General features: G+C 34.0%; 1 non-coding gene across 1 annotated transcript; it reads left to right on the forward strand.

Annotated features, from left to right (window-relative positions):
• Positions 1-23,837: 23,837 nt before the first annotated feature.
• Positions 23,838-23,944, forward strand: LOC112533829. Its single transcript, XR_003078184.1, has one exon. It is a non-coding gene; the product is annotated as a small nucleolar RNA R71 (small nucleolar RNA).
• The last annotated feature ends 48,145 nt before the right edge of the window (positions 23,945-72,089 follow it).

A 72,089-nucleotide genomic window follows, 5' to 3' on the forward strand; every position in this document is an offset into this window, starting at 1 on the left:
GGGTATGTTTGTCAATATTAGAAAACGTGGTGAAACCCTACTTGGTGAGATCCACATTTCGTACGGCTGGACTTGACCTTGAACACGGTAGTCTTGAGTTAAATATATAAGAAAAATGAATTTTTCTTAGAAAAAAAAGAGGGGGAAAGGAGTGATATAGAGCCCTGGCGGCTGGTTCGGTTTCTGCACAGTATTGAGTGCGAGAGAGAGTTGCGGGGAGTAAGAATCCCGGAATCGCAAGGTTCCGAGTGTAAAACAGTAATGGAGCAATTCAAGAGGCAGTTTGGGAGATTAATCAAAGTAGAGATCCAGATTTAGAGTTGTTCATCCAATTCGAGAGAAAAGGGTGTACATGTTTTATTTTCATTATTCTATCATTGTAATTGATTTCCTAGATTTTTTTAAACATGAACATATTTAGCTAGACTGATTTAATTCATTGGGATTTCTTTACTATGTTGGCTTGATATTATATTGTTGGATTGTTTGAGTTGGTTTTATATTCTTCTTGTTTTCAGTATTAATAAGATAATGCATTATTAATTGTGATGTTTAGATTGCTTTATGAGATTGAGAAATCCGTTTGGCAATTGGAATTTTGAATAGCAAGAACTGGTTAATAATCACTTAGAGATAAGGATAATTAACTAGCCGGATTAAGAATTAATAAAGCTTAATAGAGGCAGATTAAAGCTTAATGCTAATTTAAGAATCAATCGTTAGGAAGAGATTCCAACTTTAGGTTATTAGGTTTAGAAATTCGGTTATCTCGAGAGAGAAACCGAATTCAGTTAAGAATTCATCCACGGGTAGCATAATTAGACTCACCGATCCTTTATCTTTTGTTTAGTTGCCAACTAGTTTAGATTCCCTTTGGGTTTGTCTTCTTGTCTTGATTATTTCATTTATCAATTACTCCTGCATCTCCCTCAGAACTTGGCTTGTAGTTAATAGTTAGTTTAGAAATTATTCATCATTCATTTTAGGTTAATATAACAAAGAACAAAGGAGTAACTCTAGGCTTTCACTTTCCCGAGGAATACGACCTTGATACTCGCCATTAGTGCTAGACTGCATCGATAGGTACACTGCCTTAGATTGTAGCTAACATAAATTAGCCTATCAAGTTTTTGGCGCCGTTGCCGGGGAATGTTTGAAAACTAGAGTGAAATTTGCTATTTGTTAATTTAGCCATTTTTTTTACTTCTTATTATTTTATGATTTTTATTTTTATTTGTTTATTTATTTTATTTTATTTGTATATATTTATTTAGTTTAAGTTTATGATTCAGATAGTGAATGATAAGGAGGTTCAATGCTAAACTCAAACTCTTTGTATGACGCATTGGAAAATGGGATTAGGAACCAAGAGAGTGCTAAAAATTGGGATACTCGTGCATCTTTAGAAGCTCGAGTGGAATCGTTTTGCAGGGTTACCGATCAACTCTCTACTCCTATCCTTTCATCTCAAGTCTTTTGTGAATTTTGTTGTGGTTTACATTTGAGTAATAATTGTCCATTGTATAGTGATGTTGCTCATTATTCTTATAACTATGAACAGGTGAATTATACGGGAAGTTGGCCAAATGAGTTGTATAGAAGCACCTACAATCAAGAATGGAGCACTCATTCACCCTTTGGATGGAGCTTAGATGGCCAAGAACCACCAGAATTTCAGCAGCCTAATCTTGCATCATCAACTCAAGGTGAAGAGTTAGTGTTGGAGGAGCTGATGATGAGGTTCATTACAAGTCTTGATGATAGATTCCAACAAACAGAGAGGATACTTGAAGATCAATAAGCCTCGATTAAGAACATAGAGCATCAAGTAGGCTTAATCTTCAAGTTACTAGCTGAAGAGCAATTGGGAACTCCATCAAACGCTACTGAATCCGAGGAACACTTGAGTGCCGTCACTTTACGTTCAGGTGAGAATTTTTCTGGTTTATCTATTATGTTTGACAATGATGCTTCTATGCAGGACGACTCTTTGAACATGGAGATAGAACCAGAAAAGGAAGAGGCAAACATGATCCCTCTAAAAGACTACCAACAGGAACGTACAGTTGGTGATGTTGAGTTGCAGTTAGAGGAATTTTTGGTGGATTTTCCATAAGTCCCTTCAATGATGGAAGATGAGCACGGGTTATCCGATGAAGAAGTCTTGGAGAAGCTCGAGTTTCTTTTAGCAAGTGAACCAAGCTAAGGACTAGAGAAAACCATCGACGTTCCTGAAGAAATTGCCCAACCATCGATCCTTCCAATTGGTGAAACTTCAGCTTTCAAATTGGAAGAGCCCCTAGAGCATCATGACTACGTGTAATTATACGAGGAGCGAGTTTTGCCCATCATACTTGCAGCTTGATAGTCGAGAAGAGGAAATTGACGATTATCCCTCTAAACGGATACTTAAAGACATTTGTTTGGAAGAAGGATGGATGGTCATCGATCACGCCCGTTTGCTATTCACCATTAGTCCAGCTAAAAAGACTCATCACATAAAAAAGAAGCGCTTTTGGGAGGTACCCCAATTTTTTATCTTTAATTTCTAATTTTGAACCTTTTGTTTTGAAACATTTTATTAGTTTTAGTTTTCATATTTTCAGTTTCGATTTTATTTCTTTATTTTATTATTTTGATTCTCTGGGGAGGCACTTGAATTTCCACAACATCAGCCTCGATGGATGATCAGGGCAGTCCCCTAGATCTTTTTATTTTTCTGCATTTATTTACTTTATTTTTCATACATGTCATGCACTTGGATTGTATTGCCTTTGTTCTCTTAGTTGAGCATTCCATGCGGGGTATCCATAACATTTTACACTGAGGACAGTGTGTTCTTCAAGTGTGGGGTGCTTATGGGTAAACCTTAATCTCTTATATGATTTTTAATATATCTGAAATTGCTATGGCTAGGTGTTGTGTATTTTTAAGGGATGTTAGGACACTCTGTTTTTATGCACTTGAGTATGCTATTTTTGAGCTGATTGATGACTTGATTTATATAATTATAGTTACTTTTCTTTGTTGTTCATTGTGCTTGGAAAACAATTTATGGTGTTTTACACATCAACCCTGTCGGGTTAAACCAACGTTATTTAATTATTTTTCGAATTGTCGAATTTTAACTTAGAACATTGATAATATCATATGCATGTGTTTCTTAAGTAATGATTCAATTAATGATGTTGCGAACCAACTGCACCTAATACCACACTTGAAAGTGAGATTTTGAGCCAGTTGAGCATTCATTATACTTATGCTCTTTATATTTCTTGTTTGAGTGTGCATTGTACTTAACTTTGCTTCTAGAACTTGCTTTGTAATGCGTGTTGAAGTTACATGAATATTGTGAATACCATGAGATGATTTGGGCAATTTAGGATTCACCACATTTGACCAAAAGCCTATCATCTTATGTTTCCATTAGTTAGCCAGTTTTTGAGCCTTAACCTTTTCTTCATAATCTACACCTATACACTTCAATTATACCATTCTTTACATTTATCTTTCCTTTACCCTTATGCTGGAATTTCTTTCTGTGATTTGTTCAACTTTATGTGGGATTAAAATGCTAGTTGCTATGTTGGTAAATTCACTAAATCTTTTTGATATTTTAAATGCTCCCTTTGATCCAATTTGTATTTGTTATTCTTTATGTTTATTCGAGTTGTATGCAGCAGTCGCTAATAAGCTGCTAGTTCATTTCTTTTAAAAAAGAAAAAAAAACAAAAAAAAACAAAAGAAAAAATAAAAAATAAAAAAAAAGAAGAAGAAGAAAAAATATATATATAATAAATAAATCTCTTTAATTATTTATCTTTTTATTGGATTTAGAGCATTTGCGAGCGTTATTTTATGAAGTAAGGATTTTAGTGAATGATTCTTTTTGTGATCTTAGGCATTTAATCCTTTGAGCATATAATATTGTTTATCGCACGAATTCCAGCATTTTCATACTTCTGTCCAAATCTCCGTACCTTTACCCTAGCCCTATTACAACCTTGGTAAAGACCCTTTGATTTTGGTATTTACTTATTCACAGTAGCGAAGATATGATTTATGAGCAAGCTTATGGTGAGCGGGTCTTGTGCATTTGCTTTGAGGGATTTATTATTCACCTAGTATACACTTTGAGCGACTTGAGTGATCCTTATGAGGCATTGGTTCATGATGTTTGTGTTGAGTTGTCATTTAAGTTACTCATGCATTAATATTATTTCCATTCTTTGTTAATGATTTGCAATTTGATTTATGATTGAGTATCCTTTGAGATGTGTTGAATACTATCTGTTGTGGACTAGGGGCATAAACTGTAAGGAATTGCTAACTGTAGTTTTATGGGGTGAGTTGTTAATTGCTTGAGGACAAGCAATAGCTTAAGTGTGGGGTAATTTGATGAACATAGTTTTACACATATTTGCTTGCATATTATTGCGTATGTTCTTAGCAATTATTGTGCTTTTATTCTCAGATCACCCGCGTTTTGTGTTCTTTTGCATTTCAAGAACATTTATAGGACCGTCATCGGTGTTTAAGCAATTATAGATCAATACGTGCGGAAATGAACGAGAATTCATCAAGATCGGGCAAGAGCCCGCAATGCATACATTGAGCACGGCCTCGACTCTGGCCGTGCTCAACCATTGGCTTTGATTCTTGAAATCGGCACTTTGAGCACGATTTCCGTAGCCACCAGGGCCTTCAGCACGGCCCGTGGTGGCCAAGACGGGGAGCAACACGGCCCGTGGTGGCCAACACTGGGAGAAACACGGCCGTGGTGAAACCCTACTTGGTGAGATCCACATTTCGTACGGCTGGACTTGGCCGTCTTGACGTGACGAACACGGCCGTCTTTGAGTTAAATATATAAGAAAAATAAATTTTTCTTAGAAAAGAAAGAGGGGGGAAAGAGTGACATAGAGCCCTGGCAGCTGGTTCGGTTTCTGCACAGTATTGAGTGCGAGAGAGAGTTGCAGGGAGTAAGAATCCCGGAATCGCAAGGTTCCGAGTGCAAAACAGTAGTGGAGCAATTCAAGAGGCAGTTTAGGAGATTAATCAAAGTAGAGATCCATATTTGGAGCTGTTCATCCAATTCGAGGGAAAAGGGTGTACATGTTTTATTTTCATTATTCTATCATTGTAATTGATTTCCTAGATTGTTTTAAACATGAATATGTTTAGCTAGACTGATTTAATTCATTGGGATTTCTTTACTCTGTTGGCTTGATATTATATTGTCGGATTGTTTGAGTTGGTTTTGTATTCTTCTTGTTTTCAGTATTAATAAGATAATGCATTATTCATGAGACGTTGTGAATTGTGATGTTTAGATTGCTTTATGAGATTGAGAAATCCGTTTGGCAATTGGAATTTTGAATAGCAAGAACTGGTTAATAATCGCTTAGAGATAAGGATAATTAACTGGCCGGATTAAGAATTAATAAAGATTAATAGAGGCGGATTAAAGCTTAATGCTAATTTAAGAATCAATCGTTAGGAAGAGATTCCAACTTTAGGTTATTAGATTTAGGAATTCGGTTATCTCGAGAGAGAAACCGAATTCGGTTAAGAATTTGTCCACGGGTAGCATAATTAGACTCACCGATCCTTTATCTTTTGTTTAGTTGCCAACTAATTTAGATTCCCTTTGGATTTGTCTTCTTGTCTTGATTATTTCATTTATCAGTTACTCCTGCATCTCCCTCAGAACTTGGCTTGTAGTTAATAGTTAGTTTAGAAATTATTCATCATTCATTTTAGGTTAATATAACAAAGAACAAAGGAGTAACTCTAGGCTTTCACTTTCCCGAGGAATTCGACCTTGATACTCGCCATTAGTGCTAGACTGCATCGATAGGTACACTGCCTTAGATTGTAGCTAACATAAATTAGCCTATCAATGGCACCTAGGATTTGGAGCTGCTGTGTTTGGGTGAGATGGTAATCCCACCATCCTTTAAGCTAGCCAGAAAATCCAGCTATAAGGAGTTCTACTATACTCTATTGGAGGTACTGCTTTGGGTTTTGTAGGCATTAGCAGCCATAGTCATCTGTTGTAAGAGACCAAGAATGTTGTACTCCGACATTCCATCTATATTCCATTCATAGACGGAAGAAGCATTGAACCTAGATTGGGTGAGGATATTATTTCTATTTTCTATTCCTAAATCCGGGGCAGTATTCCTAGAAGTATGCCAAGTCAATCTAGGGGCTTGCCATCCTAATCTGTTGATGTTGGAAGGTTTTTCAGTGATACTTTCAAGCTCTGAATCATTGGATTCATTGCTTTGGGCTTGATCTATAGCACTGATATTTCTACTACTTTGAGGAGTATCAAGTACTAGGTTCTTGGATGACTCAGAAGTGGCTAATTTGCTAAGCTGTTCCCTGACTACTCTAGCAAACTCAGTTTGCTTTTGAAATTGGTCTTGACTAGGCTTTGAGATCTGGTAGGGTTTGAAGACTGGGTTTTTGAGCTTTTCTGTTTGGCTTATCTCTCTTGGATGACCAGTGTTGGAAATTGGAGAGGTGAAGACCGTAGAAGGTTTTTGAATTCGGCTTTCTATCCTAACAAGTTGTTTCCCTATTGTGTTAAGATAGGTGTTTGAAAAATTATTCTGCTAAATAATATTCTTGACATTTTTCTCAAGCTCTTCTCCTACTAATTTGTAAGGTGCGACTTCTATTTCATTCTCTACATAAGAAATGGTTATTTTCCTAAGGGGAGGATGTTCATACTGGATGGTTTGGTTTTCTCTGACCTTCCACTCTGGAGTCTTGTTCCTTACTGTAACAGGACTAATGAGTTTTTCTTTGAAAGAATAAAAAATACTATTTTCTTTACAATAAATCTGAAACCAATCAAAGAATTTGATTTGGATTCTGTTTTGTATGCAAAATTGGTAGTATCTTTCTTGGATACCGTCCTTTTCTTGTAGAAAATGTTTAAAAAACCAAAGTTTTTTGGAATGATTTTTCTTTGAATAGAAATCTTCATGTAAAAGCTTTTTATTGATTTCAAAATCTTTTGAAATCATGTTGATTTCTGCTTCTAGATTTTGGGTTATTGTAAATGGTGATGGTGAAGAGGGGGTAGAGACGGTCTATATATCATTATCTTTCTTTGGTTCATTGTAAACAGGTCTAGGGATATTGCTTTGGTGATCAACATTTTGTAATATGGTGTTTGAGCTTGGTATATCAGATGTTGAAAATCTTGGTTCTTTGTAAGGGGCATAAATAACAGAAGGTATTTTTGATACTCTTCCAATATCTATGGTAGAGACGGTCTATATATCATTATCTTTCTTTGGTTCATTGTAAACAGGTCTAGGGATATTGCTTTGGTGATCAACATTTTGTAATATGGTGTTTGAGCTTGGTATATCAGATGTTGAAAATCTTGGTTCTTTGTAAGGGGCATAAATAACAGAAGGTATTTTTGATACTCTTCCAATATCTATGGTCGAGGTTGAAGAATCATCATCAGAAAATCTAGAAGAAGTTGATTTCCTGTTGAATGTAAGCTTGACTTTCCCATCTGGAAACTAGGTTATGTTTCTGAGATTTGTATTTGGCTCTGTCTGCTTTGGTGATTCAGGTTGGGTTGCACCTTCAAGGATCCATTCTTTTGGAAGAGTGATATCCTTCTATTGAATAGTTTTTGGAATGATTGTATTGGATTTGGAAAGATCTGTTTGGAGGAATAAGGTTTCTCCTTTTGGTGAGTGGAGTTTGTGTTTTGAACCAAAAGCAGAAATCATACCACCATAGAAGGGACCCCTATATATATATATATATATATATATATATATATATATAATCATTTCCGTATGTAGTTAGTATATATCTTTATATCACGGTATATAGTTAGTAGTATCTAATTGATATTTATTTAATATATCTTTAGTATACATTTATTTGTGTGTGTTATTCTATTTTCATAAACTTAATTTATTTTATATTATTCTCATATTTATTTTAATATAGTTTAAATAGTAAATATCATTGGCTCGTGCTTAAAAAGCAAATGAAGTTATATTTTTATACTAGTATCTGAAACATTTAATATATTTTAAATTTTTTTCTAGTTCTTTAATTTAAATATATAGTTGCCATTACTAGCATAATTATTTTAACATAGTGATTGATACATGCTATCCGTATACAACAAAATAGACCGATCGTATCAAGTAATATAGTGATAAGTAGAGTATTGTTCCATTGGAAACTTAATTGTGAATACTATTTTCAATCATATACTAAAATTTAGAAATTAAATATAGGTTAGCTATAGTGATAATTAAAACTGAACTAATGTTAAAAATAAGGATTAAATAGTTAGTGTATTTATCAAAGATAAAGCTTATCAGGTAATGAATTCCCTTAATAAGTTGTATACTTCATGAAACAAACAACAATTAAATTAAAACTAAAGTTGAGTTGGCATTCCACAAAATTAGATAAAAATCTTTCTCGAGTGATTAAACCCCCTAATTCTTAAGAGGAGGGAACGAATCTTTTCTCAAACCCACTCACTTAAGTCATGCATTAAGATTAAGCAACTATTAAATCGAAGGATTTTGTAGATCTATCTCTAGTATCCCAATCAATCCTCAATTCCTAAAATGTGATCAATTCATAAATAGTTATCTCTATTCAATTTATGAAAATAAATCCCAATCAATATGTCGACCTATCAATTAAAATAGATGATTAAGCAATTAAAGGAACAAAAAAACTCATAGAAAAGATTTAATTGCATTAACTTTGAATCAATTCATACCATACAAATTAGGATTCATCAAAATCCAAATAGCAAGAACATTAGTTCCTACACATTGCAATAAAGAAATAAAGATTAGGAAAAGAAGATCTCAAATTATTCATGGATGAGTAAAGATGAAAATCTTCAATCTTAGAAAACAAAGGTGGAAATGATGTTCTTCCTTGGAAATAATCAATAAAACTCTAAGAAATGAAAAGAAATTTAGTTTTTTAAATATTTCTCTCTCTATAAATGAAAGAATTACGGAACTCCCCATAACAATCCTAAAAGTTCCTTTAAATAATGCATTTTTATGATTGACACGGGGACCACACGGGCAACTGCAGGGCCATGTGATGTTCATAGTTCTTCGTAGCTTGAAATCTCCTTCTCGAGCACACGGGCATGTCCCTCCTCGTGTGAACTTCAAGTACAATCTACCTATTTTTGTATTGCACACGGGAAGACCACACAGGTGGGTGCTTCCTGTCTCATGCCTCCCTTCACTCTGCCGGTATTCTTGTCTTACATGGGAAGACCACACGGGTAAGAGCTTCTGGTGTCATGCCCGTGTGAGACTCCATACCTTCATGAATATGCCTTTTTTTTAGCCTAGTTTCCATGCTTTTTGATTCCATTTAACTTATTGACATGTATTATCCTTAAAGTGCCTAAAAGAAATGAAAATAAAGCTTGAATAATCAAATCAAACTCAATTGAAGGTACAATTAATATAGTATCAACCTCAAAAGTAAGTGCCTTTAGCATTTATCAAATTCTCCCACATTTTAGCAATTGCTTATCCTCAAAAAAATTGAATAGAATAAAAAAAAATGACAAACTCTCTCTTTAACAAATAGATATCAAATACTGTCAAGGTTAATCATTCATATCATCACAACCTAGAATTATTAGCCAAGAATTGATCCTAAAATAAAATACCCACATCTAGGGCAATCTCATAATAGGAAGCATAAAATTTAAATACTTGACATCTAAAGCTAAGAGAATGAGCCCTTGTTTCAAATAACTCAAAACATTAAAATAGAGATAAAGATTCTCCCCCCAAGTGCAAAATAAATTCTCATGAAGTGCAATTACTTATGTCTTTTTTTAGAGATTTAAGTATATTCAAAATTGTCATTCTAGCGTTTTGACGCAAGTGTAGACATTGGTGATGCCAACCCCCCAATTACTCAACTAGAGTCACAAATCCAAAAAACTACTCATATTCTTGGGTTTTCTTTAATTTATTTCTCTTCATTTCAAACCTTTTGAGAATATTAGAATAGAGTGAAAAACTCTAAGCATTATATTATCTTTTTAACATCTCAAAAGAATAAGAAAGCACAAAGGGGTATTGGATGTGTCTACTCGACAAAATTAAGAGAAATTTGAAAAATTAAAGCTCATAAACATAATTAATGTTTTAAGATATAAAAATAATGTGACACTATTAATTAAAAACCCTAGCATGGATACCAAGCTCAATTCACAATTCAAAGCCACATCAATTAAATCGCAATTTAATAAACAACTAACCAAATTTATTATTTTGAACCTATAAATTCGAGAGAGAGAAAATCATAACAAGCAATTAATTAAAATTAATAAGCTTATAAGAAATCAATCACAAACAGGCAAAAGACAATAAAAACTCTTCCACACACTTATCTGACACATTGTCCTTAATGTGTTTGTATATATTATGAAAATAAAGAAAGAGTTAGACTTCCCTAAAATCAAGTAAGTTGCATAATTCTGAGTCCCCATCCGGATTTTGCAAGCACATATTTAGTTAGCACAGATCCCAATTGTGGCAAAAGTAGAAGTAATAAATAGTTATGCAATCAGAAGAATACACCAAATTAAGCAAACCCAAATGATTAAAAACGTATCCAATAAGACATAAAAAATGTGCAAAAAATTAAAAATATCTCAATTCCAAAGTAAAATAAAAGCAAAACTAATCAAAACAAATCTAATTGTTCAAAAACTCAATAGGTTAACAGAAAAGAAAAAAATTCGGTTCAACCTTCCATGCCACCATCATCATCATCGACGTCGTCATCCTCCTCATCACTATCATCAGAATCAATATTGTGGACACCTGCTCTATCATCCGGTTGAACTTGATGAGCTTGATAAAAACTCGGAGGAGGTCTCAATAGGATATGGCCTTACGACTGCCAATAATGTATCATCGAGTTATAGAGCCAATCCATATTCATTTATTGACTACACATCATCTCTTGTTGATGCGAAGTATTCTCATCATTTGAGCTTAATTATGGAGCAACTTATTATCCTGATATTGAAGCTCATACATTTGCATTTCCATTCTACAAATTTGTTGCTTAAACTCCATCGGTTTCTAATCCTCATCCGTCTATATAAAATTATAAGCCATCCAGTCCTTATATGGCTCACCTTTAATAGGTGGAGGACGAAAAAAAGAAGAAGAAGGTTGATCCATTAGAGGAATAGCCGACACTCCAGGGGTAGTTGTAGTGAATGGAGGAGGGTCGGTGTGCAAATCAAACTTAAAGTCATCTTACGGAGGCAGTACGTTAGGCAGAATTTGCTTATCCTTATCCATGCATTGCAAAGTCTTTAATCCTATCATTTCCAGCAATCCATCCAATGTCATCACCGATAAACCTTCAAAAAAACCAAATTCTTTGCAAGCCTGGTAATATACATACCACCGAACAAACGTCCTTTGTCCAAGTAAATATACTAATAGACACAAGGCCACATTACACTAAATACCTTCTTCTAAACACATTATATAAAATAAATCTTGATGGGTGCAATGCCCAGCATTCTCACCCCAACGTGTAATGGTAATAGTCAATAAAAAATGCATAAATCATAGAGGAAAAGAATCAAAACCAAAGGCTTTGGATTTTGAGGTCACATACCTAGGCGCATTATGCGCCGATTTTGCCCAAACACCTTCCAGAGTCCGACTCCCAAAGAATTTGAAGGGCGCGTGCTTGTAATCATCGCATGCTACCTCTTCCTTCGTAAAAATACCTATAGCAACGGCAAATTCATTCACCGATATGTCGTGATATTTTATTCCCAAACAAATATTGATTGTCTTTTCGTACGATCAACCTTAGAATTGACTTCGAAATGCAAAGTGCACAAGAACTCTAAAGTGATTTCTCTATATGTGGATTCTGAGTTTTCAAAGAACTTTTTCCAAGCTGGTTGCTCAACCCATCCCTATAATCGCTCTTCAAAACTAATAGAACGCATGAAGTCCCAATCAAAATGATGAGTTGGGAAAAATCGTTTGTTGGCCAAATTTTCAAATCGTGCCCTCGACACGTTGTCATGAAATTGTACTAAAAGGTGATTTCGACCGAATGAAACTACAGGAGCAGCTGAAGGAGGGGCTTAGGAGGAAGAACTCCTACTTGGTCGTTTGTTAGGGACTTGAGAGGGGATTCTCTTTTTTGAACCACTTTTCTTTGGACCCATTGTCGAGTAGATGAAAAGATAATAAAGAAAGGAAAAGAAAAGAAATTAGATGAAGGCAAAGAACTTTTGTTTAAGTGCAAATGGCGTTTAGGGATGAAGGAGAAAGGAGAAGAAACCAAAAGAGATGAGATAGAATGGAGTAGAGCAAGCAAAATGAAAGAGGTGGCTAGGGTTTTGTCTAATTAGCTATTTATAGTGTCAAATTTTTAATGTCACATGGGAAGCGCATAACCATATGCTCCCCATGTGATGTTCTTGATCAATTTTGCATTTTCATAAATCCAATCCATATGGGAGGGACACGGGCATGTCGCTTCCTCGTGTGGATTGCAAAATCTTCAGGTTAAGAGATACATGTCACATGGCTAGGTGACACAGTGGGCCACCTCCCTGTGTGAACTAAGTTTGCTTTAGTGGGTTTTAGGTATCCAAAATGGGAAGGACACTAGTGTGTCCTTCCCCCGTGTGACATAGTCTAGCTTCAGTGTATTCCATTGATTCCACATGGGGACAACATACCACCATGTGGGTACTCGTGTGGCGCAATATCCTAAAGGTAACCCCTTAGTTTGCTTAACGCTATTTACTTGTCCTATGCCTTATTCTAAACAAACATAAATAAAAAGCAAAGTAATAATGAAAATATAATCTATTAATGAATAGAAGCGAATTTAAACCAAACTAAACTTCACTAATAAATAAAAAGAAAACACAAAGCTAAGGGTTTATGAATCCAAACTCTATACTAAGGAAAGAAAAATTTGAATAGCAAAGATGAGATAAAAATCTAAAATATTAAGACTCCTAATGAAACTTTTATTCCAATTCTCCTATCTCAAGACTTTCACAATGACTTTTGTTGACCTAAGGTGCAATTGATCTCTATTTTGATTCTAACAACCAAATTAACTGTCACTAATACCATGACTGAGTGTCTATGTGACAGAGCATCAAAGGAACCAAGCCTATTCCAAACATTCTTTAGCCTTGAAGTAAATCTTGTAAATTTACCTCAAAAGCACGATGGCGCTCCAAAGGCACGGGGGCACTTTTTATAAGGTCAAAAGTTTACAAGACGTTGAAAAGTCTACCTGATAGAAGCCCAATCATCTATGACACTTAGCAGTCAAAGTGTCAAAGCTCCAAAAACCGCGAGGTGCTTCAGAAAGATGAACTCAACTAATTTAAGAGAAACAAAGTGTGGAAACTTGTCCCTAGATCCACGGATGGTCAAGTTATAGGTTATAAATGGGCCTTTAGGAACAAGCTAGATGATTAATACTTTATCACTAGAAAGCTAGATTGGTTGCAAAAGGTTACAACCAAGAGGAAGGCATTGACTATGATGAGACCTTTGCTCCGGTTGCTAGATTAGAAGCTATTAGGATGCTTTTACCATATGCATATCACATGAACTTTAAACTCTTTCAAATGGATGTAAAAAGTACTTTTTTAAATGGTTTCATTAAGGAGGAAGTATATGTTGAGCAACCTCTCAGTTTTGAAGATTATAAATTTTCAAATCATGTTTTTAAACTCTCTAAAGCCTTGTATGGATTGAAGCAAGCTCCTAAACTTTGTATGAAAGGCTTAGTAGCCAAGACATGATACTTCTAATTGAAAATGGATTTCAAAAGGGCATGGTGGATACTACTCTTTTTGAAAAGGAACGTAAACATGATACTTTAATTTTTCAAGTTTATATTAATGACATTGTATTTGGTGCTACTAATGAGTTACTTTATGAGGATTTTCCTAAGTGTATGACTAGGAGATTTGAAATGAGCATGATGGGAGAGCTCAAATTCTTCCTTAGTCTTTAAATCAAGCAAAGTAAAGACGGAATATTCATCAACCAATCCAAGTACACAAGGGAACTTCTAAAGAAATTTGAAATAGATAGTTGCAAAGTAGCCAAAACCTCAATGAGCGTCACAACTAAGTTCGACAAGGATGAGAAGGGTAAGAGCATAAATGAAAAGCTCTATAGAGGTATGATCGAATCACTTTTATACTTAACCGCCTCTAGACCCGATATGATGTATAATGTTTGCCTTTATGCTAGATTTCAATCTTGTCCAAAAGAGTCTCATTTAAATGTTGTTAAAAGAATTTTGAAATATTTATTTGGAACCTTGAACTTAGGACTTTGGTACCCTAAAGAAACTCCTTTTGATATAATAGGATATTCGGATGCCGACTATGCTGGTAGTTTCTTAGATAGAAAGAGCACCTCTAGAACTTGTGCCATTTTCTAGGTGAATGCTTAGTGTCTTGGTTTAGCAAGAAACAAGTGGCGGTGGGTTGTTGTTGTGCTCAAATCCTTTGGATGAGGTAACAATTAAGAGATTATGGGAGAACAGTTTATTCAATTCTCATCAAATATGATAACACTAGTGCTATAAACCTTTCTAAGAATCCCATTCAACACTCTAGGAGTAAACACATAGATATTAGACATCACTTTTTGAGAGATCATGTTCAAAATGGTAGTATAGTGCTAGAATATATTGATACATCTAAATAATTAGCCGATATTTTCACCAAACCCCTAAATGAGGAGAGAATGAATTTTATAAAAAGAGAATTAGGAATGATAGATGGTAGCATCTTACTTGAATTCTTGATAATTTATGCAATTGATTGATTATGATACTTGTGATTTCTTGTGCAAATGTTGAGTATTGAAATCATCTTAGCCCTAGATTTTCTTTAATCTTGGTGCATCTCAATACTCATATATAAAATGGTATGATCAAAGTAAAAGGAGCATGCTCATGCATTTATTATAACATCATTTTTGTATAGGATTTCAAAAAGCGCGCTCGTGCTTTATAGGTCCTCAGGCAATTCTAGAAATGACCTTAAAAGTGCACCAGCGACTCCTAAGCGTGACCATGGTTTCTTTAAATTATAGCTGTTATGACTATTTTTTCAAGAGCGCGACCGTGTGCGCTTCCCTTTAATTGGAACAAAAAACTAGCCATTATAGAATTTTTGAAAATTGGTATTAGTGACAAACTAGTTGTTTTTTTACCGTTTTTCACACTCTCTTAATGCTATAAAAGCCATATCTTACTCATTTGCATCATTTTCTAACAATTATTTCAAAAAAGCTCTCAAAAACTCTTCTTTGTTTCATTAAAAATTCTCCAATCTTCTCTTTCTATTCATCAAGACAAGCATGGGTCCAAGAAAGGCTGTTGATAGAAGCTCCTCCTCTACTGGATCAATCATTAAAAGAATGAAAGGGGTATATGATGAGGCAAGGATCAATACATGAGAATAGAAAGGAAGGAAACCCAACCTAGCCAGTTCTTTGATGAAGAAGCTCTAATCAAACTTGGAATATCTCAAGAGGCACATGATCTTCTTGACAACATAGGACTTAGAGACTTCTTTCTTCCTCTTACCCTAGCACTTGGCTTTGATAATCTTACTAAGAAATTTCTTTCCATCTTAGTAACCAACAAAAAAGGAGATAGGGATGAATATTACGTGATAGAATTTAGGCTTTTTGGGGAGAGAAGCCCTACAAGACCTCAATTTCCCTCCATCTTTGAGTTCTAAGAAAGAGGCCATATCTCAATCATTAAGAACCTTGTAGAGATGCCTCTCTCTTTTTCTCAATTTTAAAGACAAATCTCCACCAAAGAGACCCACTCAAAAGTCTCCCCTTCCAAGGATCTCAAATCCCTCACTCATTAGGTTGTTCATAGGATGATCGACACCAATATTCATGAAAGAGATAATGAGACTGAGAAAGTTTCCCAAACGGATCTTATTTTCCTCTTTGCAATGATTCATGGTAAGCGAATCCTAACTTTAAAATTCTTCCTAGATCACCTCTTTCACCTTGGAAATATTTCTAAAGGTGTTATTCTTGTTTCTTCACATATCACAAAGACTACCAAGTACTTCCATGCCATTACTCCTCTCACCAAAACCTATATAACTCCTTCTATTTCCCTTCTCTTACTTGGCCTCTTCTTCCTAGAGCATGCCAAGGTCATTCAACTTGGTTCTAAGTAAGAAATGGATGGAGAATTCTTTCTTCTTATTGGTGACTATATGGATGATCGAAGAAAAGAAAGAAAGATTATAAGATCCTTAGTGAGCCAACTCCTTCCTTTCCTTCTAAAACCTCTCTTTCTTTTAAGGACAAAGTCCTAAAGCAAATGGAGAAGACTTGGAATTACCTCCATCATTTGCATGCAGACTTAGTAGAGATACAAAAAGCATACAAAATCCCTCATTGTCATGTAGATGATTAGGAAGAAGAAGAGGAAGAAGAATGCTCCCATTCCACCACCCCAAGTAAGCACTAGTGGCAAAGGAAATGAGCTCATGGTCTATCAAGAAGAAGAAGAAGAAGAGGATGATGAGGAAGAAGATTGAATTTTTAAATTTTCTTTTTGTTATTTTACTTTTTCTTTTATTTTCTCATTTTATCTTTCTCTCTCATACATGTGTCTCATTATTGATCACATATATGTACATTCTTTTTTTCCTTATGAATGAAATCTCTCTTTGCTATCTTCTTGCAACTTTATCTCTCTCTTTTCCTTATTAATTTTAACAAAGGGGGAGAGATGTCTAGAATCAAGGGGGAGAGAAATCTATGATTAAGGGAGAGAAGTCCATGGGTAAAATACTTAAAATTTGATTAATGATCAAAGGAGAGAGTTGATTAATAATTAACCTAAGTAATTAAATTTGTTTCATAACAAATTTAAAAGGGGCACTAATGTAACCATTGAGGGGGAGTAACATTTATTAAATACTCTTAAGTAAATTATTCATTTAGCTTTTAAATATTAGTTATTGGTTATTAAATTGCATATATACTTGATCAATTTTGAAATTTCAATCAATTTAGTTGTCAAAATTAAAAAGACAGAGATTGTTGACCTAAGGTGCAACTTATCTCTATTTTGATTCTAACAACCAAATTAACTATTAATAACACCGTAACTGAGTTTCTATATGATAGAGAATCAAAGAAACCAAGCCTATTCCAAACATTCTTTAGCCTTGAAGTATATCTTATAAATTTACCTCAAAAGCACAAGGGCGCTCCAAAGGCGTGGGGGCGCTTTTCATAAGGTCAAAAAATTATAAGACGTTGAAAAGTCCACTTGACAGAAGCCCAATCATCTATGACGCTTGGCAGTTAAAGTGTCAAAGCTCTAAAAAGAGCGAGGGTGCCTCACGTTAGGTGTGGAGACAATTTCTGGCAGACGATAGCGCGATGAGAAGCAGGAGGGCTCTTCTAGGCACGGTCAAGGCAAGCGTAAGGGTGCTATTGTGGCACGGGGGTGATTTTCACAATTAATGCGATGTCAGTAACCATTGAGACAGTAGCCGCCCTCTCAATGCCACGTGGCTGGTGCTATTAGAGTCCCAACGTCTCTTTTCAGAAAGCACGGGGGCGCTTTTCATGACTTTAGGCAATGTTTCTGCCAAGTAATCAAATATTGCATTGTAGGAGTTTTGGCCTTATTATAACATCTCTAAGGGTTGGTATAAGTATAAATTCCCCTCTTAAAGACATAATAACTAAGTGTGTGTATTAGATATACCAAAACTCTTGCAATTTCATCTCTCATCTTCTTACACTCATTTTCTTTCTTTGTAAAGTGTATTAAGTTGAAATCTTTATTCAATTATAACTTAAAAAAGGTTGTTGTGTGAGCTTAGGTATTAAAAATCATAAGGAATTAGTTGTTGAGTAACCATTAATACTCAAGGGTCAAGGGACTTATTGAGAGTTTGATATACTAAGGGAAGAGGTTCAGTGTGAGCTTTGGAAACACCAAGTTGTAAGTGAAATTGTAAAACCCAAGGTTGTAATCAAAATGATTATAGTGAAATACTCAAGTGTGATCTTGAGGAGTGGATGTAGGGAGGTTTGTTCTCAAACCACTATAAATTCCTTTCTGTTGATTACTCTAACCTTTAATCTCTTCATCATTTTCCTTAATCTTTTGTGTTTTTACCTAAAGCCTCTTACTTCTGCAATTTGAAGTCACCAATTCAATCCCCTTCTTAGTTCCAACTCCTAATCAAACTCTTATTCCAATTCTCCTATCTTAAGACTTTCATAATGACTTCCTAGGACGGCCTATCCCTCTCTTAATGGTAGAAGGTTGCTCAACCTTCCTTGGGTGTCCTCGCCTCTTTTTGGTGATGGAGTATAAGCGTGCTTCCTAGGGCGTCCTCGCGGAATTGGAGTAGGAGGACTACCTTCCCTATCTTCCCAATCACTAGGTTCACTAAAATCACTTTCTATGCTATGATCAGAGTTTTGGGCTTCCTTCGAGGTGTTGTCTCCATAAAGGTATATCTCTTGATAGGCTCCTTTAAGGCGTTCATTCAAGATGATAGAGATGGTGATGAAGGAACATCATATAGATGAGTATCCCTAGAACTCATGACTTATAGCAAAAAGAATGTGAAACCTAAAGGTGGGCAGGCAAGTTCTATTTATAGAGCTAATCCCAAGAGTTCTAATCCTTGTTGAAATTGGAATATTTATTATAATAAAACTAGGATCTTGGATACCTTAATGAAACTAAACCCTTAAGTCCTACAAGAAAGGAAAAGAAGAGATCAATTAGAATATAACTACTAGGTTATTCCTAATTTAAATAAAACACTAATATCTTATATTAGATTCTAAATAAAACTAAAATGGGCTTAACCCTAAGAAAAACTAAACTAAGGCCCAAATAAATTTTGGGACGTGAGCCCATTATTGTTTAAAACAATTAAAAACTAAAATAACATAATCTAAATATAATTAAATAAAATAGTTATAATAAATAATAAACCAAAGTAGGTTGCCTCTTACCGTGCTTCTTCAATGTCATCTTAGCTAGACACTCAGGTATTTTCTTTTGTCGACTCAAGAAATTGTAAGACTTATTTTCCTAAATCAATCTCTCCTCCAAGATATAGTTTTAATCTATGACCATTAATTTTAAATTCACCATTTTCAGGATGCATTAACTCAACTGCTCCATACGGAAAGACTTGTTTAACTATGAACGAATCTGACCATCGTGATTCTAACTTACCTAGAAAGAGCCGAAGTCGCGAGTTAAATAGAAGTACCTTATCTTCGACTTGAAACTCTCTTCTAGGCTTGATCCGAGAATCAAGCCACTTCTTTATGCGTTCCTTTGTTAGACGGGCATTTTCATAGTGTGAAATCGCCATTCATCCAGCTTATTAAGCTGTAATTTCCTTTTCAAAATCGGTATTAGCTAGATCGGGATAAACATGCTTTATAGCCTAAAAAGCTTTATGTTCAATTCACAGATAGAAACAAGATTTTTCATATACTAATTTATAAGAAGTGGTGCCTAAAGCTGTTTTAAAAGTAGTTCTATAAGCCCACAGAACATCGTTAAGCTTTATAGACCAATCCTTCCTAGACGGCTCAACAGTCTTCTCAAGAATTCTTTTGAGTTTACTTGGCCACTAGTTTGAGGGTTATATGGGGTGGAAAGCTTATGCGTGACACCAACCCTTCTTAATACCTTCTCTAATTGAGCATTGCAAAAGTAAGTGCCCCTATCACTAATAATGGCCTTAAGGATGCCAAACCTGCAAAAAATATTTTTTAAGAATTTTACTACTACTCTAGCATCATGCGAGGTAAAGCTTGTGACTCAACCCATTTAAAAACATAGTCAATAGACACCAAAATATATTTATTACCAAAAGAATTAGGAAATGATCCCATAAAGTCGATACCCTTTACATCAAGAACTTCACATTAAAGTATGCCATGTTGGGGCATCTTATCACGAGATGAAATGTTACTTGTATATTGGCAACGATCACATTCTTGCACAAACGCATGGCTATCCTTGAATAGAGTTGGCCAATAAATCCTACTCCTAATACTTTTTGAGCTATCATGCTTACCCCATAATGTCCCCCAGCTAGTCCATTATGGCAATGACCAAGAATGCTCATGGATTATGGCCATGCTATACACCTTCTTATCATCCTGTCATCACATATTTTAAACAAAAATATATCTTCCCAAAAGTAATATATCAAATCAGTAAAGAATTTCTTCTTTTGGTGATAAGAATAATCTCTTGGAAGTTCTTTTGCAACAAGATAATTTGCAAAATCAACATACCATGGAATAGAAATATCAGAATTACTCACCAAACTCACCATAGCATACATTGCTCATCTGGAAAATAATCATTAATATCCTTTTCATGTAATTCCTTTAAATGAGGGTTCTCGAGGCATGATAAATGGTTGACTTCCAAGTTTTCTGCTCCCTACTTATCTTGTATCTCTAAGTTAAATTCCTGCAGAAATAAAACCTGTCTTATTAATCTAGGTTTTGCATCAGTCTTAGAGAATAAATACCTTAATGTTGAGTGATCAATGTACACAATCACTTTTGACAATATTAAATATGATCAAAACTTTTCAAAAGCAAAGACAACAGCGAGCAATTCCTTTCAGTAGTAGTGTAATTTATTTGTGTTTCAGTCATCGTTTTACTTGCATAATAGATGGCTCATTTAACCAAGAACAGCTCCAACAACAAAATCACTAGCATCACATAAGAGTTCAAATGGTAAACTCCAGTCTAGTGCTACCATTATTGGGGCAATAAATAGTTTTTCTTTTAGAAAGGAAAATGTTGTTATACATTCCTCATCAAACACAAAATCAACATCTTTTTCCAAAAGTCGAATGAGGGGTCTAGCTATTTTGGATAAATCTTTAATGAATCTTTGATAAAAGCCCACATGTCCAAGAAAACTCTTAATAGTGTTTACAGATGTAGGAGGTGGTACTTTCTCAATAGTCTCAATTTTGTCTCGATCCACCTCAATTTCCTTACTCGAAATCTTATGTCCTAAAACGATACCCTTTTGTACCATAAATGGCATTTTCTAGTTTAAAACCAAGTTGTTTTCCTCACACCTAATCAAAACCTTCTCCAAATGCTCCAAACATTGTTCAAATGAATTCCCATAAATAGAAAAATCATCCATGAAAACTTCCATAATATATTCTACTAAATTATCAAAGATACACCTATGAAATGTAGCTGGTGCATTACACAAGCCAAATGGCATTGTTCTGTAGGCGAAGGTTCCATATGGACGTATAAAAATGGTCTTCTCTTAATCTTTAAGAGCTATTGGAATCTCAAAGTATCTTGACATCCTATCTAGGTAGCAATAATATTTATGCCTTGATAATATTTCTAGCATCTAATCAATAAAAGGCAATGAAAAATGATCTTTTCTAGTAGCACCATTCAACTTCCTATATTCGATGCGCACTCTCTGACCTGTTACTATTCGTGTTGGTATCAGTTCATTATTTTCATTCACCATGACTATCATACCTCCTCTTTTAGGCATCACTTATATTGGAATTACTTAAGAACTATCAAAAATAGGATAAATTATCCATGCATCAAGGAGTTTGATCACTTTCTTCTTTATTACCTCCTTCATATTAGGGTTGAGACGCCTTTGGGTTGCACTACAGTCTTGAATTCTTCTTCCATTAAAACCTTGTGTGTGCAAAATGAAGGACTTATTCCTTTAATGTCCGCAATTTTCTAAGCTATTGCCCTTTGACGCCTCCTCAACACCTCTAATAGCTTAGCTTTCTAATCTTCTAGTAACTCAGCATTAACTATTACTGGTAATTTAGCACCTTCCGTTAAGAATGCATATCCTAAATGAGATAGGAGTTGCATAAGTTCTAGGGTTGGTGGGTCCTCACAAAATGGTCTCATTCTTTCTTCTTTCGACATTTTAATAGATTCAAATGCCTTCTTTCTCATTGATTTTCCTGCCTCAAGATAGGCAAGCTGCTCTAAGGCGTCTACCATCTCATGTTTTTCTTGTTCCTATACTAAACACAACTCAAGAGGAACTTTAGCAACAATAGAAAAAGTTAAACTAATAGTTTAATGTTCAATCTTATCATCACTAAAATCTAGGTCATCAAGTACAAATGGATATTTCATAGCATTAAAGATCTGAAAAGTCACTTGCTCTTCCCCTACTCTAAGAATATGCTTACCATCATGTACATAATGACGGCTTTAGCTGTAGCAAGAAAGAGTCTTCCTAAAATAAGAGAAACATCGATAGTTTCATCCATATCCATAATTACAAAGTGCACAGGAAATATAAATTCTTGAACCTTAATTAATAGATCCTCAATAATACACCTAGGGTATACAACAGATTTATCAGCTAATTGAATGCTCATCATTGTTGGCTTAGGTTCTTCAAGTCCTAGTTTCTTAAACAAATTATAGGGTATAACACTAATGCTAGACTTTAAATCAGCCAATGCATTATCAACATTTAAATTATCAATAAAACAAGGAATAGTAAAACTCCCTGGGTCTTTTAGCTTCTTTGGTAGTCGTCTTTGAATAATCACCGAGCTCTTCTCGTTAGTTGCACCATTGACACTTCCTCAAGCTTCCTCTTGTTAGAGAGGAGTTCCTTCAAGAACTTTGCATACTTGGGCATCTGTGAAAGAGCTTCCACAAAAGGTATGTTAATATGCAATTATTTAAAGAGTTCAAGAAACTTACCAAAATGTGAATCCATTTTTTCTTTTTGAAGACGGGCTGGAGACAATATTCTTATTTTATACTTCTTCAGAAGACGGGTAGGCTTTGGTGATACTTATACTTTTTCTTCCACTTCAACCTCTTCACCCTTCTTTTTTTCAACTACTTCTTCAACTGTGCTTGAACTCTCTTCTACTTCTCTTGCTTTCATTTCCAACTCCTTACCACTTCTCAATATAATAACTTTAAGCTGTTCCTTAAGATTAGCTTTAGTGTTACCTGGCAAACTTCCTTGAGGCCTTTCACTCAATAATTTTATAATCTGCCCTACTTGATTCTCTAAATTATGAATCAAAGCCTGCTAGTTTCTAAGAGTGGTTTCTATAAATTGAAATTGAATTTCAGAAGCTGATATGAACTTCTCCATCATCTCTTCTAGGTTACTCTTCTTAGAGGGAGCTTGTTGCTTGTTTTGCTGTTGAAATTCTAGTAGTGGAGGTCTCTGCTGATTCTGATTTTCCCAAGAGAAATTCAGATGATTTCTCCATCCCAAATTATAGGTATTGCTGTAGGGGTTGTTCTGCTGCCTATAAGCATTTTCCACATAATCAACCTTCGATTTAGCAAAGGTACTACCATTTTGGTAATCTTGACTTTGATGATCTCCCCCACACTAATCATAAGTCATAACTTGTGCCTGTCTTCTAGATGAAGACATAGTCAAGGCATCCATCCTTTTGCTTATAGCCTCTAGCTATGCATTTATAGCTACCATGGAGTTTACTGCATGGATCCCACTTTCTTTGACTCAAACCTGCTCTTTTGGATTTTGCTACTGATAATTCATGACTGCCATATCCTTAATAAGGCCCATAGCTTGCTCTGGAGTCTTATTATTCAATGGTCCACCTATTGCAGCATTAATATTATTTACTTGCATAATTCAATCTATTAAAGAATGTCTGAATTTGTAGCCATAAGGGTAAACAATGATGTGGATAGCTCCTCAATAAATCTTTGAATCGTTCCTAACAATCATAAAAAGTTTCATTCTCCTGTTGGAGAAACCCAGTTATGTCATTTCCCAACTTAGCTGTCTTAGATGGTGGAAAGTATCTCTCCAAAAATTTCTTGGCCAGCTAATTCTAGGTTGTAAATGTCCTAGCTGGAAACAATTCCAACCACTTCTTTGGCTTATCCCTCAATGAAAATGGGAATAGCCTTAGTCTGATGGCATCATCAGATATCTCATTAATTTTGAAGATATCACATATCTCAAGAAAATCATCTAAATGAGTGTTTAGATCCTCATTTGGGAAACCGTCAGACATGCAATTGTTTAGCACCATCTGCATGATATTGGGCTAGATCTTGAAATTGTTTGCCACAGCATTTGGTCTAACAATACTCGAAGTAGCCCCATTAAGAGTTGGGCATGCATACTCTTACATGGTTCTCTCCTTAGGTGGAGCTGCCATCCTTAACTGCTATTCTGCTTAGTTTGGTTTCTCCTGATCCTCTTAATTCTAATTCTATAATTCCGCCACTATTTCAACTAAAGCTTGTTGTCTTTCTTCCCTTTACTACTTCCTCAAAGTTCTTTCTAACTCTAGCTCGTAAGCGAATAGTTCTATTGAATTAGCTCGGGTCATGCACAGATTCACATGCCTGAAGAAAACACAAACACAACAAGAATAATCAAATAAAATAATATGAAATCACTAGCTTATGAATTATTAATAATATCACAATAGAAAAAGAATTCCCAGAAACAGTGCCAAAAACTTGATGCGCGCTATCCGCGCACGGTAAAGTGCACTGATTGTATCAATTTATAAAGTGATAAGTAAGTAGAGTATTGTTCCACTAGAGACTTAATTATGAATACCATTTTCAATCATATACTAATGGTTAGCAATCAAATATAGGTTAGTTATAGTAATAATTAAAAGTGAACTAATGTTAAAATAAGGATTACACAATTGGTGTATTTATAAAAAATAAAGCTTATTCAGGTAATGAATCCCCCTAATAAGTTGTATACTTCATGAAACAAACAACAATTAAATTAAAACCAAAATTTGAGTTGGCATTCCACAAAATTAGGTAAAAGTATTTCTTAATTGATTAAACCCGTAATTCCTAAGAGGAGGGAAATGAATCTCTTTTCAAACCCACTGACTTAGGTTATGCATTAAGATTAAGAAACTATTAAACCAAAGGATCATTAGATCTATCTCTAGCATCTCAATTAATCCTCAATTCCTAAGATGTGATCAATTCATAAATAGTTATCTCTAATCGATTTATGAAAATAAATCCCAATCAATATATCGACCTATCAATTGAAATAAATGATTAAGAAAACAAAGGAATAAAATAACTCATAGAAAAGATTTAATTGCATTAACTTTGAATCAATCCATATAATACAAATTAGGGTTCATTAAAACCCAAATAGTAAGAAGATTAGTTCCTACACTTTGCAATAAAGAAATAAAGATTAGAAAAATATCTCAAACTATTCATGGATGAGTAGAGATGAAAATCTTTAATATTGAAAAACAAAGGTGGAAATGATGTTCTTCCTTGAAAACAACCAATAAAACCCTAAGAACAAAATTTAGTTTTATAAGTGTTTCTCTCTAGAAATGAAGTAATGACGGAACTCCCGGTAATAATCCTAAAAGTTCTTTTAAATAGTGTATTTTTATGATTGACACGAGGACCACACGGGTACCACACGGCCATGTGATGTCCACAGTCTTTCGTAGCTTGAAATCTCATTTTTGTCACACGGGCATGTCCCCTCCCCGTGCGAACTTCTAGTACAGTCTGCCTATTTTCATATTGCACACAGGAAGACAACACGGGTGGGTGCTTCCCATGTCATGCCTCCTTTCATTCTACCAATATTCTTGTCTTACATGGGAAAACCACAAAGGCAAGAGCTTCCTATGCCATGCCCGTGTGAGACTCCAAACCTTCATGAATATGCCTTTTCTTAGCTCGATTTCCATACTTTTTTATTCCATTTAACTCCTTGACATGTATTATTCTTAAAGTGCCTAAAAGAACTGAAAATCAAGCGTGAACAAATAAATCAAACTCAATTGAAGGTACAATTAATATAAAATAAACCTCAAAAGTAAGTGCCTTTAGCACTTTTCAGTAACTTTATAACTTTTATATCTTTAAATTACACCAACAAATTTATTTATTTGTTTGTTTGAAGCATATAAACTTTTATAATGAAGATTTTCAAATGAAAATATAAATATTATTGAAATTAATTGTAAACATATTCACGATTCAATAATTTAAAAGGTAAATGTTTAGTATCTTTTAATCAAAATTTAAATTTGTTCAACATAATTTAATATTGTGTGGCAAAATGGTTTTAAGCGTGTTACTCTGGAAATTGATTCATTACTGGGTGTAGAGTATATCTATGGTAGTAGAGCTGCTAATGGCTCAGCTAAGGAGATAGTGAGAAGAATTCAAGAGCTCATGTCAAGAGAATAGGAAGTGAGGTGCCAGCATATCCATCGAGAAGTTAATGAATGTGCTCACTAAATGGCAAAATCTGCTATGCATATTAACTTTGGTTTCAAAGTCTTCCTGAGGCCATCGGAAGACCTTATTCACTTTTTAATCCAAGATTTGTTGGGACAAAATTATATTGAGTCTCGTAGCTAGTTTTTCTCTGCTTTTTTTTTTTTTGTTGTGCCCCCCGATTCTACACTATAAAAAAAAAAAGAAATCGTTAAAAAGAAGCCATGGAATTTTATTTTTGGACTGAAAAAAGTTGTTAATTACCAATATAAAAGAATTATAAAAGCTAATGGATAGCATGACTACTACACCAAACATTTTGATCATATATCACTTACCCCACCAACAATCACTCATTGACTTAAATGACTTTGACTGACTTGTTTGTCTTTCTATTCTCTCTTTATGTTCGTATTTGATATGAAAAATTAGGTCCATTTTTCTATCCCATGCCTATCAAATCAAAACTTAATCTTGTAACGGACTCACTAACTAGCTAATCAGACGCGAACCCTTCATCAGCTTACTCCTTTTGCTCCTCAGCTTATAAGGTATTAGCAATTGTTTTCAGTGGTTGTTCTCCTCTTTATATATTAGTCAGTAACTAATATGTTAAGTATTATTAATTAAAATAATAAATTAAATTTTATTGTAATATTTTTACTATTTATCATTAATCAAATTTTAGATAATAAATCTCAAGGGGTTATTGTTGCTGAAAATAAAAATATAAAGACCTAAAGTCAATAAATAAAAATAAGAACTCAATGTGAATAAATAAGAGTGCAAGAAGGAATTGAAAAAAAAAAAAAGTGCAAGGGCCAAATATGCATTTATCCCTTTAACAAATCTTTTGCATGCAATCAGTAGACCTCACCATACATACATGTAATCATACTTTGATTAAATAATGACTTTTAAGGTGATGATGATCATGATGGATGTAATGTAAGTAAATTATTTGGCTTTTAGGCTTTCCAATAAAAAGAGTAGTGATGAGTATAGGAAAGGAAGAAGATTTTCTGTTTTTTTTTTTTTTTTTTAAAAAAAAAGAGAAAATAGAGCTTATCACGTGATAGCTCCTAAAAAAATAAAAAGAAAAATGTATAATATTTTTGAAAAAAATAATTCATGAAACAAAAAATAACACACTGTAAAAATAATATTATATAAAAACAAACAGTGTAATTGCCTATATAATCATTGCATCATTTATCAGAATCATAGTTCTACAAATAGAAATGAAAATAAAATAAAATAAAAAAGCAATAAGCAAATTCTTACAACAAAAAAAGGCTTTCCCATTTATTTATGTTTCATGTTATTATTCTTGCTTTGCAAACACAATGGAGAGATAAATGGTTTCGCAGCAAACGTTCATTGTAGTAACAATATACTGTATACACAGTCTAAGCTAGTGTGAGGAGAAAAAGTATAGTTGCTACTATAAGATTCACAATAGTCCAAGGATTCCTGAAATAATTGTGAACCAGATAGGCGCGACACTGATTCCAGGACCTTCTGCAGTAGGCATTTACCCGACGACGGACCAAATATACTATGCTTTCTTAATAAAATATCATGTTCTCCGATAGAGATCTGAGTAGCTTGCTGAACTTTGTGGTTTGGTAGAAAGCTCTTTTTCCCTTATTCATCTCTCAAGGAGGAAAAAATATATACAGAATTACAAGTTGTAGATTCGATACACATCCTAAATTAATGCATTACATTTAGGAGTAAATAAAAAAATCTTTCTAAATTTATTTTCCTATAATTTTATTATTGACAGCTATCCCTCTAACCAAAAGATACATGTCCCAGTCGATGATGCCACATCCAAATATTCTTTAATTCATCATTATTATGACTACGAGCTTGATTAACGTAACCAGTTGCAACATCATCTACATAGTACAACCCCTTCCTCTTAGTACCACGCCCAATGATCGCCTGAGTCCAGGTATCCTAAAGTAAGCAAAAATTGGGAAACATTATGACAACTGATAGTAAATGATTAGATAATGCAGGAACAAGTAAACAATTATGTAAAGAAATAGTGGGAATAAGGGTTATTGATCCTGTACCAACAATAGGGGTGGTCTCTCCATTAGCAGTTATAAAATTTTTCTTGGGTGGTGGAGTCATGTACTGAATTAGAGATTTGTTGTAAGTCATGTGCTCTGTCGCTCCTGAGTCAATGATCCAATCAATATCTTGTGTTGTAGATACAGAGAGACCTTTTTCTATTTTACTTGAATTTTCCAAAGATATGCGGTTGGTTAGAGACAACAATTCACCAAATTAAGTAGGTTCAACTGTTGTTGTTGCAACAGTAGCTACACGCGGTTCAGTATCTGTGATGTTGGCTATCTTTGCTTGAGCTAATCGTTTGCTATTTCATCCCTTGCCTTGCTTTCGCTTTTCTAAAAATGAGTCAGGATAACCATGGATTTCAAAGCATGTATCTTTAGTATGACATGTTCTATTGCAATGGCTGCAATGTAACTTGTCCTTTTCAGCATCTTCAATGGCTCGAAGAGTGGTTTTGGAAATAGAGGCCTTGGAGATCATTGCCATATGTGAACCTTCTCCAAGCTCCATTTCTCCAAGCATGGTAACTTGTCATTGTGCCTCTCTTCGGACCATATTGAAGCACTCTTCAATACCTGGAATAGGCTTCATTCCTAAAAGATCACTTCTGATAGAATCAAAGATTTCATCTAGACCTGCAAGAAAGTCATACGTTCGATCTTTTTGAATCTCCTCCTGTCTGGCACGCAGATCTGTGGTACATACCATTTTGATAGGACGTCGCCTATCCAATTCTTGCCACATATTATTTAGTTCAGCATAATACAGGTGAAAAGGTTGTCCATTTTGCTTGGTTCTTGTTGCCTTGCAACGCAGCTCATAATATTGTGAATCATCTGCTCCATCATAAAACATTTGAGTGACACTATCCCAGATATCTTTTGCTGTTGGGAGATCAATGAATAGACTAAGAAGATGTGGTTCCATTGTTTTCAGCAACCATCCACGCACAATTGCATCCTCAGTACACTATTTCGTGTACTCAACATTACCCTCATCTACCTTTGGAGTTTGGCCATTTAAATAATCAAGTTTGTTTAATCCTGCAGCATGAACTTCTATCATACGTGACCAAATCTTAAAATTTGTATCATTTAATCTGAAACCAATAGGCAAGTTGTTGGAGTTATGTAATTCAATTGGGTTTGGGTTTTGGTTTTTGAATGTGATAGCTTTATCTTCTTCAACCATAGTGAATCTCTTGTTTCGAGATTATGATGGAGAAAAGAAAGAAGAAATTAGATTTTTGTGGTATTCATGGATCAGTTTGGTGCTCTAATACCATGTTGAACTTTGTGGTTTGGTAGAAAGCTCTTTTTCCCTTATTCATCTCTCAAGGAGGAAAAAATATATATATAATTACAAGTTGCAGATTCGATACACATCCTAAATTAATGCATTACATTCAGGAGTAAATAAAAAAAATCTTTCTAAATTTATCTTCCTATAATTTTGTTATTAACAACTATTCCTCTAATCACGTTAACATAGCTCACCAACAGCATTATCACTTTCCAGACAATTATAGATGATACCTTTAGAGTGTAGGAGAGCTACATCTTTCTCACTCCATCAACTATATTTAGGCTTATGTTTTTGCTTTTCTTGAACCAGATTCCTACATCATTCAGCTCTGTTGCAGACGGGTCAGTTGCTTCGGTAAAAAAACATAATTCCCTCTATTTCTTTTGTCAAGTATTGTCTTCTTGGGTTCCCAAAGAGTGCCCTTCCTATAGACATCCAATACATGCAAGCATTCAACCGGTATCTTTGTGTTATATATAAAGTAGAAATTAAGTATGAGCTTGTTCATAAATCCTGCATACAACAAGAAATAATTCAAAGTTCTCACTCATGTCGAAAGAATAAGAGAAAAGAATAAAAAATAATTAAAAATAGTGTATATATATATAAGGAGATGTATATGATTTTACCTTATCTTCGGATTCAACAGCAAGCATTTTATGAAGAACCAGACTAGGAATTTGAATTTCAAGCATTAACATGTCGATCCTTATAAATGGCATAAGATAATACATCGTATGATTGCTAAAGATTGGATCATTAGGAGCATGGTCATCTATTGTATGAGTCATAGCTGGTAGGATTTCCAACATGAAACATCCATCAAGAATCATCAATTGTATAAATCTATTTGTATCAGATTGTCGTATCATATCAAGCTCATAGTACGAGTCTTTTAAGCACTGCTCAACTTTAGTTATAGCACTGAGAAAAAAATTATAGAGGCTTGTTGCCCTCTTCACGAAATGAAGGAGTGCTCTTATCTTGTGCTCTTTCATCCGCTTCAAATGTTCCTCCCTATGGTGGTAAGGATCAAAGGAGACCACTTAAGGTCTATAAGCTTTCTCGTTCAACTCTGAAACTTCCGCAGGTACTTTATAAATTGAACTTCTGCTCCATAGTTCCATCTCCTTCGAAGTATTTACCATATTCTCAAGTTTAATGCAGAAGTCATTGACCCAATTTTGTTCCATTGCTCTAACAACTTATCAATAGTTCTTTAACACAAATGACGAAGCAAACCATCAGTATTTTATTTCACATATCTCTTTTCCTCGTATATATATATATACACACACACTTGAAATGGTGAAAGAATGAGACCTATAATTAAAATACAATGCATTACAAACAAATGGTCTTTACTCTTCAACTGTATTATTCTATTCCCTAACTTAGAAAGAAAAGAACTTAAGTACTTATAGTATGGTGATGCTTTTACACAAGACATCTACCCCTATAAATTTGAAATATCTCCTTGTGCATCCAAAACTTGTAGCATATTTTGTTTCCATTGCTACACAAAGAATAAACTATACAATGCAAACTTGAATTTATCATGAATAAGGTGAAAGCATGGCATTAATTCTCGACTCTCGAACTTTATTTTTCTTGAAACTTGAGTCCAAATTGATTTTAAAAGATAATTCCAGCTGGATTAACCTCAACCCTAGCCTCAAGTTCGTTTGTTCTTCGTCTATCGAGACCTGAAAAGGCAATAACTTTTAACATAGAGTTCTCCAATTTTCTCTCGATATCTAGATCCGAGAAAAGGGTGCTAACAGTTGCCCTCGATTTATCAAAGTTTATGAGCATACAAATGCGTTAAATAAATTGAGACAAATTATAGATATCCAGGATATGTAAGTTGTAGAAGCCACGCCTCGTAAGCTCAAGCTTCGATTACTGATTCAATGTGAGGGCCATGCTCGCTTGGATTGAGGACTTCACTTGCTTAGGTTGAGGACTTCACCTGCTTGGGTTGAGGACTTCACCTGCTTAGGTTGAGGGTTTCACCTGCTTTGGTTGAGGGGGTTCACCTGCTGTTTTGGAAACTACGTTTGTTGAATTGGGAGCTTCGCCCGTCGAATTAGGAAGCATGCCCATTGAGTTGGTAATTGTAGAGACTTCCCTTCGGTTATATTCTACTCTAGGAAATAATTTGTCGCTTCAGGTCAATTTGATAATTTTCCATTTTCGGGTTCTCAAGTTAAAATTTTCCTGCATCGGGGCACAGTCTGATTTGTTTTAATGCTTTCTGGTAGCTACACTGGTATTTGGCCTATCTAGGGACTAAAACATAATTTTGCTGGGTCAGGGACCAAACTTGTAATTTTTTCAAAAATTGTCGTTCGAGGTGCCAATCGGGCTTCTATATGTCTTCTACGGACTTGTACCAACTTTTTTGGATCAAAACTCGACTTGGATAGATTGGCGACCTAAACGACATTTTTGCCCTTTCCTTAGGACATATTTATAGGCTTACATCTACATTTCTTCCACTTTACCCATTTTCCTTACTTTTCTCTCAAAAGCCATTTTTGCTATTTCATTGATCTGTCACTCAATTCTTAACCAATTTCCACAAAATCAGTCCCAAAATGGCAAGCTCATCTTTTAGATTCGCCAGACGCACCCTATTGCACCAGACTAGGAGTTTTCTGCCTTGATCTTTCGCCAAAATGATCTTGGGCTTATGAAAGAAGAGGAGATTCCTCTTCTAGTAAAGTTGAACACCCATCGCGCTTTTCTAGCCCTTGGAGAGGTAATTGCTTGGCTTAAACTTTATCTTTTGCAACTTACAAACTTGGTATATGCGTTATTTGCTGGAAATATGTGAAATATTGCAAAAAATTAAAAAAATCCAAAACCCTAACCTGTAGAGCCGATCCGTTGTATGTACAACTAATCGGCTGTGCATACAACCGATCAGCTCTACACAATGCAAATCGGATGTGCACGGGTCGAACGAAGGTTTTTCGGGGTCTTTTTTGAAAAATAACATTAGATAGACGTATACTTACCTCTTTGAAGTCTTTTTATGCATGTGATGTTTAAATACCGGTATTTTGACCTTCTAGGGTGATGTAGTGTCGATCCAATACGCCAGAAATTTCTATAGCGCGATCGAGTGGTTTTGACGAGCTTTCTAGCTCAATTTAGGCCAAGATTAGGGACAATAACTTCCATGGGTTTGTGGCCACACTCCCATTGGTTAGCGAAAGGGTCGATCATACTTCAAATCTACGCTCTACTCGAGAGGTGGATGGACACGACTCACACCTTCCACACTCTAGTTGGTGAGCTAACTCTCTCTTCTTTATTTTTTTGCTATTACTGGTATTGACTTCTCTGACATGCCTGTGCCCTTCGACGATGCAATCCACCACCAACGTTCTAATGTCCGGGAGCACTTCATCATTGACTTACTCGAGTTCTTACCGATGTTCAAGAACTTGCGATGCATCGCTTACCAGGGCATCCCTCTCTATTATCGGGGTTTTATTCCTCAGAATGCTTGGGATGTTAACCAGATGGGCTGGGCTTTTCTAGTGTACCTCTTTAGTATGACCTTATTCAATGACTCAGGAAAGTCACTGAACTTTCATTATTTAGCACCGCTGTGAGATTTGGACCAGGTCTCTTCTTATAATTATGGATCTACGGTCCTCACATATTCGTACCATCAGATGGACGTTACAGTTTGAGGCAGCAAGAGGATCTACAATTTTTGGCACCCGATCCACGTAAGTTGGTCACTGACTTTTTTACCCTTAATTCATTTTTTATAGATATAGTGCATACTAAGTCTTTATTTTTCAGGTTTGGGCCTTGAAGAGCGACCTTTTGCTGGGCTCACAGCCCATCTGCACCTTACGGCTTTTCCTTGCTTGAGTCGTTGGGGCTCGAGCAGGACTATTACTCTAGAGTGGTCATAGGTTCACGTGCACCGCATGTGGATCAACAGCTTGAGCTGGGACATGGTAAATACAATTCATTAGTTATATTCATATGCCCCATTTATATTGTTAATTACCTTTTCTGGTTTGTAGATTTGAAGCGAGTCGCTAGGAGAGTGGAGCCAGTGGGAGCCCTATATGTTATCTACATTTGATCTTGAGCATAGGAGGATCCTACTAGTCGGGCCTGCCTGTCTAGCTTGGTATTTAGGCGAGAGGATCTATGGCTAGGAGCGAGGCCCCAACAAGCACTGAGTCCCATTATCTCCTCCTCTTTCCATGTTCTGGACAACGGATCTTGCTGAGGAGGAGTTAGTAGAATGCTTGACTGGGTAAGACGAGCCCAAAGACCTTACTATCCAGCCCCGGTGGACGAACTACACCTCGTTCATCCCTCAGCTGTTAGGGGTTGTGCCTCTAGGTGACGACGTTGTAGCTCAGGTATTTTCCCGGATTCACTTAGGATTTTCTTTTTTTTATTGTGTGTTGTCCTTTTAATCATTTATTTATAGCTTGTCTGCTAGGCTCCTGCTGCTCGTGAGCCGACTGAGGGACGGTCCTCCCGACACTCTAAACCTTCCCATGTCGCAGGCTCTTCTACTGGTGTAGCCTCCGAGGCACCTTCTACGCCCATGTCTGACATGGTTCTAGGGATTTTTTGTTCCTTCCTGATTTGATGGTTTCATACAAGAGCCCATTCGGTATGATGGAGCACTGGCTCGCCATGGATCAGTATTTTCCTCCTAAGTTCATTCCGAGTACTTGCACCCATGAAAGCTACCCTTCACTTCTGTGTTTTCACCTCTTTGCTTTCATAAGAGGTTAATGACATATATACAAATACAGGTTTAAAGGGATCAGTTTGAGCATATATATCGACTGGCCGGTGCTATAAGGAGACAGTTCTTCATCCTTGACGAAGATTGGTGGGTAAGAAAATGACTTATACAATATATATGCATGTATTAAATTTGCTAACTAATCTCCTTTTGGGTTTTCAATAAAGGGACCATGAGGGATTGCAGAGACAATTGGACGACCTGCAGCATCAGCTTGATGCTTAATAATGTCGGATCGACACATTGACTCTTCAGCTATCAGCTTTGCAGACCCAAGGGATGGATACTAGTGGCGAACCATTCATATGAGCAAAGCAGACGTCAAGCAAACATCAATCAGTCAGACAATCAAACAATCAATAGAATTAGAAGGCAATTAAACCATTAAAGAGAAGAAGACAATAAGACAGTCAATAGAATTAAAAGGCAATCAAACCATTAAAGAGAAGAAGACAATATGACAGTCAATAAAATTAGAAGACAATCAAACAGTTAAAGAGAAAAAGACCATAAGACAATCATATCAATCAAAATCAAACAATCAGATAGTCAATTATATAAGAATCAGACAATGAACAATTAGATAGTCAAGTAGTGAATTAAACAGAAAAATCAAATGATCAGATAATGAATCATATTGAATCAAACAATCAGACGATGCATCAAACATCAATCAGACAGTCATATAGTGAATTAGAGGATCAGACAATCAAACATCAAATTAGACAATCAAATGGTGAATCATATAAAAATTAAACAATCAAATGGTGAATTAAGTAATCAACTAGTCAAACATCAATCAGTCATCAAAATCAGAAAGCCAATCAGGGATCAGACCTTAATGAAACTTTCATTAGAAGCTAGACATCCATTGATGGTAAGACGAAAATTAGACTTCTATATCATATCAGACCTAAATATGCTTCTACATCATATCAGACTTAAGTGACAGATCAGACTTGTATCAAACTCAAGCATCATATCAGACTTGAAAATCAGTTTTAGCCTCTACATTAGAGATCAGACTTCAAAGAGAGATTAATCCTTTATATTATATAAGATTTTGGCATAATCAAACCATTCTTTGTTCACTCTTATCAAACACACTTCACACAAATATATTTGATGAGGGGGCATCTGTGAACACGTGGCTTTTGCATACCACCTGAAATGGCTCAGAAACATTCATTCATAGGTCTCTACATTAAGGATAGAGGAATCATAAGTCAGAACGAGCTTAAAATTTGTCGAAAAGTAGTGAGATAGCATCCAGGGAAACACCTAGCCCTATGGACTATAGGGAACCACATGGCTCCTATGTGAATTTCTAGGTGCAATACACGACTATCTAAGCCAGCTGCATGGCTTGTGCAGTTGCAATTGTGAGTTGCATAAAGGGGTTATGGAACCGCATAAAGCTTTGCAATTAAGCAGGCTATTATGCAGCTCAAATCCCTCTTTTAGCCAAAAACACACTTTATCCCACATCTAAAAGTTGTGAACCTTGGCACATAGCCCAAGACTATAAAAGGAAGCTTGAGGGAGCTTCCAAAAAAAGGAAAATCATATGAGTATTGGCAAGAACCAACAACTTGATGATTTTCAAGTGCAAACCAAGCTTATTAGTATTTTAGTTCAAATTCTTCTTTTCTAGTATAAGTCCAATATGCTTATACTTTTGGAACTTACAAAGATTATGCTTTGAACGTGCCAATGAATTTTAGATCTTGTGCAAAAAAAAATCTTAGTTCTTCAAGTATAATTTTGGAGGACACTATCACATTTCTTTCATTTTCTTTAAATTTGAAATAGTGGAGATTAGGTCAAGCTAAGTTACTCACTACACACTGCCCAAAAAGGTACATACAATATAGTCCCAACTTCTAATTTCAATTATTTTAGTAATAAAGTATATGTTTTCTTCATTTTTTTAATTCATGTTTGTCTTTCTCTTCTATTATTTAGTTTTATTTATTTCTAGTTAACTAATATTTCAGATAGTCTAACATGTTATATAGATTGCATTATAACATATAGTCATGCCATATAGGTTAGTATGCCATCTAGATATCATTATCATGTAACAATGCCATATGGATTATTTGCCCTTATGTATCAAGAAGGGGGGGTTGCATTGGTGAATTGTAGAAAGGTTAGGAATTAAAAATTATGAAGTTAGAAGGGGAAAGGTAGAAATGAAAGAACAATAAAGATTTATAGTGGTTTGGGTATTAACCAACCCTACATCCACACTCCACTCTCCAATTGGGTATTCATTATATACTCAATCAATTACAATGGAGTTTTCACAAGCTCACTCCAAACTTAGTATTTAAAACTCACACCAAACCTTTTACCCTTGTGTTTTACGGCTCACACACAATCCTTACAAGAATTTGACCTAAGCTCTCTCAAATGCAATCCCAAGTGTTTAGGTTAACACTGAAACCTCACTAGTGCATTCAAGCTCTTACAACAACCGAAGATTGTTAAAACTAATTATAAGAAGAAAGAGTAATTACTGCATAATAAGCATAGACTTTGGGAGGTTGTTGATGAATCATTTAAGGTCTTTTGAGGTGATTTTTATACCTTACCAACCTCAAGGAGCCGTGCTCATAAGTTCTAAATTTTACACCAACTTTCACTTTAAAAGAGTGCATTAAATGCACTGTTAGAGTGTAAATCGCAGTCGTGAAACTTGAAAAGCCTTCAACGGCTATCTGACATGCTACAGAGACATTAATTGTATCAAGTGTAATGATCGATAGTTTTTAATGGTCACAATACTTTATAAATTACGCGATTGCGCTATTTAGGATCACAGTTGTACTCTTTAGATTGTGATCGCAATTCTCAACTTTAGTAACCTATTAGTCTCTACCTCAGAAGTCTTTATTTTTGCAGTCGCACTTCCATGGGTGTGGTCTTGATTTTCCATCCTCAAATCTTTAATGACTTATGTCCATAAACTTAAGCTTTTCATGGTTGCGCCTAGAGAGGTGCGATCACGATTTCTAGATAGACTTGAGTTTAAGCCATGATCCGAGTTACATAAACAACACTTGAAAGTTCATTAGATCAATACTCAATTTGAGTGTTAAGATCAAAATTAGAGACTTTAGCCTTATGATGAAACATCTAGGCTAACAATCTCCCCCTTTTTTCTTTTGATAAACAAATAAAGTTGAGAGGATAAAAGACATAATGTAAATATCACTAGACTTAATTCTTTTCTTTTTTACTTCTAAAAAATTTCTTTTAGAGGATATATTGTGACTCCTCTGAGATCCTTGCATATCTTTTACTTTCTATTACCTTTTACTTATCTCCCCCACCCCCCACCCCTTTGTCAATATCAAAAAAAAATTAAAAAAGACAATAATAGAATAGGAAAAAAAGAGTAAGATATGAGAAACAAGAACTTCATTAATAAAGAAAAATGTAGGACTACAATCACAAGAGGGCCAAAAAATAATAAACAAAATAAAAGAACTTAAAAACATGAAAGAAAACATGAGATGCAAGTATGCAAGTATGAATGAATGAACGAATAAATGAAAGGCTCTAGATGTTTTGAGAACCACTAGACTCCTCTTCATTCTCTTCTTTCTCTTCACTACTTTCATATTCGAATAGCCTCCAAAAATTAGGATAACAAGGAGGGATGCCATGATGTTATTGAATCTCAATGAGATCCTCATGTACATGCTTGAGAAGCCTATAGAATCTCTGAATATTTTTAGCTTGCTTTGTCATGAAGATCATCATCTTATCCCTTAAGGTGATTTTTCCTTGAGGAACACTCGCTTCTTGCTCCGCCCTCTCTTATTTACTTAGAGTTTCCTCAATTTCTTGTTCCCCCCAATGTTCAATCTTGCCCTCTTCTTTTTCCTTGCTTTCTCCATAATGGAGATAGCACTAATACCCAAAATGACTTCATAGGAATCATCACCTTTCTTTTTAATAACTTTGAAATGAATGAAATATTGAAGGGTGATGTAGTTTGTGCTCATAGGTAAATGGTGCTTTAAATGGGATAGAATGGTAGGGGTGAGAAGTTTGAAGTAGGTGGCTATCATAAATACATAGGAAGAGACTAGTATGCATCCACAAGAGGATTTGGCTAGGTGAACAAGATGGTCATGAGAAAGTAAGAGAGTTGAATAAGTCTATTATGGATCATGTAATAGAGGATGCATAGATCTTTTTAGGTTTTTTTTATTGCCATTACACCTTCCATGAACTCTAAGGGTGATGAGTCTATGAAAGGGTCCAATAAAGAAGGAATTTGAGGTGTTTGGCATTGAAGTTATGTAATTTGTTTTCTATTAAAATGGACTTCGAGAAATTAACCAAAATTACCTCCAAGTCTCTAAGGGCGATGATTCCTTGATCTTGAAAATTGAATATGTTTCCAAAAGCACTCTTAATTAGAGAGAATCTTTACCTAAATAGGATGAAGATGATGCTAAAGTAGCCTAATTCTCCCCATGCCTCTTACTCACTTCTAAGGAGTTTAAGAATTCTAATATAAGTTCCTTGTAACCATTCACATTAGAATAAATAAGTCTATCCATTTGGATGTTGCTAAGATGTTTGAGAACATATTCATAGACCTTATCTTCCTAAAATCCATATTGAGAGAGGCTCTTGAGGCTTCAAACTTCTTTTCGGATAGGATCTTATACTTGTTTCTTGCCTCTTGAGTAGTGATGTGCGTAAAATACACACATCTAAATGGGGTTTTTAAGATTGATTTTATGGATATTTGGATGTGAATTGATCCCAACACTCACCCTATGCGTTTGTTTGTGTGCATTAGGTCCAAAAGAAGTTAAAGGATGATAAAGGGAAGAATCGATTCAATTGGAGCAAAAGGATTTGGAGCTGTTTACTCTCATCCAAGGGTGTAATCGGGTTTTCTCTACCTTTGCTCATTGTTGTAATTGAATTCTTGTGTATTTTGATAATGAACATGATTAGCTAGATTGATTAAATCCATTAGGATTTCTTTACTATATTGGCTTGATATTATATCGTTGGATTGTTTGGGTTAGTCTTGTATTCTTCTTGCTTTCAGTATTAATAAGATAATCATTATTCATGAGACGTTGTGAATTGTGTGTTTAGATTGCTTTGTGTGATTGAGAAGTCCATTTGGCATTTAGAATTTTGAATAGTAAGAACTGGTTAATAATCGCTTAGAGATAAGGATAATTAACTAGCCGAATTAAGAATCAACAAAGCTTAATAGAGGTGGATTAAAGCTTAATGCTAATTTAAGAATCAATCGTTAGGAAGAGATTCCAACTTTAGGTTATTAGATTTAGGAATTCGGTTATCGAGAGAGAGAAACCGAATTCGGTTAAGAATTCATCCACGGGTAGCATAATTAGATTCAACAATCCTTTATCTTTTGTTTGATTGCCAACTAGTTTAGGTTCCCTTTGGGTTTGCTCTCTTGCCTTAGTTATTTTAGTTATCAATTACTCTTGCATCTCCCTTAGAACTTAGATTGTAGCTATTAGTTAGTTTAGAAAGTATTCATCACTCATTTTAGGTTAATATAATAAAGAACAAAGGAGTAACTCTGGGCTTTCACTTTCCCGAGGAATACGACCTTGATACTCGCCATTAGTGCTAGACTGCATCGATAGGTACATGCCTTAGATTGTAGCTGACACAAGTAGCACGCATCAAGTTTTACCCTTCATTTTGGTGGAGATGTCAAGAGAAGAAGCTAGAGTGTCTTGATCTAGGGCCTTACCCTTGCCCTTGCTTGCTTGAGTGGTGGTTTTCTTGGGAGCCATTTTTGAAATGTTATGAGAAATGAAGAGATGTTTTGAGAAAGTGCTTTTGAGAGAGAAAGATTCAAAATTTAGAATAAATATGATGAATATGAGTGAAATGCATGTAGAGATGATAAGGGGGGTATTTATACCCAAAAAACATGTAAAAAATGGTATACTTGTCTTTAAGGGGTGTAACTCCTCGTAAAATGGTCAAATGTAATAGTAATGGTTTTATAGAAATTGGGCCTTTGCAATTGCGATACACAGAGTGCGACCGCGAAATTCAAATTTCTACCAAAACAACTAATTTAACTAGCGCCGTGATCGCGAATGCTAAGGGCGCGACCGTGAAAATGGGATAAATCTAGTAAAGCCAAAGCCTTGATTTTGACTGCATTTCACGACCGTGCCTTGGCATGATGACTGTAATTTTTGAAAAATTAAGGAAGACTTTAAAAGAGTAGTTCATTTGGCCCTTGAGACAATGATCCTCTTTAATATATGAATGGATATAAAGATAATGAATGCATCATTATGATTCATATTCGTTTCCATTTAAAAAACACATTCACAGAATAATTAATCAATCAAACATATTGTTCAAGATAGTTCTCATCAAGCATGCCAAGTTCCCTTTTAATAAAATTTAATCTCTCCTCACTAAGGGGCTTAGTGAAAATATCAGCAAGTTGGTCAATAAATTCTAACACCATATCACTATTTTGTTCATGATCTCTTAAAATGTGATTCCTAATATCTATGTGTTTACTCTTAGAATGTTGAACGGGGTTCTTAGACAAATTTATTGCACTCTACTTAATTGGAATAAGACTAAGCACTTGGCCATAATCCTTGACTTATTGCCTTATCCAAAGAATTTGAGTACAATAACAACCCACTGCCACATATTCTGCTTCGGTGGTGGATAAGGCAACCATACTTGCTTCTTACTAAACTAAGAAACTAAACATTCTCCTAAGAAATGGCAAGTTCCAGAAGTGCTCTTTTTATCTAAGAGACTACCCGCATAGTCAGCATCAAAGAAGCCAACTATGTTAAATGATGTATTCTTTGGATACCAAAGACCTATATGCATAGTGCCATGCAAATATTTTAAACTCTCTTAACTACATGTAAATGTGACTCTCTAGGACTAGAATGAAATCGAGCACACAAACAAACACTATATTTAATATCGAGTCTATAAGTCGTGAGATAGAGTAGAGACCAATCACACCTCTACATTTCTTCTCACCAATAGGCTTATCATTTTCATCTTTATCCAATTTTGTTGATGTGCTCATCAGTCTCTTGGTAATCTTGTATCCTTCCATTCCAAACTATTTAAGAAGCTCTTTGGTGTACTTGAATTAGTTGATGAAGATGTCATTCTTGCATTGTTTGATTTGCAATCCTAAGAAGAACTTGAGTTCCCTCATCATGCTCATCTCAAATTTTCTATTCATATATTTAGAAAATTCCTCACACATGGATTCATTAGTAGCACAAAATACTGTATCATTAACATAAATTTGAACGATTAAAGTATCATAATCATGAGTTTTTATAAAGAGTATAGTTTTAGCCTTCCTTTTTGAAAAACCATTTTGTAGTAAGAATGTGCTAAGCCTTTCATACTAAGCTCTAGGAGCTTTTTTTAAATCATGAAAGACTTTTGACAATTTAGAAACATAACTTAGAAATTCGTGATGCTCAAAACCGGGAGGTTGTTCAACATACACTTCTTCTTTAATAAAACCATTCAAAATGCACTTTTAACATCCATTTGAAAGAGTTTAAGATTCATATGACAAGTATAGGCTAGCAAAATTCTAATTGCTTTTAATCTTGCTATGGGTGTAAGAATTTCATCACAGTCAATGCCTTCCTCTTGGTTATAGCTTTTGGCAACTAATCGAGCCTTGTTCCTAATGATGGAACCTTGCTAATCTAACTTATTTCTATATACTCATTTACAACCTATAATAGGATGATCCTTGGGTCTAGGAACAAGTTTCCGCACTTGATTTCTCTTAAATTGGTTGAGTTCGTCTTACATAGCAATCATCTAATACTCATCATTAAGAGCCTCATTGATGGTGCCTAGCTCAATTTAAAAGACAAAAGCAAGTTTTTTATCTAAGTGCTTGAATTGAGATCTAGTACATTGAGAGGTCACTTATGATTAATTCCTTGGGATGCCTATTGGGTTCCTTCCACTCTTTTAGTAATTCTTGAGATGTCTCCTCTTGAGGTGGTGGAGAGGGTTCAATGTTTTGAATTTGATGTTGTGAAGCTCTTTCTACTTAAGGATCATCTCTATTGATGTCAAGCTTCTCAAAATCACCTATAAAATTATCAAAAGAACCTTTTTTAAGATCAAGCGCACTAGGTTCATCAAATATAACATTTATAGACTCATCGACAACCATAAATTTTTTGTTAAAGGCCCTATAAACTTTGCTAGATAAGAAATAGCCAAGAAATATGCCTTCATATATTTTGGATAAGAATTTTCCAAAGTTGTCCTTGGTGTTTAGAATGTAGCACTTGCGTCCGTCCAAAAGTATGTAGGTAAATCATACTCATTAACCATAGTCCTAGCCATCTCTACAAGAGTTCTATTTTTTCTCTCTACAACACCATATTATTACGGTGTTCTAAATGGTGAAAAATCATGTGAAATTCCATTTTTATCACAATAAGTTTCAAATAAAATATTTTCAGACTCTTTTCTATGATCACTTCTTATTTTAGAAATAAAAAAATCTTTTTCCATTTTTAACTTTTTTTTCAAAACTTTTAAAGGCTTCAAAAGCATCATTCTTATGAGCTAAGAAACTAACCCAAATAAATCTAGAGTAGTCATCAACAAGAAAATATGCATCATACTTTCCTCCTAAACTAGCAACTCTACTAGAACCAAATAAATCCGTATGAATTAGTTGCAGATGTCTAGAAGTACTTCTAACATTTTTGGCTTTGAATGATATTTTATGTTGCTTCCCATTTGACAAGGTCCACAAGTCTTGTCCTTTATGAACTTCAGCTTTGGCAACCCAACTACTAATTCATCAATTTTTAAGCTATGAAGGAGTTCCATACTTGCATGTCCAAACCTCATGTCCCATAACCATGACTCCTCACTAAAAGACACCAGACACTCAAAAGATTTATTAGCAATTTTGTGTAAGTTAATTGTGTAGGTATTGCCAAACCTTTCTCCTCAAAATATTTCCTTGTCACTCCCCAAGAAAGTGACTTGGCAACACTTAGAGTCAAATTTAACTTTGTTACCTTTGTCATACAATTGACTTACAGTCATAAGGTTATACTTCAAACCATAAACTAAAGAACATTATCAATAAAAGGAGAGTCTTTCTTACCAATGGAACCAATGCATGTAATCTTACCTTTGGCATTGTTTCCGAAGGTTACCTTTCCTCCATCAATTTTCTTTAAGTGTAAAAGAGGTTGAATTTTTTGGTTACATGCCTTGAGCATCCACTATCCAGATACCAATCACCTCTTTTAAGCTCGACTTGAAGCACACTTGTCAGTACCCATTTTTCAGATCTATATATCGAAGGAATTATGAAAAACCTGATGATGAAAGTTACTACCTTTCTCGAGTCTCAGGAGATTAAGGATGAGCAAATCTGAGTAAGGGCTAAGTATAATTGGACTTAAAATTACTCTTCTAGAATTAATTTGGACACAATTGACAAAAAAATTAAGTTTGAGGGGTGAAACGGCAGTTTTTACAAGTTTAGGGACTAAATTATCAATTTTTTTCAAACTTTTCCCCTTTAGAGCCAATCGACTCTGCGCACAGCCAAATCAGCTCTATAGAGAGCCAATTGGCTTAGCATAGATTCGGCTCTACACAGTGTCGATTGGCTATCTTCCAAAATTTGACATCGTTTTAAGTATATTTTTAACCTAAAATGCCAAAATGGGTAAAAGAAAGAAATTTTTAGAAGAGATTTATGATAATTATTAGAATTTTAAAAAATATTTAGTGATTAATTTAAAACATTTTACTTTATTTTATGGGATATTAATATGATAAGAGGAAAGATAATCGATTGAAATAATTGAATATTTATCTGTTTCTCTAGGGTTTCATAATCCTACTTCTATAAAAAGAATAATATAGTCTAGGTCTAGCATTAGCTATACTGATTAAATACTAGAGCTACATTCCTCAAGGTATTCTTTAAGCTACACTCTAAGAATTTGATCTACATATACAGAAGGTTAGTTTTTAGCAAGTGACTAAGAAAGAACTCCATTTAGAATGACATAAGTTTCCTTTTTATCTCAAGCAGAACTGGATTCTCAGCCAATATTTGATTCAATTGCCTCATCGTCTCTTGAGAGTCGCAGAACTACAATCTACAATGACAACCTAAGTGTTCCCCCCATATCTACATCATCCACATTATTAATACCTGCTGCATTATGGGTTTTTTATGATTTATTTATGAACCTTGAAACATGCTTAAGGTGTTATTTTGTTATTTAATATGATTTATGTGATTAGAATAGGTTTTTCTTATGATTTAATATTGTTATGACTCATTGGGTTTTGAATTTGGTAATAAGAACATGTAGGGTTTTGAATCCGACATTGTGATTTTATTAGGTTTTTAAATCTGAATATTTTAATGATTAAAAAAATAATTACTTAGTTTGTATTTACTTAAATTATATTTTTATGATTGCATGATTAAGATTTGGAACCTACTTTCGGGTGTTATTTTCACTTACTATCAACTTTCTAGGGTTTGCATGTCTTAAGGTTTTTAATTTTTTAATTCTCTTTTTTATGTTGTTTACTCAATTCTATATGTTTTAATTGAATTTTCTATTCTTTGTTCATGTAAAAATCGGCTTCTGGGCATGAAAAGGTGAAAATATCCACAGAAAGACCAATCCAACCCCCTAGAGCCAATCGGCTCAGTGCAGAGGCGATTCGCCTTTGCGTTGAGCCAATCAGCTCTATGTCCCTGTCCAATCGACTGTGTGCACTTTTGGGCCAATTTTCGAGTTTTGATGTATTTTAGCGATTTTATGTTATGTATTTAATATTTAGGTGTTTTTCCTTTATTTTTTTAGTTGTAGAAAATGTTATAATAGCTAGATTTTATTTACTGCACTATTATTTTTTCTTTATGCTTGATAAATGCCAAATAACGGTAAAGTGATTGCCTAATTGAAAACTAAGCACATAGACCCTAGGTTAACAATTGGACCCAACATGAAAATTATAAGCCATTAGGCTAATTAGATGGTAATTGGGCTAAAACTAAAATCATTATAGATCTAGTGGGCTTTACCATATTTTAATTATTTTAATTAGGTTACATTAGATTTAAAATCACTCAACTAGGCCTTAGCATCAAAAAAATAATCCATCTAGACTTAAAGGCTTAGAACTAAAGCATAACTTGTGAATTGGACTAGACTAGAAAAGCCTTGTACATTATTAATTAGTAAAATAAGTTAATTGAATCTTGGTTGGGCTTAAATAAAATGGACTAGACTTAGGTGGACCTCACATGTTATAGTGCTTAATGTGTAAAAATATAGTTGTTGCATTTATAGGAAATAGCCCGTTAAAAAATAAAATTAAAGACAAAAATAAACAAATAAGGAAGTTGGCTTTCAGATCCATTTCTAGATTTGTGGCATGAACTTCCTTATGGAATCAAGAAATGTCACTTATTAGTAAAAGTGTCTTGATGAATTACCCGGGTGGCGACTCTCATCTCCGCACTAGTCTTTGTGACTAGTTAGCATGTTCCCGATTAGGTTGAAAAGCCTTGCAGTGTTGTAGTCGCTAGAGACACTTGGGTGGGCGCCCAAAACTGCTGCCCACAATACCTACAAGAGCAAAATTAAGTATCTTTTCTTTTAGATACCCAAACCACTTTGGGTCTTTGAGAGTTAGTCATGGAAATCTCTCCTAATTGGATATATGCCTTCCTAACATAGCAAAATAAATTCATGTGCCTAAACTTTATGCAATAGTGACATTAAACATTAGGTTTGAACTTTCTTTTATTCATATGCCTCTTTACTTGAGGTTTAGGTCTCAACACACCCTTAGTTTTATTGTGCACACAAGAAAATATTTTAGGTGTGTGGTTAATTGCATGCTTCTTGTACATATATGCATGATTAGTTTCTTTAGGCTTAGTCTTTGGAACTTGTGAATCTCTTTCCTTCTTTTTAGGAATTAGAGCTATAATGTATACCTTGGTCTTTTGTAAGTGTGGCTTTTCAAGGCCCATTCTAAGCAATTGCGGCTACATCACTGTGACGGAGGTTGTCTTGTCAGTATTAGGCTTGATTCGAAAGTGAGCCATTCTAGAAGAGGTCCAAGGGATTATAACAATCGTGGTGACCGCGAATTACCAGAGAAGACTGGGAGTCACCACCCAAGTAAGATAATTGGGACAAATAGAGAGGGGCGAAGGATGGCGGCTCAGATTCCTCATGGAGAACCTAACTTGTCCCCTTCTTGAATCAAATATTTGGGCTCGAAAAGTGAGGTATGTGCTCAAAAGGGGTTAGGTACCCAAACACACCTAGACACAGAGTTTGGCCTCCACTAGACTCTAAGGCTTTTAGTTTTTCTAACTTGGTTGCTACCCATTTTATTACGATGACATTTTATTATCTTATTTAAACATGCAAAAGTGAGAAAGGAGAGACTAGCATAGCGTACATCTATCTAAGTATGGAAGGCATATCGGTGGCACTAATCCTAACAAGGTACATTAATATCTCAAATTTTATATGACATGCGAAGGTGACCAAATAAGAACTGATCTTATTAAGCATATAGGTGTCAAATTCTTTTTATCTTTTGATTGATTAGGTGAGTGAAAAGTTGGAAGATAGGGGACTCACGTTGGTGAGTCAATTTATTTTAGTTAACATGTGAGATGATCAATCAACCTTATAGGATTTATCCATTAGCATATGATGTGAAATCTAAGCATACTAAAACATTATCAAATTTAATACAAAGAAAAGGAAGAGAGGAATTAATGGCATACAAAATAGATTAACAATTAAAAAGGAGAATTAACTAACACCCTAAATAGTTCTAAAACACACACATAAACAAATAGGCATATAAACAATCAAATCCACATTTATCCTAAATCAAAGGTAATACTCATTAGAGGATTAGGTCAAGCATAAGGAGTCCCAACCTGTACTATGAAATAATGAAGTTAGTTCAACACTCACAAATCCAATTAATGCAAATAAAATATAATTAAACGAATTTAATTCATTAATTACCTAAGGCATGTCAAAATTAAGAATCTATCATGTAAGACCTAGATATAACTCAACATAAAGACAAAATAGGAAATAAGATCATCTAATAAGCCCTAATCATACTACTAATTGCATTCAAAACCTACTTAACATGCAAATCATATAATTAAGGACTTAACCTACCAAAGAAGCTACTTAAACTTCTAAAAAGCAAACTTTAGCACATGAAGCTAAAACCTAATTCATACCAACCCAAATAGAATATTAACAACCCTAATGTACACTAATCATTTCAGTAAGCACACTTATAATTCGTAATTAATCCTATTAGCCATTTAAACATGCCTTCAATCAAAATTAACTTAAATCATTAAATATATCATAGGAAGGCATTTAAAACCCTAAATCTACCAAAAACACAAAAAAATAAAAGCTTGAAGACTTTTGTGAGTTACCCCACGCAGGGTAAGCCTTACCCCACGTGGGCTTAATCATGCTAAATTAATTTAAAGCATACTAGATAGAAATTAAAAACATTCTAAAATCACTAAATATATCATAGAAAGGTATTTAAGATAATCTACCAAAAGCACACAAAAATGAAGGCTTGAAAACTTTTGAGCTTACCCTACGTGGGGTAAGCCTTAGCGCATGTGGGGTAAGCTCACAAAAGCTTTCAAGCTTTTTACTTTCCCCCTTTTTCAATGTAAAATCCTTTAACAAATTATAAAAACATCAAATACAATGAAAATAAGGTCGAATATGTATTAAAGCAAGCTTATTCCAGAGTTTTCGACCCTTGAGGTATTACCTTTGAAAGAAAAGGTAGAGGATAGAACTTTAAAGGAGGGAAGGCTTCTCAAGCTCTTTCTGTACCAAATCGACTCTCCCAAGCTTCTAGAATGTAGGAGAAATGACCCTGGAAAAGAAAATGCATGAGTAAAAAGGATTAGAGTTATTTTGGTTTTGATTAGAGGGAAGGAAAAGGAAATAGGAAATTAGCTTGCTGGAATAACTTAAAAAGGTTGGCTTAAAGTGGTTTTAGAATTCTTGATGGTTAAATGAAGGGTTTTTTAAGTAATAGTGTGAATATGGAAGCTTATTTAGTTGTATGGATGTATGAAAAAAGATTAAAGCAGAAGCTTTTAGTGCCTTTTAGTGGAGGAAACAATTTTTTGAGTCTTTTTCTTTTTAGGGTTTGAGAGAGTGCGTCAAGATGAATCCTTATGGCTATAGTTTTTGTGAGAGAAAATAAAATTTTTAAATGGAGATTTTAGGGTTTGAAGAGGGTGTTAGGTATTAGGTTTTGATTGGTTTTTTAAGGGTAAAGGATCAACATTACGTTTTTTATAAGGGAATATACCTCTTAGGTTCAAATTCCCATGAATATTCTCTTTTGGAGGTTTAATCCACGTGGTGTGATCTCCTAGCCCACGTGGGCTTAGCATCACTCCATGTGGGCTTAGCTTAGCCCATATAGGCTTAGCCCACATGGTCTAGGCTTTAGCCCATGTGGTTTAAGGTAGCTCTTCTAGGTTTTGGGTCTCGTATGCCTTGAATTATAGTTTTCGAGATTTTAAACTCTCGGTTTAGGGTTTACGAAGTTATAAAGTTCTATTTCAGGGTTTATAGGGTTTCATGTTTCGATTTTATGGCTTCAGCGTTTCAGATTTCAGTTTTAGGGCTTTAGGGTTTCGGGTGTTCAGGTTTCAGTTTTAGGTTTCAGTCCATTCCAAAGCTTACTGGCATCCTTCAGTGTCTTTCAAAGCCTTTTCCTTCCTAGTCTCATCATTAGGCTTATGTAACAAATGAGCAAAAGTTAAGTAATAATTGTTTGCCTCTACTTTGGAAAATGAGTTCTTTTGAAAATTGGTTTTGCATACGAATCAATTTTTGAAAGAATGAGTTTGAATCAAAGTAAAAATGATTAGATATCACCTGATTAGTTTGGTTTTCTTTAAAGTTTTGTTTTTTCAAGAAAGACACTATCTTGCTTATCTATATGCTATTGAAGGATTTATTTTTATTACGGGAGATACCATCTCGCTATTTTACTGGATTTATGAAGTAGGAAGCACCATCTCGCTACTTAAATACTCTTCAAGAGACACCGTCTCCCCAGTTTTATCAAAAGTGCAGGAAATACCATCTCGCTACTCTTGTTGAGGCATGAAGCACCACTTTATTGCTAATAAATGAGCCCTTGTAGGGAAGACACTATCTTGCCCCTAGAATAGGAGGCACCACCTTGCTATTTCTTCAAATTACGGAAGACATCATCTCGCCAATTTTATTAAGGTCGTAAGCACCATCTTGCTACTTTGATGTCTAAATTTTATAGGGAAGACATCGTCTTGCCCTTATCACAAGAGGCACCACCTCTTTATTCTTCTAAAATTTAGGGGACACCATCTCGCTGTTTTTTAGGGTTTTTAATTTTGTATAATGATTTTATCTGTAGTATGGACGACTTTGTCCTCTTGCTTTGGAGAATGAACATTTTGAGTTTGAAAAAATAATTATCTACAAAGAAAACATGCCTTAGGACTAGCGCTTGGGCTAGGGTTAGTGGGAATAGTCAATTTTTATGTATTGGAACTAAATTGTCTGTAAATGTGTAGGACAAGGGAAAATTTGCCTCAATTTATTGTTCATAGGATCAAAAGAGCCCTAATTATGCCTTTATTCAGGCTTACCCCATATGGGCTAAGCTAAGGCCACGTAGGCTACGCTTAAGCCTACGTGGGCTTAAACCGAATTTTGGCCTATAAAGAGGCCAAGTGATGCCAAATGACATCACTTGCCGCATTTTTTCACCTTTTAGCAAATTGAGTGAATTTGTGAGTGAAAGAAACACCCAATATGGGTTTGAGGCTTACTGATTCAAAACTATGCTGAAATCTGTACCTTTGCATTGCTTATCGAGATTTGGATGGCTGATTAGAGAGCTCATGTTCTCGGAGTCCTCATGCGACTTCCTCGGTGACCAGTGACGATTGACTGCTTAGATCACTCCTTGGTGATCGGGGAGGAGTACGACACACCCCTCCTTGTGCAACCGGCTACCTACTGGGCTTTTTGTCAGCACCCCGAGATTGGTAATTTTGACTTTCCCTTTTTATTATTTTTTATTTGCTTATTATTTTTTCTCTTTTTTTCTATATTTATTTATTTAATTATTTTTGCATATTAGAAAATAAGTAAATGACAATTTGAAGGAAATAATTCTTATTGAATAAGACTAGAGAACTGAATAACTTGAATATTAAAAATAATTTTAGTGAAAAGTAAAGGTAAGAGACTTAGCTTAGCATGTTGTGTTTGCAGCCATTTACTGCCCGTCATGGCCTGGTGGGTAACTTGTTCTATTTACATATATGGTGGGATGAGCTACCTGCGAGGGTTAGGGCTCATGTTGTGATGCTGGCTTTGCCTAGCTAGCCTTTGTTCTTCATCCGCTACACGTCTAAAATGACGCAGCGGCAATGACTATGTTGATAAAGAGGTGGTCAAACATGACATACACCTTTCAATTACATTTCGAGGAGATGATTGTGACCTAACTCGACTACACCGCCCTCACTAGATTACGCTGTGACGGTGAACTACCGATCTTTGATTATCAGTTGCATCAGAGCATTAGCGGGTTGGCTGAGCTGCTTGGATTCATGCCTATTATCAGAAGCCAGATGAAGGTGGTTCTGACTTCATTGTGAGCCCATTAGATAGGGAAAGTAGACACCACCAAGCAGCCTTTGAGCAATGTAAAGGTGGATCAGTATGCTTGATCCTTTATTGCTTACTTGTTGGGGAGTACTATCTTGGTGGATATAGAGCAGTGTGTCCATTTCGGGAATCTTCCCTTGTTGGCGAACTTGGACATTGTCTCTCGGCTAGCCTGGGGTCAAGCTGGACTGGCACAACTGCACTAGGGATTAGACCAGGGGTGCCGAGCTACGCGGACCTTATACGGCTTTACTTACCTGCTTCTGGTACGTCTCCTATTTATTTTTTTCTTTATGTATATACTTGTTCTTCTAACCACGCTTTATGTAGATATGGGCCCACAAGCATCGGTTGATCTCGATTAGGTGCCCTACTCTTAGCGGGCTACTACCCTTTTCCTTAGCCAATGGAAGAACTCGTGCATCGAGAGCAGGTCTTCGCATCAGTTGGACGCTCACCGTCAACGGCTTAACACCATTCTTAGACCGAGGTGAGTATCTACAACAGAAAGTGTTAGTGAAGAATTTGATATTGATAGAGTTAGATATCATATAACTTTATGTTACCATATAGTTAATAGTAACTTGAGAGAAAATTAAATTCTTACCTTATTTCATTTTCAATAGAAGTTGATACAAAAATTTAAGATTGAAGCATCTCGACTATGCTAGGTGATACTGAAGAACCGTTAATTGGGGGATTGGAGCTTTCACCCAATTAGGTTAGTCTCTCCATAGAAGTGCTTATTATCTCATTATAATGTTATTTTTGTGTCTTTTCTAGTTTGTTAAAATGTATGATTATTTATTTTTTAATATATGAAAATTAACATGGAGTATCTGATCAGTGTATTGATAGCCAATAATTTATTGTCTAAATATGAGCACTTATAATTTATTTACTTTATTTAGGTTAATAGCACCCAAACATGTTCAAATAAGAAGACAACAAGATTAACGTAAATAAAATAAATGTAGCAAATAAGGACTTTCACAACACCATATTTTAGTTGAAAACGAAAAAAGTTCTCCATCTACGATAAAAATTGGAGAAATAAGAAAGCATATTGCGTGTATTTTATTGTTTAGAACCAGCGTTTCTATACTCTTAATTATAGTAAGATATTAAATCGACTGATATGATAATTTTTATCTTAGAGCTCAACATTGAGAGATGAACCTTTTGCATTGCATGACTTAATGAAGGATTCTTTAGAGAAAGAAAAAGAGTGGATTTACAGAATTGGTTTTGAAGAACTATTGCATGCCAACACAATTAATAAAGAACCTTATGAATGTAATGTATCTTTGTATAGGGTTGTACTTAATGAGAATATAATGTGAATACTTTAAGTGTAATATTTACATTTTCAATTTAATTTAAAAATATATATATATTGGTTGTTTTTCCAGTTACAACAAGAAATTCTTAGATAGACTCAGTCTATCACGTCATATGTAAATCATATCAATTGTATGAGGACATGCGGCTTTATTTATTAAATGTTGCAGTCTATTGATTGTATTTTAATCATGAATTGTTAATAGTAATAAATAAACCAACCAATAAAAATTGCAACAATTAATATATAAAGCTATGTGTTACTATACAATTGATTTAGTCTACAGATGACGTGGTAAACTGAATCTATCTAAGAATTTATGAGTTACATATTGTCATTTCATGTTGTTCAATGTTCAATACATGCAGTTAAACGTATTACATGATCAACGAAATTTACTTTACTATAACTGATATGTACTTCATTATCATTGAAATGTACTATATTCTGTTTTAAATGTTCTATACTATCAATTAATTTTAGTATATTTGCAAGAAAATGTCACCTATTATGCTCAAAATATAATATATTTTCAGTGAAATGTATTAAAATTTCATTTTTTGCGATGGGATCTCGTCCACTATCATTGACAATTTGTTTTTAATAGGAAGTAATAATTGAATCTATCCTAAATTAATAGAAATTTTTTCTGTTTTATCATATGCCTCCTTTATATTTATATTATATTATTTTATATTATTTCGTGGATGCTTCCTTTGCTACGGGATCTCATCCACCATCCTAACAAATTTTATTATATTTATAAATTATAAATTGAGTACCCTAAATTAAAAGAAAATATTTTTTTATTTATTATATTTTTATTTCTATTATATATTATATATTAGATATTTTATATTTAAATTATTCTATATATATTATTTATTTCATCTTATTGGGCGGGATCCGCAAAAGATCATGGTGGGTCGGGTCCCTCCTTAGCCACGCCATCCCGCCCTTTATCATTACAAATCTTTATTTTATTATATATTTTAAATTTAATATTCTAAATTAAGAATTTATTATTTATTATATTTTTATTTTATATTATATTATATTATATATATATATATATATATATATTAAGTATTGAGGGATCCCACACCTATTCTAGTATCCCCTACTTAGTGAGGCATCACGCATGGGTTTCTACCTCATTATTTTAATGTCTTCGAGTTAGTGAAAAACTATATTTTGCCAGTAAACTCACAATAAATATTATATTAGATTTTGTACAATTAGCAAGATATATTAATGCTCAAATAGCACTAAAATATGATACTTCTGGACTAAGTATTTTCTCACCATCTTTTCAAGGACGAAAATGGTTATTTTCACATCCAGGTGTCTAACAATTTGGGAGAACTCATTGGATGAGTTTTATCCATATTAAAATATTTTAATATTATTTTAATATAAGTTAACTGATGAATAAAAATCCCTCCAAATAAATGTTCGATTTGCAAACCGAGATAAAATTTTATTCATCATAAATCTTTCATTTCAATATTTTTTAAATAAGTTATTGTGTTTTTGTCAACTCTTCAAGAGTCACAATGATATTTAAATTATCAAAATAAACCACAATTATAGCAAAATCAAAGTTTGTTTTCTTAGTGAAAACGAATGGATAAATTGAATTATTAATATATCCTTCCGTTAAAAGATATTCACTAAGTCGGTTATATCATATTCGTCCAGATTGTTACAATTTATATAAGATTTTTGTAATTTAATTGAATACATTTCTTGAAATTTTGAGCTACATGCTTCAGACATTTTTAATCTTTTAAGAATTTTTATATAAATGTCATTATCAAGTGATCCATATAAATTAACTGTAATGACATCCATAAGATTCATATGAAGTCCTTCTAAACTAGGCAGATTAATTAAAAATCAAAATCTAATAGTACCCACAACTGGGAATAAAATCCTTCATAATTAATGCTAGGTCCTTGTAAGAACCCTTATACTATAAGTCGTGTTTTCTATCTCATAATTTTATTTTTCTCATTGCGTTTACGCACACAAATTTATTTATAGCCTATTGGGTAAATATCTTCAAGTGTCAAAACAACGGGCCTAAATACTTGGCGTTTTTCTAATGAGTTTAATTCTTCTTGGATTGCATCTTTCTATTTAGGCCAATAATTTCTCTGTCAACATTCAATGATAGACTTAGGTTCAATAGTTTCACTTTCCTTTGCAATATCAATTGCTATTATATATGCAAATACATTGTCGGCAACAGTTTCATTTAGGTCCATCTTTTACCTGAAGTGAAATAATTGATTGAGATCTCATTATTCTCATCATATTTAGGCACTTGAACCTCTTCTGGGGGTACTTGCTCATCTATGTCTTTTCTTATAGGCTCTTTAAGAACGTCGGTTTTGAAATTGTCACTTTATTTATTTTATTCCCTTTCTTTTATGGAGTTTTATCCTTGGAACTAGGTGGCCTACCATGCTTTTGTCATATCATGGACTCATTTGCTATAATATTAATATGTTGTCCTAGTGGGACATCAATTCTAATTGGAGCATTTCAGTTGGCATATGAGATTTAGTAACTCTTTTTAGATCACAAAATGTATCTGGCAATTGGTTTGCTATACTTTACAAATAAATGATCCTTTGGACTTTTGATTCACATTGTTTTGAATAAGGATCAAGATTATCTAATAATGGATTATTCTAAGAAATTTGTTTCTCTAATTGTTTGTTCTCTCCCTCCAACTTAAGAAACAAATTCTTATTAAAATAATCATTAAATCTCGTAGTAAAAATATCTCCCATTAATGGCTCAAGATATTTAGTTATAGATAGATATTCATATCCAATGTATATTCCTAATCTCCTCTAAGGTCCAATTTTTATGTGACGTAGGGGCCAATTAGGACATAAACAGCACATCTAAAGTTCTCAAATGGGAAATATTTGGCTCCTAGCTAGAATCCAACTATAATGGTGAAATTTATAATAACTAGTTAGCTTGATGCGAATAATAGTTGTTGCATGTAAAATTACATCTCCCCAAACAATTATTGGAAGGTTTGTTTTTATAAGCAATGGTCTAGCTATTAATTGGAGACATTTAATAATAGGTTCTGCTAGACCATTTTGAGTATGAACATGAGCTACTAGATGTTCAACAGTTATTCCAATTGACATGCAGTAATCATTAAAGGTCTTAGATGTAAATTCACCAACATTATTATGACGAATTGTCTTAATAGCATATTTTGAATATTCTGCCCATAATCGACTTATTTAAGCAAGTAATCTAGCAAATGCCAGATTATGAGTTGATAATAAATATACATGTAAACATTTTGTTGATGTGTCTATTAACACCATAGAATATTAAATGGTCCATATGATGGATGAATTGGTCTATAAATATCACCTTGTATACGTTCTAGATATCTAGGTGATTCATTTTGAATTTTACTCGGTGAAGGTCTAATAATCAGCTTTCCTTGAGAGTAAGCCGAATATAGATATTCATTAGATTGAAGAATCTTCTAGTTCTTTAATGGATGACCATATGAGTTTTCATAATTTTTTGTATCATTGTTGATCCAGGAATACCTAATCAATCATGCCAAATAAAAAAAATATTTGAATCAGTAAATTTCTAGTTTACTACCACATTTGTTTCAATAGTACACATATATGTGTAATATAAGCCAAAGAAGGAAGTAGATAATTTCTCTGATATACATTTCTTTTCCATTGTGAGAGTTGTAATATAGAGATATTCAATATTTCATATATTTGAAGTCTCAATATGATATCCATTTCAGTGAATATCTTTAAAGCTAAATAAATTTCTATAAGATTTTAGAGAGAATAATATATTTTTAATAAAGAAATATGCACCTTCAGGTAGTAATATATATGCTCTTCTGGAGTCTTCAATTATTTTGTTACTACCATATATTGTATTAACATAAGTTTCTCCCATTATGAATTCAGTTATTTGTGTTAATAATGTGTTGTATATTTATTAGAATTAGAAAAATGAGTCCTTGTTAATTCAATAATGAATTCAATAAAAATATAGTATAGTATTATACGATTCTTTTTAAAAAGAATTATGAAAAGAAAAAAATAGTTTTTTTTTTTAATCTTATATATGTGCTAAGCAATCGTGTCGATAACGTGTTGTAAAAAAAAATAAAAAGAGAAGAGAGAATAATTTTTTTATATGTATATATGTGTGTTTCATTCTACTAATTGTAACACATATTTATAGGCGTAAAGAATTATAAAAATAAAGTTCTATTTATATAAAAAGTCTATCCATAAAAATAATGATTGACATTCAATATTATCTAAACACTTCAATATTATTATAACACTAATTATATTTTAACTCTTAATTGTGTTAATTATGGGTGTTACTGTAGCTTTATCTATATAAGGAGACACCGAATAATATTTTGCCCTCATCAGTAAATATTCACTTCAGTACCCCCTCTCTCCTTTCTCAAAAGATATCAACTCCGCCACCTCAGTGGCCCATACCTTATTATTAATTAAGATTCGATTTAATATCTTTTTCAGGTTATGTTTTTACCTAGTTGATTGCATTCTTTTTATATTGAAAAGTTTTTATTCCATTCATTTGTTTCCTTTTAAAAACATTTTTAACGAGACAATTTTTGTATAAATGATTGTATTTTTTCTTATTGAATTTAAATCTATATATGACGCATATTATGTATGTAAATTATTATTATAAAAACTATTATATAAATATACTTAGAATAAAATTCCCATATTAATAAAAGAAAAATATAAAAAATAATTTCTAACTTTTAATTTTATAATATAACACTTTTAATATTATAACAAAATAAAAATATAATCTTTATTAATAACACATATGAAATTATAATAATTTTTATATTAATTTATTATCTAATAAATTGCTTTTCTAATTAAATAATAATTTTAATACTAAAGAATATTATTATAATTGTATTTTCAAATATTTTATTAATTAATAACCTTCTATTATATAATGATTTTTAAACTTAAAAATAATATATGAATAATATTTGCAGTACTAATTTTATGTATTTAGTAAATACAATAAAATTATTTTTTATATTTGTTGCATTAATAAAATTTTAAAATTATAATTAAAAAATACTTAAAATTATTTGTTCTTTTAGAAATGTGATTAATAAATATTAAAAAATTTACTAAATTTTTATAAACTCATACTCTATTGTTATTTATAATTAAAATAATAAATATTATGCAACGTGCGATTAAACGACTGATGAGTTATAATTTTCAATGATGTTACTTAAACTTTGTTTATCAATAGCTTATCAAAAAGTAGTATTGCATGCATTACATATGCAAATTATTGTTATAAAAGTTATAAAGTAATTCATCAATATCTTATAGGATTATATTAAAAGTATTATATTTTTTATTTATACTTTTTATTTTCAATTTTGTAAAAATTCATAGTGAATTATTTGAACTCCATCATACGTGTATATATATATATATATATACATATATATATATATATATAATAATAATAATAATAATAATAATAATAATCAATTAAGGTATTGGGTTCTCACTCTAGAAAGTATTCAATAATTAAAATAATTACTGAATTCTTATTAGAACATAAATATATATTAACTAAATTAAGTTAATAGACTATTAGGTCTCAAGCATCGAGCTCAATTTCACCTCAAAAATCTAGTATTTTAAATTTGATCCAGCTTGGTAAAACATTTAATATATATATATATATATATATATATATATATTCAATAACACAGAGGATTTATTAGTTTTAAAATTAATATTTAAAATAAGCTTGACAAGTGTTTTTATAATTGTTTAAATATTATTTTGGTCAGTATTCGGCCATTCACGTAATAATAAATGAACGTGCTAGAGACTGATTTTTTCAAATAATTGCTATAGATGCATTAAATATAAAGTGTGCAACTGTAATATCCATAATTTTTAAATTTTAATGTCATTATTCTTTGGGAGAAATTTGATAAATTAATATCTTCCATGAGTGATTGAACATCATTTAATTTAATTTAATATTATCTAGTATTTAAAATATATTAATTTTTGATTAATTTTAAATTTAGTTTTGTGATTTTAAATGAGTGAGTCAATTTTATTTATATTAACCTTATTTAAAATACTTGTTTTCTATTTAATCGGATTTAATTTATACTAACTATTAATGATTTATTTATTCTATATAGTTATCATTATTATTATGAGTCTAATTAGTGTCAATTTATGGGAATAGTGATTAAGTAGGTCTATAAATGTAAGTAAATAAATAAATAAATATATATATATATATATATATATATATATATATATATATATATATATATATATAGAATAACTTAATTAAGGGTGTTACTGTAGCTAACATTTTAAGGGGGTCTAACTTTATATTTTTTAAGACTTTGGAGAATTGCATCTAGGTCCCTGTGCTCACCTCTCCCTCTTCTCTCTTCTTCCTCCCTGCTACACTCTTCTCCCTCCCCGTTTTCTTCCATTTCCACCGCCTGCACCTCCGCTTAACCACCAAACTCACTTTCCTCCCCTTCTTTTTTTGTTGTCGCTGCCCTTATTCCTCCTTTCTCGTCGGGATAATCGAAAGGAATTGGAGGAGCTGTCGTCCTTGCTCCCATCATTGGATCGCTGCCTTGCCAGCGTCCTTTGGGCAAACCGACACCGGATTCTAACTCTCCACCATCGAAAACCCTCCTGAACAGCCCTTCCCCGCCATTTCCCTCGCCGTAAGCTAGTAGTGATGCCTCACCAGAGCAGTACCATGTTTGCCTCGATCTAGCGTTTTCCAGCAAGGGCAACGCTATGATTTTAGTGTTTTTGGTTACAACACGTCTCAAGTTTCACGTAGATACTTTCAAATTCGAATTCCGACTTTCAGGTCTAAATATTTTTCGGACGCACAGATTTTAGATTTTTGGGTTCGGTAAAAGTTGTTTGGACCTTAGAAATTATTTAAGAATTTTAAAAAATAATATTACCATTAATTGTTAATTATAAATAACTTAATTTAATTAATTGTTAGCTTAATTATAAATATCATAAAATTAATTATGCAATTAATTATTATTCGGTTGGGAGATAATCATAGCTATGAATAATTAATTTAGATGCCAGCAAATTAATTGTGAGTGATTGTATAACAAATAATTATGCCGGACTATTAATTAATAATTAAGATTTGAATTGTGTTACAGAGTCGGAAAAAATAATGTAGCTTTGGTGACCCGAAATCCTGTTAAATAATGGTTGAATATTAAAAGTATTTCTGGCAGGTTCTAAACCCGTTTTACGAGAGATAAACATCCATATTTTAAGAGAGATTCTGCCGAATTTTCGGTAGAATTTTCAAGTCTAGATCAGTCGGGATTTCTTTAGGCAGTCTAAATCTATGAGTCTAGGCCTAGGATAAGTTATGAAATATTTTATTATCTTAATTATCTTCTTGAATAGATAATTCGTCGGTTCAGCCAGTTCCACCCGAGATGTAGGAGTAGATAGCGGAAACTCGACAGAACTGTGAGTTAAAGTCATATATTCTATTACACGTGCTATGTCCGAAATTAAATACAAATCCTATTTGATTAATAAATATTATTATCATCATTAGCAGTATTAGCATTATTACATTTTATTTTTTTTCCTTTCCGATATTATTATTATTACTACTATTATTACTTATTGCCATTACATTTATTATTATTATTATTATTATTATTATAAATATTGCATTATTAATTTATGTTCGTTATACTGGCGTATTTAATTTTAGTATTTTTGTCGGATCGAATAACATTTTAAATTTTTGTGTATCATCTTACTTTAGTTTTTGTTGATGTTAAATATGAATTATGGCTCGGGATGAGACAACAGTAGAACTTGTCACCTTATGGATTACATCAGGACCGCGTGCACACCTGTGAAATTCAAAGTCAGGTAATAGAGAAGTATTTGGTGATGTGTCCTAGTCGACCATAGCTCTCTAGGCTTATAGGGTTTTGATTTTCCGGAGAAAGGTCCATGGTCGAGCATTTCTCTCTAGGCACTGGCTGTGTTAGTATTTAAGTGACCAGACTGGACTTAAGGATCCTAGTTGTGTCTTGTTCTCTGGTCGCCAGTCTTATTGGAATAAGAGAGCCGAAAGGCTGCTAGAATTGGGGGTTAGGGTTCTGTTGAGGTACTCGTCTCGTATGTGTTAAAATTGCATATTTCTAAATTATAATATGACACGTACTTATCATGTGATATTTTATATTATTTAAATAATTACTTTATATAAATGTTTGCTTTAATTTCAGACTATATGATTTTAATTCACTCCCGAGACTAATAGTCTCAATTTAATTATTTTATTTTTTAAGTGACAGCTAGGTCCTCTGCAGTTCCTTTCTTTGAGTAGCCCGAATTTTTTCTTCCTCGAGCTTGACGTAATTATTTTTCTTGCATTCTGAACTATTCAAATTTTTAGATACTCTATAACATCTACATTTATAATTAAAATTTCTATTCAGCATGAGGAACAATCTGATGATGTATTAATTTTATTAGTGCTAATGAACTGGTATGAATTCTATTGTACTTGTGGATGAGTATTAATAAGTATAATATTTGGTATATTGAATGAAATTATATTTTAATTAAGTTAGTGATCATGAGGCTTGCTACGGGTTTCAGTGGTCTTAAGCCTATCCATCTCCTAACGACAGTCACGGGCTCACAGATTGGGTCGTGACAAAGTTAGTATCAAAGCCTAGGTTTAGATTTCCTTCGACCTAGGTTAGCTTCCTTAGCTACTGCGGAGTTAGGTTCGAGTCTGTCCTTGCATGTTTCATTGATTCTAGTATCTGCGCTACACGTTAGAGAGTCTGTTGTCATCTTGATACACTGTTTGTTTATTTTTAGCTTCTGCTATGTCATGGACTCAAGTAGTTGCAATAGCAATAGTGGCCCAACAGGCCTAGGATGAGGTTTCTACCTAGTCGGCTCCCACTAGCACCAACCCGTGAAACCAAGAGGCGAGGTAGACCTCGAGCGGCAGCCCAACCATATCAGGTCGAGGCTCAGGAGGCACCTAGTGCTGGTGGAGTTTCACCTAATGCATTTGTAACCAGTATGACTAGGGTGCAAAAAGCTTTGGAACAATTATTAGTTCTTCAGCAACAGCAGGCTGCTCGAGGTTCAGGAGCCATAGTGGTAGGTCCGGTATTAGAAATTCAGACAAGGTTCCTATGTCCGACTATATTAAGCTGAGACCTAAGGAGTTTGATGGGGTATCAGGGGACCCTTTAGACTTTCTAGACGAGGTTGAGAAGAGAGCATTCGATTTGCAATGTTTAGACAAGAGAACCATCAAGATGGCAGGTTTTTTTAAAGGGAATAACATCTCAGTGGTTTAAACACTATATTCATCCCTTTTTGGATGGTATGACCTAGAGGCAGTTCAGAAATAGGTTCGAGGAGTACTTCATTCCCTTCAGTGTAAGGCAAGAGTACAGGAAAATATTTGAGAGGTTGGTTAAGGGAGATCTGTTAGTAAAAAAGTATGCTAGGCGGTTTGTTCAGCTGAGCAGGTATGCGCCCTATGTTGTGGGGACCGAGGAGCATAAGAACAACAAGTGCATATCAGGTCTAGGTCTAGAGTTTTCTCATTGGTTCAGTCTAGGAGGAGCATCTTCTTAGAGGTTACTGATATGGCCAGATAGATGGAGATGACCCTGCGGGAATTTAGCCAGAGGACTGATGAAAGGCAAGAAGAAGAAGACCAAGACTGAGGGTCAGAGTAGTGCATAGCCAGTAGTGCCGTTTTATAATAGTGGAGCACACTTCGGGGGTTCTGACCAATAGGGCCGGTAGAAGGACTACTGTACTCACAAGAACGATAGACACTATTCGAAGGGTAGTCGAGGATTTAGGCTAGGTCAAAGCTTCAGTGGCAATGGACAGAGTTCTGGTTATAACAGTTCTACTTCTGGAGCTAGTGCATGCTAGATGTATGGTAGGACACATCAGAACCACGCCTAATGTCTAGTGGAGCTTGTTTCAGGTGTGGTGAGATGGGTGATATGGCTTGAGCATGCCCTCGCTATTTCAACCAGTTAGCTTTTTCTCTAGGCTCATCTGCAAGCATAGCTCGACCAACTTATTTTGTAGCTCCTGGTTATTATAAGGGTGGATCTTAATTTTCCGGCCAACAGGGCAATGGTTTCGGAGGCAGAGCTATAAGAGGTAGATCAAGGAGCAGAGTTCAGAGCCAGACTTCGGGTTCATAGCAGTTAGGTCGTGGATAGAGAAGAGTGTTCACTCTTACCTATCAAGATGTGTGAGCCTCTAATGCTGTAGTGTCAGGTATTATTCCAGTTTGCTATTCTGAGGCTAGAGTTTTGTTAGACCCTAGGGCTATCCATTATTTTGTATCTCCCAGTTTTGCTTTAAGGTTGGGTGTTCAACCGATTAGACTTCAGGCTTGTTGACCTAAGATACAATTGATCTCTATTTTAGTTATAACAACCAAATTAATTATCACTAACACCACGACTCTGTGTTTATATGATAGAGTATTAAAGGAACCAAGCTTATCCTAAAATTTCTTTAGCTTTGAAGTAAGTCTTATAAAAAGACCCCAAAAGCGCAATGGTGCTTCCAAGGCATGGGGGTGCTTTTCATATGACTAAAAGTTTACAAGACGTTGAAAAGTCTACTTGACAGCAAGCTAATCACCTTGTGACACTTGGCAATCAAAGTGTTAATGCTCCAAGAAATGTGAGGGTGCTTTAGAAGCCAAGCGCCTCTCTTTAGGCCTCGAGACAAATTTTGGCAGAAAATAGCGCATTAAAAAGCGCGACGACGCTTCTGGGCTCGTATAAGGCAAGCACGAGGGCGCTATTACGGTGCAGGGCAATTTTCACAATTAATGCAATGTCAATAATCATTGAAACGTCAACCGCTCTTGTAAACTTATTTCTCAACTTTCTATACTCAATTTCTTTTTTGTAAAGTGTATTAAGTTGAAACTCTTTATTCAACTAACACTTAAAAGGGTTATTGTGTGAGCCTGGGTATTAAAAATACAAGGAATTGGTTATTGAGTTACCATTAATACTCAAGGGTTAAGGGACTTAGTGAGAGATTGGTACACTAAGGGAAGAGGTTTAGTGTGAGCCTTGAAAACACCAAGTTGTTGAGTGACCTTGTAAAACCCAAAGGTCGTAATCTTAGTGATTATAGTGAAACACTCGAGTGTGATCTTGAGGAGTAGACGTAGGGAGGTTTGTTCAAAACCACTATAAATCCTTGGTGTCATCTTCTCTAACCTTTACTCTCTTTACCTTTACCTTAATCTCTTGTGTTCTTACCTAAAATCTCTTGTGTTCTTACCTTTACCCCCCCCCCCCCTTCTTGGTTCCAAAGGACAACAAGTGGTATCAGAGCAAGTTCATTCTTATCAAGCTTAATTGTGAGTGTAAAGATCATGGAAACTAATGAAGGAGCCCAACACCTCAAGCCATTCTTCGACGAATCCGATTATACTTTTTAGAAATTCCAAATGGAAATATGTTTGGATTCCTATGGCATTGAAGTGTGGGAATATATGGTGAAGGAATGGAAAGCTCCCATTGAAATAAAGAATGATGAAGAAAGAATCTTTCCCAAAGAAGATTGAGTGGATGACCACAGGAAGCACAACCACAAGAACAAGCAAGCAATGGCTATACTTGTGAGTTGCGTCTCTAGAAAAGAGTGTGGGAGAGTGCAATATTACACTACAGCTCATCAAATTTGGACTACCTTAGAGAACTATCAAGAAGGCACGAAATAAGTAAAATCAAGGAAGATCCAAATCTACGTCACTAAATATGAGATGTTCAAGATGAAGCCTAATGAGTGTGTTACCAATATAACAAATAGACTTCTCACCATCATCTGTAATTGTTCAAATTTATATTGATGACATTGTATTTAGTGCTACTAATGAGTTGCTTTCTGAGGATTTTACTAAGTGCATCACTAAGGCATTTGAAATTAGCATGATGAGAGAGCTCAAATTCTTCCTTGGTCTTCAAATCAAGCAAAGAAAAGACATAATATTCATCAACCAATCCAAGTACACAAGAGAACTCCTAAAGAAATTTGAAATGAATGGTTGCAAAGTAGCCAAGACTCGGATGAGTGTCACAATTAAATTGGACAATGATGAGAAAGGCAAGAGCGTAAATTAAAAGCTCTATAGAGGTATGACCGACTCACTTTTATACTTAACCGTCTCTAGACCCGATATTATTTATAGTGCTTTCCTTTGTGCTAGATTTCAATCTTGTCCAAAAGATACCATCAAAAGAATTTTGAAATATTTATATGGAACCTTGAACTTAGGACTTTGGTATCCTAGAGAAACTCCTTTTGATATAATAGGCTATTCGGATGCCGATTATGCTGGTAGTCTATCAGATAGAAACAACACCTCTAGAACTTGCTATTTTTTAGGTGAATGCTTAGTATTAGTATTTTGGTTTAACAAGAAACAAGTCTCGGTTGCTATCTCCACCGTAGAAGCCGAATATATGGCGGTGAGTTATTATTGTGCTCAAATCCTTTGGATGAGGCAACAGTTAAGAGATTATAGGAGAGAGGTTGATCACATTCCTACCAAATATGACAACACTAGTGCTATAAACCTTTCTAAGAACCCTATTTAATACTCTAGCAGTAAGCACATAGATATTAGACACCATTTTTTGAGAGATCATATTCAAAATAGTAGTGTAGTACTAGAATATGTTGATATAAATACTATAAAAAAATAACAGTTTAACGACCACCGGATATGGTCTCTAAGTGGTCGCTAAAGCCAATTAGCGACTACTTTAGAGACCACATATGGTAGTCGCTAAAATCTGTCGCTAATAAAAATAGTGAAAAAAAATCAGAGTGGTTTCTAAGGTGGTAACTATTTAGAGACCACATAGAAGTGGTTGCTATTTAGAGACCACTTATTAAATTTGTAACAACTCGAAATCAGATCACATGAGATATTGTCCACTTTGGCCCCTACTAGCCTCACGGCTTTGTCTCCTTGGTGGATTTGAGAACTTCCCACAAGGTCACTCATCCTGAAATCTTCCCGAACCAAGCACATTTAACTTTAGAGTTCCTATAACTCCACAACCAAACAACCAAAAGACATCTCATGTAATTAGTTCCAACACTTTATATATATGCTATCAACCATAATGTACCCATGTACCTCAGAGTGATGCCATCCTAGAAGCCTGCCAGAAGCCACTTCTTGTCTAGGCATCCTATCCTTGCCTCGACGTCCACTTCCCGCCCTCATCGGACCGCTTCTCTAAGCCAGGCTATCACATGTCCACCAACTTCCGCTTGGTTTATCATGGAACCACATATCTACTAAAGGGCCCTGCTTTGATACAATTTGTAAGGATTCAAAATCAGATCACGTGAGATATTTTATCCGCTTTGGCCCCTACTGGCCTCACGATTTTATCCCCTTGGCAGATTCGAAAACTTACCAGGATATCACCCATTTTGAAATTTTTCCGAACCAAGCACGTTTAATTTTGGTGTTCTTTTAACTCCATAGCCAAACAAACAAAAAGCACCTCATGTGATTAATTCCAACTCTTTACATATATGCTATGAACCATTCTCCGTCCCGTTTCGATGTGCAATTCAATTCAATCATGTAACCCCATACCTTAGAGTGCTGCCATCCTAAAAGCCTACCAGAAGCCGCTCCTTGTCCAAGCATCCTATCCTTACCCCGTCACATGATTAACGATATTATTTAATTATTATTTTAATTTACATTATTACTTTAAGTGTATTACTATTTTAATTTAAATATTTATTAATTTATATATTATTTTTAATTTTTAATTTTTATATTTATTAATTTAATAGTTATATATAAAATTTCATATAAATAATTATAAAATTCAAATAATATAAATAAAAAATTAAATCAATAAAAAATAATTATACTTAACGAATAATAAAATGTATTAATAAAATAAAAATTATAATAAAAATAAATAAAATATAACAAATATTATTCATTGGTATCTAGCTTAGTAACCACAATTCATTGTCTCTAACTCAGTGACTAGTAGACTAATTGACTTATGATACTTAGTTATCAGTAATGGTTCGTATAAAATACATGTGAAATTATTTAAGAAATAATAAAAATATAAATATATACATAAAAAATACTAAGAAAATAAAACATGTGATACTTTTTTGATACAGAAAATATCTCCGTCTGACGTGTGAAAAAGCGCTAAATCACAGAGTAATTTTTTGAACTTTACCCTAATACATCATTAATCATCATAAATAAAAAAATATTAGTTTGTTAAATATTAGAATAGTAATAGCTTATATTTACATAGTATTAAAATAAAGAAATAGTACAAAACTCTTTTGTTACAAGGTAAATCACATATTTACTATTTGTAGGATTTAAGCAAACAGAAAAAGAATTATCATCAAAATATTATTTAGTATTATGAAAAATAATATTTATATGAAAGAGGGTAAATATTTCATATAAAAAATAAAAATTACAATGATAGTAAAAATATATCAATAAATACTATACATGTCATAAGGAAATATTTTAGTAATTAATATTATAGTTAAAATTATCATCCTCAATAATGATCAATTTTGTTTTAGATGTTTATAGTGATGAGTTGAAGAAGACAAGTTTTGCTTAAAGTTGAATAGAGATTTCTTTAAAAGAATTGATGAAAATATAATGAGAACAATGTAATGATGATAGTAAGAATAATAAATTAATCTATTAAAAGTATATACTTTAAAAAAAAATTATCATATTATTCTTTTTAATCTACTAAGTTGATAATATGTATTCTAAGATTACAAGTCCGTAATTGCTACTGACCTATTATATACACTCAGTTGCAAATATTTACTAAAAATCCATAAAGCTAAATTCTAACTTTAAAAATTTAAATACTTAATTTTCAAATTTTAACAAATTCACATACCATTTTTGTAATTATCCACCTTTTTTATATAGGTTACCAGTTTCATATTCTTAAATATTGATGATTTCTGGTTTCAAATACCAAAATATAACTTCTAAAATTTTAAATATTTATTATCAAATCTTAACAAGTTTACCCATCATTTTTATAGTTATTTCGATTAAAAACTCTAATTCAACTTTCATCTCTTCTCTACCTCTCTGTCACATCCTCCACGCTACTCTCTCTAACCTCTTAAGCCTCCACCATTGCAAACCCTTAATCGTCAATCATCTTTCTTCTAGCCTCCATCCTTGCAGTATTTGTCGGTCATCTTCCTTCTCCATTTGCGGCATTCTCCAATGATCTTTCTTCTTCAACCTCGCATCAGTCGTCGTCGGCCATCTGGTCATCTTTCTTCTTCAAATACTCGAAAGAGTCTCTAGTGATTGTCAAGATCCGATCTGTGGGCCCGTGACCGGCACTAAGGAATGGGTAGGCGTAAGGCCACAAATCCCGTAGTAAGCCTAATACTCACTGACTTAAATAAATCTCATCTAATATTATTGATGCCACAATTTATCTTAACCGTTAAATTTTACATATTTAATTCGGTCTGCCAGAAGAATTAGGCGAGACCCGAAACTACATAAAATTACAACTAATAAATCTACTATTTCTATTGCGGAGAATCTAAATTTTTACAAGTCAGTATACCAAATCAAACACATCACCCGATGATGAATGAGTCGGGTTGCTTGATAAGAGCTGCGAGAAGACTAATAAACACAGATATTAAAACCAGTAAAATTGAGACTGTCAGTCTAGAGAGTGAGTTAAAATCATATATCCCAAAAATAATTTCAAATACTTCAATAACACATTTATTTATTTGAAAATACGCATTTAGTCATGCAATAATATTTGTGTCATGTCATTCTTAAATAAAAAAAATAAAAATATAACCTTCACATACAACGGGACGGGGTACCACAACAGAACCCTACTCTCAACATTAACATCTCGACTAATCTCAACACTAACATCTCGACTTTCTCATTCTAACATAACTAGCGCTTAGAGAGCGAAGCTTGACCAGGGTCCTTAAATCCAGTTTAGCCACTTAACTATCACTAACACTCTTAGCCTTTCGGCTCTCTTACTCCAATAAGACTGGCGCCCAGAGAGCGAAGCTCGACCAGGGTCCTTAACTCCAGTCTGGTCACTTAGATTTCCAAATAAGCCGGCGCCTAGAGAGCAATGCTCGACCAGGGACCTTTACTTCAGCACACTCACTCTACTCAGCCCAGAGAGCAATGCTCGACCAGGGCAAGTCCTAATCTTACCTTTTTAAATTTACCAATTTACCCTCTTTCCATCATCATCGGATTTATACCAGTGCACTCATCAAAATAATACGTTCTATTACCGTCCCATCCCGAGTCAACACAAAATCAATAAAATCATAATGCGGAAAAATGAAATATATATAAACAGTACATAACTGAATAATTAAAATATTAATCATTAAATTAGAGATATCGTGTAAAATATTAGCATGACACACATAAGCAGATATATGACTTTAACTCACAGCTTTGACGACCTCCTAGCTCTGCTTCGATGCCTCTGATGGAGCGAGCCGAACTGACGGATTTATCTAATCACGAAAAACAATTTATCAATAACGCTGAAACAGTTGACAATTAACCCTAGGTCTAGATCCCTAGGACTGATTGTCTAAGAATCTCGACTCGGATAAATCCTATCGAAAATTCAGCAAAACCTCTCTTACAATACGGACATTTATCCCCCATAAAATGGGTCCAGGACCTACCAGAAAATACTTTGAATAATCAACAATTCATTTTAACGGGAGTCGGGTCCCCGAGACTTCATTAATTTTCCGACTCCGCCACACATCATAAAACACAACCTAAGGCAGGCAGTCCGACAAACAAATATTTTAATACACAATATTTTCTAATATTCAACACAATTCAATAAACATTTAACTTTACCAAAGAATTCTAAAATCAACGGATCAGAGAATTACTGAGACGCTTGATTGCTCGGTCAATTCGCCTCCAGCCGCCGGAGTCCGATCGACGATTCGAACACACCAATAGACTCGAAACGACGCGCTAATGACGATCCTTACTTCCGGTCTTCCGATTCAACCCCTGATCGTCTGGAGAGATTTACGGACCATGTCGGCCGTCGATTTGCAAACAGAGTCCGATCGCTACAAAACCGGCGCCATTGCGAAGCTGGAGCTGAGGGGAGTCCGAATATGTCCTCCGAAAACCCGGCTGCCACCCACTTTCTCTCTCCACCGCGAACTTCCATCTCCAGTCACCATTTGCGTCGCCGCTACCGCCAAAAGGAAGCTCTCGCTGAGGGGAGTCGATCGCCACTAGAATCAACGGCTACCGTCGCCGAAAACGCACGCACGATGGCAAGGAAGTTTTGACAGCTTTGTCGGCCAGCTCCGCGCCCCGGTGGTCAGCCAACTACGACCGCAGCTCCGGTTTCCTTCTCCCCCTGCCTTCTCTCTCTCCCCAATCTCTTTCCTCTTTTCTTCTTCTCCATATCGACATTTAGTCCCTCAACTTTTTTAATTATAACAATTTCTTCCTGTAAAGTTTCCAATTAACCCTTAAACTTTTCTGCAGCTTTTCAATTAAGCCGCTAACTATTTAATTTGGGCCAAATTAGAATTATTGAAAATATACAATTACATATATACCATTGCTTTCAAATGTAAAATTATTAAAAAGCCCTTGCTGACGTATTTAATTGCAAAAATACCAAACATACAAATTTTCATTAAAACCTCATATATTAATAAAATTATACTTTTAATCCTTATTTCAAAATAAATTTCCAATTTAATCCTAACACACAATTAATTTAATTAATCAATTTGCTAAGTATTTCCAATTAAAATTTTACACCATTAGCTAATTAAAATACTATTTTCTCTAAAAATTCTTTTATAAAATATATCTTTTACAAATTCTTCCATAACTCTCAAATATAATTTAATTTATATATATTCATTTGGGGGAAAATCTGAATAACTAAAAATATAATTTATTTCTTAAATAATTTACTTAATTAATTTCTTAAAAGTCAAACTAATTGGATATAGAAACTAACTCCTTTATTTGTTTAGCATTAAAATTTCCATTAAATCATCCCAAATTAAACCAAATAAAAATAAAATAAAATTAATTTAAATAAAAAATTATTTATTAATATTATTATTATTATTATTTTATTATTAAAAGAAAATTCCGGGTATTACAGTAATCTAGGTATTGTTGTTTCTCATCTTTGTCTCTTATTCTCTTCATTCAGGTATTACAGGAATCTTAATGTTCATAAAGATTGAAATTTTACTTGAGATATTTAACTATTGTTTGACCTCTTCTAGAAAAAGTAGTTATTTTCTTGATGTAATATTGAGTTCTGGCTTAGTTATGGACCAGCTAATAGCATTTTATAAAAGCAATAAAGTTTTTTAAATAGTCAAATCTAGTGAGTTGCAGCTGAAAGGCATGTGTTGGATCGTCATTCTACTTCAAATGGGATACTTGTAGCAATTGCAATAAGTATCAAGATTTTAGCCCTAAATCCTAATATTAGTTTCTTCTTCTTTCGGTTATGTCACATGATCTATACAGCAATGGGAAGGTCCCATCTTTCCCTTGCCCCACCATATTTTTTCCAACATCAATGCCGATTCTTTTTTTTTTTCTAGCAGTAAAAATTCGAGGATGTCTCTGATAGCATTGTTTTATTGCATTTTTTCATTATAAGAGCTTATGCTAGTTTTATTGCATTGTTTTCATTCTAAGAGCTTATTAGTTACAAGAATCTGAACTTCTAATATGGTAAATTATATTGTTTTCTAGCTTTATTTCTTTGATTGTATTCTGATTGCACTATTTGGTTATCCCCGTAACATTTGCAGTAAAAATTCGATGATACTTTCTGATAGCATTCATAATTTTATTTTCCAAAGCTTTTTTGTTTTTGAGTTGAGAAAGTGCCAGCGTTTGAGTTGTAGGATTGTATTTTATTTTTCTTTAAGAATCTAGTTCAACTGCAAAAGCAAGTTATTTATCTTTAATTAAAGAAATTGTTGATTGATGATATATAATTTCTTTAAATTTATTATTAAGTGTTAATTTTATATTTTTTATAATAATAGTTATAGAAA

This window comes from Ricinus communis, chromosome 6 (genome assembly GCF_019578655.1).
Source record: "Ricinus communis isolate WT05 ecotype wild-type chromosome 6, ASM1957865v1, whole genome shotgun sequence".
In the NCBI taxonomy this organism is placed as follows: Eukaryota; Viridiplantae; Streptophyta; class Magnoliopsida; order Malpighiales; family Euphorbiaceae; genus Ricinus; species Ricinus communis.